The 72,089-nt window shown below is 42.3% G+C and overlaps 1 long non-coding RNA gene across 1 annotated transcript; it reads right to left on the bottom strand.

Annotated features, from left to right (window-relative positions):
- Nucleotides 1–30,529: 30,529 nt before the first annotated feature.
- LOC140065650 (uncharacterized) lies at nt 30,530–56,699 on the bottom strand. The gene is made up of 3 exons (XR_011848001.1): nt 56,554–56,699; nt 43,033–43,144; nt 30,530–30,722 (listed from the first exon to the last, which is right to left on the bottom strand). It is a non-coding gene; the product is annotated as an uncharacterized lncRNA (long non-coding RNA).
- Between the last annotated feature and the right edge of the window lie 15,390 nt (nt 56,700–72,089).

Here is a 72,089-nt window from a genome sequence, read left to right as displayed (position 1 = left end):
AGATATGATGTGTCAGAGGTACTGCTGGAATCACATTTTCCTTCATGTCCATTAATGATCCTTTAAACTATAAAAATATTATTGTTCAATATCAGAGTCTATTACAAACTGCAACTTACATAGTCATAACCCATAGTCCATTGGGATATCCTGCAATGTGGCAAGCACATGGACCCCAATAATTTAACTTTTGTGATAAAAAATGTGTGTACACAGGAAGACATTTTGATATTTTCATAGATTTAAAGGGGTTGGTCAGGAATTATAATTGATGCTATGAATTGCTTTCCCACCCTCAAGAAATTGGTAAAGTCCAACCACTCGAGGATTATGCAATGCAAATTTTTTATCAGTGAACAATGTTCCTGATGTTACGTTTCAAACAAAAGGTCTTTATCAAAGCAATCGTGTAGTTCACACAGTGCAGAAGCCTTCTCTAGCTTCTACTCTATGTGGTTATGGGGTTTGACACAGACTCTGTGATCAAAACTCGAGATGAGCTGACCCGAAATGCAGAACGCGAACCCAGACTTCAGTCATTCTCCCCAATGGTAACACCCTCAATTGGTGTTTGTACCATGACATCACAGAGAGCGACCAAAATAGCCCTACACAGGCTTTGCCAATGGCATGTAAAGGATAACATCCATGATCGGTGCTAGAACCAATCGTGGGTCTTTTACTGGTTGGTGGGAAGTAGAAAAAAAACTTTAAAGGGTTTGAATTCAGGTCCGGCCAGACCCGAATACTGATCACTAATCTAAACATAACATATTACACAGAACATTGTCTACTAATAAAATGTTCATGTTACATAATCCGTGAGTTTCTGGATTTTTTCCAAATAGATGCATAAAAGGATCCATAGTTATATCTATAGCTTCCAGCTATTATAGATAGCAGATACACATGGCTTCTGACTCTCTATTCTCTGTTCATAGGTGTTGGCCCCCACACCAAACAGATATTGATGTCCCATCTTGTGGATGGGCCATTTATTATCATTTCTGGCCAATTATGTTACAGGTCAAATTATGTTACAGGTCAAAGGGGAAACATCTATAACCTTTGACCTGGAAACTATAAAACTACAATTTATATATTTTTATTTAACAGAAGTCTTTGTACAATGTCTACAGAGTATCAAGTTGTTGAAAAAGTGAGTTTGAGCAGCTTGTTTTATATGGTAACAGTTTAAAACAATGGCAGAGCAGGGAACAGTAGACTCCCTGCTCTGCCATTGAAAATGAAGCTATTGCATTGCAGCTACAGCTTAACAGAGACTATTTTAAAATGCACAGTTTTGAAATAGTCTTTGCTTGGCAAGTGCTGGTGCCAAGGAGTATGTAGACACCCAGTCATGGTACCAATAGAGCGATCAGGAATTAGAGTCAGTTCCCAGGTCAAAAAGTATAGTGAAAGAGTTCAGTTGTTAAACGCCCTATTACAGGACCATTCACCACCTCACCCATGTGGAGAGGAAAATACAATGCTGTAGGGGCTGCTACACAGATTCCTTTCTAGCCCCCATGGCTTTAGAGATATTAGTCCAGATATCTGACCATTATAATCCTCTCCACTGTCAGAGAGGAGGAGCTGGAGTGGAAGAGGGGGCATATGTTATGACCAATTCTATTTGTCAGAAAAGATCATAACACACTCCCCCTCCCAGCACCTCCAAATAGAATTTATCATATCATACGGCTCCTCTTACGCTCTAGCTCCTCCTCTCTGACATTGGAGAGGATTATAATGTTCAGATATCTGGATTGATATCTCAGCAATCCTTGGGGCTAGAAAAAAAAATTCTAAGTGCCCCTGAATTTATGTAGCAGCCACTAAAGAATGGCATTTTCCTTATGTAAGTGCGTGAAGTGGTGAAAGGTCCTCTTTAAGCCTGGAGCTAGTGTAGGGCCATGGCTAGTATGAGGTTGAAAAATAACATTGTTTTTTTTTAAATATTATGGATCACTGGGAATCAGTAAAGGCATGTGTCAAAACTCACAAATTGTTGTGATGGGATCAGGTTTCAGACTTCTTGCTGGAAAACCACACCCAGAGCTGCCTGTGATTGACAGCTCCATTTCTGATCCTGAAAGCTGGATGTGTCTTTGTACTCGTTTTGCCTGCAGCTGCGGTTTGAGTGATGGACGGCTGAACCAGTCAGTGTTGGAGGTAGTGTCCACTACTGCCTTATATTCTGCCCAATCCCTTCATTGGCTGCTGGTTATTCAGTCTAATCTGTGTATCTAGTGCTCTTGCCATTGCGTTTCTTGCTATTCTGTGTATTCACTTCTGCTTTGCCTACTGATCATTCTATTTGCTATCCGATTCTGTATCTTTGCTGCCATCTTGGTTTTGACCCGGTTTGTTTGACTCTGCTTGTCTGTCTGTATGTGTTGTTTGTCCCTCAGTATCGTTTATCTCCTAGTATGACCCCACCTTCCAACTCAGTCTTGTGTCAGTTTCTGTTACCAGTGTGTACACCGACCTATATCTGTATTCCGGTTACCTGTCCGCTCCACCATCCAGCAGCTGCCAAATGAAGTAGGTTTCCCTGTCACTTTGTAGGGTCGCTCAGGGACCGTCAGTTAGGTTCCTGATAGTGGGTTCTCCCTTACCAGGGCAGTTTATCTGCTTTAGGCAGGGCCTTAGCCCGCAGGGACGTCGCAGGGTGAGTTCGCCACCACCTACCTAGTCTGACAGCTAGCGCCAAGTCTGGTTGTGGTTGGGCAGCATATTTGGAAATCCTACAAAGTGCCCTCTACATCTGTTGTTCAATGTGGATGCTGGTAGAGTCCTCAATGTTACGGTAGATGACACTGTATAGTGAGTAATGTATTCCTATAGAATATTTTACCGCACCTATGGATGGCTACAAAATAAACAAAACATTTCACCAATGTAAGAGTTGTGCAGAAAACTGGAATAACCAAAAGAAATCGACTCTGCACATTGATTGTTGTGCTAAATTTAACATAATCTGATCCACTTCATCCTGTGCCTGGGGCTCTTGTCATCATAACTGAATATGAAGCAGGGCTAAAAAATGAAACACAGAACTTTCAGAAATAAAAGGAGTTTGTTTCACATGTTGAGAACCAAAAGTAGGACAGAGACAACCAGTGAATTCCAAACACTCAACACCCGGGATCAGAGCTGGCATGGATCGTGTGTGTTATCGCCTTAAAGAGGACCTGTCACCTAATTTATCGGCACTAGTGCTTGAACAAACGCCGCAGTGTTAGAGTGATAGCGTTACCGGAAACCTTTGGTAACGCTATCAAACACTGCGGCGGGTTACAATGTAATTGTCGGACAGCTTGCAAAGCTGTCCGATGTATTCATGAGGGGGCGGGGTTGGGGCATGGCTAGGGGAGGTGACTGCCTCCTCGCGCGCGGCAGTCACTTCCCGCCTATGGAGTGAGCGGGGTGGTCGGGGAAGAGGCAGCGCCTCGGACCGCCCCCTCATGAATACATCGGACAGCTTTGCAAGCAGTCCGATGATTACATTGTACCCCGCCGCAATGTTTGATAGCGTTACCGGAAGTTTCCGGTAACGCTATCACTCTAACACTGCAGCGTTTGATTAAGCACTAGGAGCTGCTTACTTTAGTAAGCAGCTCCTAGTGCCGAAAATTTAGGTGACAGGTCCTCTTTAAGTGCTCCTAGGTAAGACACAGGAACATTTAAACTAATGGGGTGCTTGTGCAGGATGCCACAAATTTGTGGAGGACATGGGTGTTTAATTGTGGGGCTTCAGGCCCGGGACAGGTACGCAGAGTAGAATTCGGATTCGCTTGAATTTTGGCCGAACTAGTCTTAAGTTAGTTAAGAGCTGACGAAGGCTCGGGAGGAGCCAAAAAATGTGTTTGCTGTATGTTCTGTATTACATGTGAGACTTTGTGAATTAATAAGCATTTTATTTTTGACCGACCTCGAAGTGCCGGGATCATTCCTTTCAATTGAAACTAGTACACTTATCCACGAGCACAAGGGAAGAGTCACCGAGTGCCGACCAGCCATATATAAATTAGTCTTAAGTTAGGGTTAGAGTTAGAATTAACCCAAATCCTGGCCCTAAAGCTCACCCTAATGAAAATAATTGTAGAAAATGACTATAGGTGGATATGTGGATAAACACCAATTTCCAGGACAGTTGGAACATTGGTTCATCCAAAATAAATCAGGAAAAAAACTATTTAAGAAAAACTTGGTGATTTGTAAACACGATTCGACAAATAGATTTGCTCATTTCTACCTGGCACTCATTTAAAAACTCCCTACTACTTGGCCTTCTTGCCCTTGTCTCGGACTATTATGCTCCTTGGACAGTCAGTGATCTGTTGACTGGCTGTAGCCTTGATCTTAGGCTTTGGGAACATGGGAACCAATTTTTTTGGTTCACTGTTGACATGGGACATGCAATACTCTTCTGTCAGACACCGCATGATAAATGTGATTCACACTCCGACCGTGCACCGGAAAACCCATTTATGTGCAGAAATTCTGGGTACAGTGCAGACGCGCCAAAGATTTTCGCAGACACTAAATACATGTGCAAGTAGTTTGCACTGAAAAGAACGTGCAAAGTCAGACAGAAAACTGGTGCAGGGGCAGGTTTTTAGTAGAGACCATACAATTTTCTGGAAATAAGGGGTATTACTTGGTCTTGAAAACAGAAGCCGTGATACAATTAATCTTTTTTTGTGAAGCATCAATATTGTTTTATTTCCTCTGTACTAACACTTTCAGATTTCATAGGTCTGTACTTTTACTTAAAAATCAAATGTTCTGACTTGATGATTTTTAAGCTCCATTTAACATTTTTTTCCCCTGGTATGAAAACAAAACCTCCTATAAGATCACTTACATTTCGGTCAAACTGGAGGCTGAAAATCCTTAGAAACATCTGTATGAGGAATCCTAATAAAAGTATAAGTAATAATGAAAGCTGCGGAAATGAAAACCTAGGTGCCCTAATATCTCAATAAAAGCAATAAAATGTATCAAACAGAGATGAGTAACTATAGGGGATGTTTGTTTTCTTCAGATCTTAGGATTTGGCTGATCTACTAGACTTAGTATCTGCAGGAAGTAAGATTTAGTCTGAGACACACCACTGCCTCTCTATTGGGTCCTTGAACTTGGACTTCCACCTGAAGCTGGGTTCCCAAATTCAGGCTGACCCCTGCTGGTAATACCCGCAATGAGCGGTGGCAAAAATTACGTATGTTTACCCAGTAAACGGCAAATCCTCTGGCAGTATTTAAAGGGAAACGGTCAACAGAGTGCTATATTATCAGGGGACAGGATGCTATAGAGAAAGTACTGTATATGCCAAATATTTTTTTAAAAAAAAATGTTTGTTATATGGTGTTTGAAATAAAGTAGGTGAAACTTTACCTGGCTCCCTGCCAGATGCTTCAGCCAGGTCCCAGGGGGGTACATCTTAAATCACAACTTTCCGTTTGCTATGTAGTATATTTACAACCATTCTTCTGGCTTGGCACCCCTCTAACCCGCACTGAGATGTGAGAGGGTGAGCAGTGAGCCAACACATCATCAGGAGAAATGAGAATGAGAGAGGGTTGTAGGGGCGAAGGGCCAAAAGTGGCAAGGATGGCTGTAAATATACTATGAAGTAGATGGAAGTTGTCATTTAAAATGCCTTCCCTTCCTTGGGACTTGGCTGAAGCATCTGACAGGGAGCCGGGTAAATTTATATACTTTATTTCAAACACCACAGAACACAAACATTTTATAAAAACAGTCAGTGGCCTGATTGGACCACGGGATGTCAGCTTTTCTTGCATCACAACAGACGCCCTGTGGTCCAAGGAGGAAACTGATTGAATTCTGAATTCCTGGAGACACCTCTTTAAGCCACAATGATGGAGTTTGATGATGATTGATGGCCTCCACATTCTTTTTTCTTTTAAACTTTATTTCTGTTAAAGATTATGGGAAAAGCCATCTTGTCCAAGTTTCCTTGATCAGCATTCAAAGATATGTTTTATAGCAGCCACAGGAACCTTGGTAGCTTGTAGGCTGTAAATAAGAGCATGAGATGAACATTCTCTATGACCTGTAAATTCATGGTAGCGTAGAATTACTACCATTATCCAATGCCAATTGGGAGATGGTTTTTACTACATCTGTTTTGTAATAGAAAAATTGACACGTCTTTCAGTAAAATCATGTCAAAAGCTTTCCAGAAAGGATGAGAAGTGAGAGAATGGGCATTTAGACCATCTATCCAAACGGATTTGTACTTTTGTACCCCAGGAGTTGCTGCCCCCACTACAAGGACCCTATAGTAGCTGGAACAGCTCCGTAGGCTGTAGCGTAGTAGTCCAGTCTTCAGGAGCCCACTACTATTCCTAAGAATATGTTTCATTTTAAGACTGGTGTTACAGATGGAAAGATAAAATGTTTTGAGAGAAATGGAAGCTAGTCACATATACAGCAGTGTGTAATATCATGGATCAAGACCAGAAATCCATCTCATAGAACATGGCATGGAAATAATGTAGAATGTTCTGTAGTATCAGGAGATTGAGAGGAATATTTAGGTCACTGAATCTCAAGTAAATCAAAAATAACTTGAAATCTTTCAAAAAAATGAAGCATCCAAAATTCTGCTCAGCTTTTTAAAAAAATACCTTTTAAAAAAAGTACCTGTAAATTTTAATGTGCCCCCAATATTGAATATTCACTTTTAACCACTTTATAGCCGTTAGTAAAAATATCAAAAATTGTACCGTCCAGTACCCCAGAATTTAGAATAGCTGTTTTTTCTTCATGTGCACGTGAAAGTACTGGTGGCCAGTGGTTATTCCAAGTCACCTCTCTCTTAGTCTATAAATGGAGCAGAATTGTACAAAAACCGAAAAGAGTCCTACTGGTTACATTCATCCTCCTCTGCTCCTGTTTCATAGATTCCCAAAACTCAAGTTGGTCTCTACCTCCTGTTTCTTCTCTACGCACAGAAAAACCCTGGTGGTGAACATCGAGTGATCCACCAATCTGCATTGACCCAACATAACCATTAATTTGTGTTGCGTCAAGATAACCCACAATGGACAACAAAGGGGGTCATGGGAGTGATGAACGGTGGCATCAGTGAGGTGAAGCCATTTTCAAGTCTCTCCAGAGATGCTCAGTTGGGTTTAGGTCCGGGCTCTGGCTGGGCCAGTCAGGAATGGTCACAGAGATGTTCTGAAGCCTCTGCTTTGGTATTTTAGTTGTGTGCTTTGGGTCATTGTCTTGTTAGAAGGCGAACCTTCGGCCCAGTCTTAGGTCCAGAGAACTCTAGAAGAAGTTTTCTTCCAGGATATCTTTATACTTGGCCACATTCATATTTCCTTCAGTTGCAACCAGTTATGCTGTCCCTGGCCCATAGTATGATGATACCATCACCATGTGTCACTGCTGGGATTGTATTTGGCAGGTGATGAGCACTTAGAATTAACACCAAAAAGTTCAACCTTCATCTCATCAGACGAAAGAATCTTATTTTTCATAGTCTGGGAGTCCTTCATGTGTTTTGCATACAGTAAGTGGCTTTTATATGTCTTGCACTGAGGAAAGGCTTGCACACACTCTGCTATAAAGCCCCAACTGCTGGAGGACTGCAGTGATAGTTGACTTCGTGGAACTTTCTCCCATCTCCCTATTGTATCCGTGGAGCTCAGCCATAGTGATCTTTACCTCTCTCCCACAATTGTTTAGTTTGGCTGGATGGACAGGCTGAGGAAGAGTTGAGGTTGTCCCAAACTTCTTCTATTTAAGGATTATGGAGGCAACTGTGCTCTTAGAAACCTTGAGTGCTGCAGGAATTCTTTTGTAACCTTTGCCACTTCTGTCTCTGAACTCCTTGGGCAGTTACTTAGACCTCATGATTTTCATGTGCTTTAATCTAATATAGACAGGTGTGTGCCTTTCCTGATGAAGTCCACAAAGTTTAATCAACTGGACTCAAATGAAGGAGTAGATCCATCTCAAGGAGGATCAGAGGACAGTGGACAGCTTGTGAGTTAAATGAGTGTCACAGCAAAGGATCTGATTACTTATGACCATGTGATATTTCAGTTTTTCTTGTTTAATGAATTAGCAAAAATATCTACATTTCTACATGGGGGCAGATTGTACATTACTGAGCAAAAAAAACTTTTTTGATCCAATTGGCTGCAATTAAACAAAGATTGAAACATTTATAGGAATACTTTCTGTACCCACTATATAAAAAAAATTATGGTCACATGTGATATTTTCCTGTGTGCCAAGACAGTACAAGGGGTTTGGTGGGATGGGAGGGGTTTGGAGGGATGGCTATTGACTATTTTTGTGCTTTTCATTATTTTTGAAAAAAATAAAAACTAACTAGGAAATCCCTTTACAGCTGAGTATTTCTCTACTTGCTTCCAGCAATGTTTCATTACAAGATGATGCAGGAATGCACACATTTTTGCTCAAGTTAATGTATTATAAGCAATTTATATTCTCTACCTGAATAAATGCTTACAAATACACGTGTCCTCGGCTGTACTAATAATCTGGAGCCTATCAATTAGCTAGGAATTACAAGCCTCGGGGGTATGAAAGGGAATTATCGCTCAATGATATTCCAATTTGTAAAAAGGAAGTGACAGGAGATGTACATCCAACAATAAAGGACGATGGAGGAATGGATATACGGATCTTCATCAAGTCTCAGGATCTCTCCGTTCTGCATTCAGAGCACCAAATATTACAGACCTTTTATCACTATAAACCTCAAGTCATCTACAGCATCTTCCAGGATGCAATTTCAGGTTGTGCCCCCCTCCCCTAAACATAGACACCCACATACAATTGAGTACATAACCAGAACACAAAAACAGATCAGGAGAACAAACATTTGCTGGTTACTGAGGTCAGTAATTTTTCAACAATCTTTGCATAAATTAAAAGTATAAGTGAATTCAAGAAACTTTGTTATGTATCTTATTAATGCAAAGTGTCCCCTCCCTACGTACTTTGGCTCATCCTCCTTCCTTTCATCCTAAGGTGCTTAATTCCTTCTTGCTAGTAAAACAGTCAGAATTTCACTGAGGTTCGCTGAAGTTCTAAATAGAGAACAGGGCAGATGTGAGTGACAGCAGCTAGGTCTACACTTAAACGAAATCTACCTTTAGCTTTTATGCATTGGGAACCAAACATACCTTAAAAATGCTGTAGTTACACTGATGCAGAAACCAAGTGGTTTTGCTGAAAAAAATATTTTAAAATTGCTTCCTAAAGCTGGGTGCCTACATAAACACATATGCAACACCCCTGCCAATGCAGAGGCAAGGCGGTAGTTGCGAAATACTCCCTCTCCATGTTAGGAGCTGTTAGGGAGACTGATCACCTCTCTAGGAGGTCTCTAAATACTGAAGAACGTTGTAATTGTAGCTGTAGCCACTGCCTGGTAAGGCAAGAGTTAACAATGTGAAATGTTGTTGTCCAATAAGAATCTCTATACCATTGTAAAGCAAGCTGGAAGCTGATTGGAGATTGCTACCACCTGACCAAGGGAATCTAAAATCCCCTGTTGGGTGGGAGCACAGGATTTGTCTGCATAACTAGTCAGACAGAGACTCCATCTTAGAACACATGTCAGCTCCAGCAAGCAGAGGAGAGTGCAGCTCTGCAGGATCCTCTGCTGGGACAGTCTGGGACTTCTGATGCACATTCTTGCTTTGGGGCAGATTGCAGCACCACCATTGTTATCCACCATGTAGTACCATCCAAAGTAATCTACCTAGTGAAATCCAAGTGGCGCAACATTAATTGGGACACATTTACTAAGGGTCCTGCAGCCGCGATTCCTTCGGGTTTCCCGAATATTTCCGATTTGCAGCGTTTTGTGCTGAGTTGCCCCGGGTTTTGGCGAACGCGATCGGATTGTGGCGCATCGGCGCGACGACATAAATTGCAGGCGTGGCCGTCGGACAACCTGATGGATTTGGACAAACCACAAAATTTAAAAAAAGAATTGTGTCACAAGATCAGCACTTACATGCACCAGGAAGAAGAAGTCGAACTCCGGCGGACCTCGGCGCAGCAACACCTGGTGGATATCGGGTGCACGACCTTAGCGAATCCCGGCAGACCAGAATCCTCGTTGGACAATACACCATGGGATCGCAACTGGACCGGGTAAGTAAATCTGCCCCACTGTGTACTTGTTAACCTTTGTAATCCCAAAGTCTAAATCCATATGGAAGCCGAACATTGAAGGACATAATTGCAGCCATTTTGCAGGGTGGTCACTATGCACATCCCTGAGTCTTAATAAAACAAGTACCATAAAAAATGTAAAAACATAAAACGTTATTATGTGCATTTTCAAAAGCCACATTAAAAATTCCTTAGAGAAGGAAGCATATGGCATCGAATTAAGGACTAGATTTGCTGCTGAGACAAACTGTGCTACTAAAGTCACCTAGTTTAACCAACAGCGAACATTAAAATACTGGTGCACTCTGCAAACTTAAACCCAACCTGCAAATTACAAATTACATAGTCCTGAACTTTCCTTTTCATATCATTACTGTATTTAGTACATTATTACAGAAGCCATACATTTCTCTATGCGGCTGTGATATACTGCGCTCATAAAAAGTCTCATTTGACTCCAATGATTAGAGTTCAGTACCATTTCTTCTCTAAACGTAATTTTATTTCTGTATTATTTTTAACCTTGGCAAGTCTCAGATTTAATTAGCATTTGTCAGATATATTTGTAAGGCGGTAAAAATCCTGGAGTAAGTCAGACTGACCCGGAATCAATGTAGTCAGAGCCGTGTTGCTGCGAGCAGACAGCTGGCGATTAGCGTCAGTCGACCCGGACGGACAGACGGAAAACAAACAACAGCACGCCGCGCCAATGTGTATGTTTGTTTACATGAGTAGAACAATGTATACAGAGTATATGTGCCAGTGGATTAAGCTGCCCACAGTCTACATGTGTCTAGATGAGATGGGGCCTCATCACTGGGCTGAGATCAGAGCAGATGCAGCATTCAGCCGCTTAGCTGGCAGCGAGACGCCGTCATTTATCCCGAAACAGACAGCCAGGGGACCACCGATCAATTTGTAATTTTTCTCTCCGCTGCCAGTTGAGCGAACGCCGACATTAAATCCTTGGGAAGCCGAAGCAGCTCAGCTCAGCGCCTTAAATTATTCAATTAATGTGAGGAGGTCTCTTTTTTTGGTAATAAACGAGCTTTTGATGTGACGGGTTTGATTTCTGGAGAGAAGGACAGAGGGTCAGATGAGAAGGATAAATCATCAAACTGGACACCGGAGGCAGAGAACTGGCAGGACAGTGGCAATGAGCAGGAGACGGAGAGCTCTCAGTCATGGAGTATCTTCTCTGCGCCGTGTAACAGTGGCCCGTTAAGTCCATATGTGATTGTGATGTGGCAAGAGTTTAGAAATTCAATGTTACATACAATACTCTGCAAATGTTTTAGGCAGGAAAAAAATGTTGCAATGTGAAGATGCATTATAAAATTAAAGCATTGCAATTTTGAATGGTGTTGGATGACAACAGAATAAAATTACTGGTGATGCAACTGGAAACACCATCTACTTTTTATCGGCAATGCAGCTAGAATGACCCCCCCCCCACACACACATCACGTATACACCATTGATAGTAGTTTTTAAGCTTCTGAGACTGCTGACTTCGGTCAAGGTCCACTAACTGTGAACTTTTGGAACTGTGTGGAGTGCGGGTGAGAAGAAGAGTGGAGGCACAAATAAATTAAAAGACAGTAATGTTGAGTGGGGCTCCGGTGACATAACCAGGAACTGCACAGGCTACAGGCTAGCATATTTAGCAAGCTAATTTTTGTGAAAGTCGGGGGATTTCAGGATATAAGATCCACAAACAAGATGGAGAAACGTACATGTAAGTACAGGATCGGGGGATTTGGGGAAAATATGCAAGTAAGTTTTCCAGGATGAGACAAGGAAAACTACGCCTCTTTTAGCTACCTTGTAAGGCAGATCTTTTTACATCAAGCATGACCTTCAGGAAGCCTAATGACATGATGCAGGATTAAAACCAAACCAGTATATATATTCCAATCCATTCTTCATTCCCATCACTCATTACAGACAATATTTTTTTTACTAAATATTATTGATGTGTTAGATTTTTCAATAACACAAAATAGACAAACACTAATTATGTCAGCAAGAGATGCTGAATGAGTACGGAGCTGTTCTCTATCATATACAAGCACCAATATACTTTACCTCCCTTCAGGGCAGACTTCCCTTTTCCAAGATGACACACATAGGGGAAGCGCATGGGCTCCTCCTTCTTGGGTTCCTGGGTTTAAGGACGTCACACCAATGCGCCGCTGGAATGGGATTCTGTCCACTTCTTGTGACGCAATCGGTGGGAAGGTCTCTCATTCCCTGGCGCCAAAGGTGATGTGCATGCGGTTCATACAGATCCAGGTCGCATTGGATGTCATCATTTGCTGCCTTTCTCCAACTTAATGGGGCGACATTAGGAGATTTACACACCAGGCTTGTATTTAATTAAGAGTGGTGCACGGATTGAAAATGATCCAGTCATTGGTTGAATGCCTTATTAATATCCTGAACAGCACCACCCCTTGAGAAAGGCTTGGCACACAGAAACACGTGTCGGGGAAGACACTGGGGACACAATTTGTAAAGTTTATGGTTTTATAAGCTTATACAGTCCAGAGCTGGGTACATACTTGACTATATGAATTATGCACTTTGGGATCCATCCACACTTTTTATGCTATATGATTTGTTGATACGATATCTCTTACTCTCTAGTATTTTATATTGAGTGGAAATACCAGATGGCTCATTTAGTTACCATCTTAATGTGATGTCTATTTTTGTGGTCAGTCATTTAATTTTATGTATTGTGATTTTTTAGTATGTCAATAAAGAGTACATATTTTATATGAAAAGGGGCAGCACGGTGGCTGAGTGAGTAGCACATCTGCCTTGCAGCACTGGGGTCCTGGGTTCGAATCCCACCCAGGTCAACATCTGCAAAGAGTTTGTATGTTCTCTCCGTGTTTGCGTGGGTTTCCTCCGGGTACTCCGGTTTCCTCCCACACTTCAAAACATACTGTTAGGTTGTTTAGATTGTGAGCCCCATGGGGACAGGGACCAATTTGACATGCCTGTGCAGCGCTGCGTAATCTGTGTGCGCTATATAAATAAAGAATTATTATTATTATATAGATCTGCAACATGCCCCACCAGGACCTAGCCTTTTCTCAGGGCCTGGAGGCAGCCGGGGCCCAGAATACCGGAGTGGCTGGCGGTTGCAGCCTAGGCATACTGATGTCATGGTGCCTGGTAAGGGGACCGGAGGGCTGTCCTACAGCCTGGCAGGTCTCCAGCAGGTGGTGTGTGCAAGAAATATGAAGGGAGAGGCTGATGTACTGGTTCTCCCGGGCGCAACCCCTGACGTGTCTGTAGGATGAGTCCCTGGGTAATGAATGGGGAAGCCCGCGGTGGTGGACTGCCGTATCCAGGGATCAGACGGAGGACAACGTCGTGCAAATTAACTCACAATTCTTTATTGAACAACAGGTAGCAGTCAGCGGGTCAAAATGGTCAAACAGCGGATCTGGATTCTGGTACTGGAGTGGGTGTGGAGAGTGGTCCTCAGGAAGGCTGGGATAATTGAGATGGAACTGTGTCCAAACTGTGGAGGCTGCAGCTCTGGATTAGAGTTTCCCGACTCAGTTCCTAGGATTGGTTTCTGTGGCAGCACTGAAGGTGTGCTGTACACTCTATCTCTCTTCTCACTCAGACCATTGGTCTGGACTGCTGACAGGCAAAGGAAACCATGAAATCTGGACAGACCAGCTAAGACTGGACCTGACACTGAGGTTACACTCCAGTTTACAATACTGCCACATAATTGGATAACATCTTACACCCATATAATTATTGCCTTTCTAGGCAGAGGTTACAGCTGCTATTACATAATGACCAGGTTCTAGAACCTGCATAGAGGGTTCGCGACTCCCCCCAACAGCTCCTGACCTGGAGAGGGCGCTATTCGCTACTACCAGCCTGCCTATGTATTGGCAGGGGTGTTGCAGCTGTTTCCTTCCAGTTTGTTCATATTTGTTAATCTATCTATTCCAGAAGGCACAGATCATAATGCTGGACAGCACTGTTTCAATGTGGTTGTATCTCTTCAGTACAGTGTAAGTACATGCAGTCTACAATCCGATGGTAGATTTCCTTTAAGAGCGTAGATTCCTATTGAGATAAATGGCACAGCAGTAACAAGTCTGCCATACACGAAAACCACCTCAGATATGGAGGGAATCATAACTCATTGACAGAAGATGTCGAATCAAAGGCTTATATTCTCAAATGCCTTGATTTTTGGTAGAAATGCACTGTAACATAGCATAGTGGTGCATGACAGCGACCTAATGTCTGGCAGGGACTGTCTGGCAGCTGAGAAAGGATAGCGACCATGAAATGAAGATATGGGAAGAACAATACTGTGACACATTTCTAAATACATTAATCTGCGGGGTGATTAGCAGGGAGCGCAGGTTTTACACACCGTGTCTGATGTGTTGCTTGCAAACAAGAAGCCTATGAGACATAAGTAAGAGAAAGGAATCAGATCGGCCTCGAGCCACAGAGGAGGCTTCAGGGATCAAAGCTTCGCTGGAGGGTTACCGCTGATACGCAGCCCAGCCGACTCCATCGCGTGATCATATCAAGATTCCGTCAAAGTAAATAATTAAGGCACGTAGCCGGCTCTTGAAGAGGTATCAGGCGCCTGTAATCTCCACTGTGGTAAAGAGGATTTTGTACAGCTCTTTTTCACCAGGCCCAGTTCTGCGGTTCTTCCTGTTATTGAAGCATGAAAAGCTTGTACGTCAGGCACATACTAGCTCTGGCAGTCGGCTGCTCACTGGTGATCGCAACACAGATACATGACGATTAACTCCGATAATGTGACACTCTAGAAAAGCTTTTCATGCAGGAAAATGTGGATTTTTACCAACTAGAATGGAAATTTTTGGTTTAGCATTTTAACAGTTAATTTTGCATGCTCTCCCCCTGACATTGAGAGATTTAGTCAAGTGAGATAGATCATAGAGATATATTCTTTTTGTAAAGGCAATGGGGGGAATTCACATTTGGGGTGCTGGTCATTCAAGCCTCTGCCCACCAACTGCCCTGACATACCCAAAGTGGTGTGTGGATCGGGAAAACACCAAAAAGGGCCCCTATATGCAGTTTTAACCGCCCTCCAAAATCCAAAACTGACAAAAACCAAAAAACAAGAGAGCTTGCAAATATAGAAAACAAATTCACTTTATTCAAAAACACCACATACAATATATGTAAACCACTTTCAGAAGGGATTCCTAAAAGTCGGAAATATAGGGGGAACAGAATAGTGTCCCAGGTGGAGGTGGGACAGACACAAAGAACCTATGGCCCCCCTACCCTGTGTGTGCCTCAAAAATTGTGCCAAAAAATTGTATCAGAAAATGTATAGTGTCCAAAAATAGGACTATGTTTATCATGTTCACCAGTCACACGCACAGTCCTCAGCTGCTCTCATCGAGATTCCTTTCGACCTCCAGTGGTCATTTTGAATATTCTCCTCCTTCAATGATGTCCAAACAGTAAACACAGATATATATGCATTTATGCCAATATTTTTTATTTTAAAAGTTTGAGTCACCTTTAGGATGCTATAGGTTTGCTATTTTAATTAAAGTTTGACTTTTTTATAACTTTATTTTTATTGTTTTTTTGTTCAATATAGACAAGTAAAGTATACATAAGCCGTGTTACATGCATTCCAGTTAATGGTTTACATTGGGGCACATGCATCATAGTTTCAGGTAGCCAAATTGTCTAATTTTAGCGACTTTTGCCGTTTTTTGGACTTTTAACTCTGTTCTTTTTCAAGTACGCCTTGGTCTGCACCTTGTGCAGTGTGCCTCATGTATCTTTGTTTTCCGTGTGACATTTTGCCGTTTTTGCGCAATTGGGCACCTGGTCCAGGGCAGGTGCAAAATACATTTTTTTTTAAGGATTTTAACATTTAAATTGGAATTATTTCACATGCTTTAACTGTTTAACATTTTGCACAGTAACCTCTTTTGTCAATTTTTTTTTAATTTTTGCATTTTTTAAAAAAATTGGTTACTTCTAAGGGTGAGGTCACACATAGCGGTTTAATTGCATTTTTAATGCATTTTGAAACTATTTACAACAGCTGAGGAGAGGTGATTTGCCTTATTTCATAATTTTGTGTTTACTATGCGTTTTGTAAATTCAAATGTTAACAGTAATGTAATTAGGAAAATCCACTCTCAGCTGTTGTAATAGGTTTCAAAATGCATTAAAAATGCAACATGTTAAATCCCAAATTAACAGTAGTGTCCTCTCCTGTGTATAACACCCTCACATGGCTTGTGTCCTCTCCTGTATATAACCCCTCACATGGCTTTGTCCACTCCTGTATATAACCCCCTCACATGGCTTGTATCCACTCCTGTATATAACCCCTCACATGGCTTTTGTCCCCTCCTGTATATAACCCCCTCACATGGCTTGTGTCCTCTCCTGTATATAACCCCTCACATGGCTTGTGTCCTCACCTGTTTATAATCCCTCACATGACATGTGTCCTCTCCTGTATATAACCCCCTCACATGGCTTGTGTTCTCTCCTGTATATAACCCTCTCACATGACTTGTATCCTCTCCTGTATATAACCCCCTCACATGGCTTGTGTCCACTCCTGTATATAACCCCCTTACGTGGCTTGTGTCCTCTCCTGTATATAACCCCCTCACGTGGCTTGTGTCCTCTCCTGTATATAACCCCTCACATGGCTTGTATCCGCTCCTGTATATAACCCCTCACATGGCTTGTGTCCTCTCCTGTATATAACCCCCTCACGTGGCTTGTGTCCTCTCCTGTATATAACCCCCTCATTTGGCTTGTGTCCATGTGGATTTGAGACATTTTCAACATAAAGTCTCAAAAAGAAGCCAAAATTTGCGCCTGCCAGGATAGGAAAAAATGTATCACAAGTAAAAAGACAGGATCATACATAAGGTGCAAAAACTAGCCGCCAAAAGTCTCTAAAATGCACCTCAGAGAAACCAAACTATGATACATGTGCCCCTAAGACTCAATGGAGATATAAATTGTGCAATATTTCAATACTTGTAATTTTTACATATTGGGGCACATTTACTAAGGGTCCGTTGGATGTATTTTCGTTGGGTTTCCAGACTATTTCTGATTTGCTCTGAATTGCCAGGGTTTTGGCGCACGCGATCGGATCATGGCAAATTGGCACCGGCTTTCATGGGACACAAATCGGGGGGCATGGCCGTCAGACTACCCGACTAATTTGGACAAACTGCGGAATTTAAAATTCAAATTGTGTCGCAAGATCAGCACTCACATGCACCGGGAAGAAAAAGGGGAACTCCGGCGGACCTCAGCGGGGAAGCGACACATGCAGGAAATTGGACGCACGATCTTAGAGAATCGCAGCAGCTCCGAATCCTCGTCGGACATTCCGGATCGGGCAGCGTCTATGGGACGGGTAAGTAAATGTGCCCCATTGTGCGTCGAAGCACATTCTGCCCAGTCGTCCCAGTTTTTTGAGAAGTTTGGCTTGGTGCCCTTATGATTTGCTAGTAAGGATTCCATAAAGAAACAGCTAGAATTTGGGGAATAGAAGGAAGTGATGTGGAGTTCCAATTCTTAGCTATTAAGTTTTGTGAGGCGTTTAATATATGAGATAGTGTGGTTAAGTGATTGATAGTTATATTTTCTAGTCCTCTTCAATAGAACTTTAATAAACTTCAATAGAACTTAAAAATAACAGGAAACATTCTGGTGGCAAAAAATGAAAGGCATCTGTTCGGTTCTGCATGTTTTTGAAACATTTTTGGCATTTTAAAGGGGTTTCCCCATGAAAGATAATTCTCACATTTCAATTCCCTAGTGATGATTATAGCTCCTTTCACTCATTGATGGTCAGTGTAACATTCCAGAGTGTGAGTGGGGATTCTCTTAGCAGACACTTCATGTTGCCTCTGTGGTTTGAGATGCTAAGTACTGACAATGTGCTTAGATTATCAGGGTACAAGGTTTTTATACACTTTCACTTACCTTCTGAACATTGTACTAATATCTGACACATAGAAAGAGAGATGAGACAGATCAAAGATGAGATCCATGAGATAAACATAACATACACTTACATTTTCAGCTCTGCTAGATCTCAGCCATACTGTCACATCTGCTGTGCCTCACTTCCCTGAATAAAGACCTTATCTGCCTGTGGCTTTACTCTCCTCACTTGCCAGCAGGAAGTCTCTGTGCGTGTGAGATCATCCTGGAATCCAAGAGTGGAGGCAGAGTACAGATCAGTCCAGTGTCTAACAGAAGAACAATATGTCTACCCGATTCTAAAGTCAGAAGATTAATGGTTGGAACCAGGGGCAACCAGAATTGTGTACACCATTACTGATAGAGACATGTTAGAATTATATCCGTGAAATGCTGTATGAATGTGAATGTGTTATTTTGTTATATTATTTTGAGTATATTTAACAATCTTGTCTTTGTAGGAATACCCCTTTAACTTTGTAAACTGCCTCCCCTACTTTTGAAAGGTGGACATAGTTGGCCTGCCAAGCTTTTTCACATTAGGTGATTTAAATGTGACAAAGACTTTTATCAGGGCTTATATGTCAGTTTTCTGGATTAAAAATGCAGAAATAATTGTAACTCCTTGCAATTGTGATTATCCCCCTTTTACTGCACCTCTATGCCAAGTTGGTTCCTGCCCCACACCTGCACGTAGAATTGTGCCAGAGTGGCCTGATGTTATACAGCGTAGCGGAGCGGAGGGGCTTATATCATACACCAGCGAATAAAGAGAATAAATAATGATATACATGAGAAGTCTTGTATGTAACATGCATTATTTCAATACTACATTCATCTAGAGGCACCCATTAAAGTTGAATTGTATAGTTTTTACTATAGCCATACCAGATAGGTCACAGTATCATAGGTCATAAGGTTGTTACCATGATATATAATGAGAGAATATTGATATTCCACAAGTGGAACAATACATTAAGGAGACCACAGTTTGTGCTAAGTTTATCATTGTGTGCAATGATAAATGGGATATAGCACTAAATTATCCCTAGGTCCAAGCAGTGGTTAGAGAGTTGTACAGATGTTGTTGGCAAGCCCTTACAACCACAGGGGGCATGAACACAGTATTGACTGCACGGCCCCCTCCATCCTCCAGAAGGCTGCAGGTTAAGGGACATCACAGGAAGTTCCATTGGCTTTAAAGAAACTTTAAGTAGAGCCCTCCGCAAAGCAGGATGGTCTTTCTGTGGCGTGGTGCCCCCAGGTTGTTCCACAGGTGCGATTAGCCCGTGGTGGCAGCCATGGTCGAGGTACAGATTTGGAATGCAGGCTCTGAGTAAGGAACAGGCAGATAGTCAGGGATGGCGGCAATGGAGCAAAGCCAGAGGTCAGGTCCAGGGTCACAACTGGAGATCGAAGCAGAACAGGAACGGGAACAAGAACAATCGAAAGCTTTCTCTAAGACTGTGAGCTCAAAGATCTGGCAGGAAATGTTGGGAGCAGCCGGCTTAAATAGGAAACCTGGAAGTACCAGCGCCAATCAGAGGTGTGCTGTCCCTTTAAATCTTTGAGAGACGGTGCACCCGCCCTAGGAAGTGGGAATGCACGTGCCGACCAGCCATCATGAAAGCAGGAGCATGGAGAAGTAAGTGGGGGACGGGTATCCGCGGATGTGCCGGCCACCCGAGACGTGGATCGCAGGGACACTCGTGACATAAGGTCTTGTATTTAGCCTGGTAAATTTTTAGTCCCGCAACAGTATGTAGTAGAGTCAGACGAGAAATACAGAAGCTCCAATGAATGATTTGATCAACTTATCTCTGCAACAAGTTAGCAAAATGATCTTTATGTCAAATGTTGCATGGAACTATCCAGGTATATCAGTAATGGAACATGGCACCCAAAAACCCAACATCACCAGTGGTGAGTGGAAATGAAAAAAACACTGACCTTACATTTTGACCCATTATATAGTGGCATAGTTTTGACAAATCCACTTGGGTTTATTCTGTAAAATACTGTCCACAAGTGGGGGTTCAATAGAAACGTCCTTTATTCAGGCGTCTGTCATCGTACTTCAGTTTACAAGAAAAGCAGAATAGTCTTTTGATAAAAATCATTCTAGATTTGCAAGCCTGTGCTTTGGACAAAGATGTTAAGCCTTTAATTGTTTATTGGACAAGTCATTTTGACTAAAGAATGGTTAGATAAGAATTATGTGAGTGAACACCTTCAATCTGCACCTGCCATCTATAATGGATCCCTCTCCAATGCAGTCAGTGTGCGCCAAGCCCTGTATGGTTGGGTCAGGCATGAAATATGCATAGGGACTTCTTGTTTAATGCTCTTTCTCTACTCTGTGCTGCAGCCCAGCCAAGCCTGGAGCTAGCGAGAGACGGGCAGCCAATAAATTATTCATCTTCAACTGCTCGGCTTCCTCTGCAGGTTGTGACAAGTTGGAAACGCACAGGTCCATAATCCTCCAGCTTGTTTCTTATTCCAATGAGAGGGTCCCCGAGCCAAGAACTGGAGCCACATCCCCTGCTCCGTTGGGCATCCCATTTGTGTCGGACATTTGCAAATACCAGCGATGCAGCTTTCATGCCAACCGGCTTGTTACAGGGCCCAATAAATATTTTACAGACTCTCTGTAGCACAGAATGACCCTGCAGCAATTTCTGGGTGAACATCAATGTAAAATAATATTTTGGGAGAGCCATTAAAATGATAAATCTCTGAAGCTCCGTGTATGTTCTTGTTAAACGAGAGAAGATTGATAGAATTTATCAAAGTCAGATAGCAAGTGAAACTTTCCAAAGGCCTGGAAGAAACATTGCAGGATTGAGATGTTAAACCCCATATACTTTTGCATTTCCGCGCATTTATCTACCAACTACATGGAAATTTTACCGTCACCGAACGAAATAGGCGTTTTATAGATTTGCAGCACAATTCCAATTTCTAATGGATTTCACAGATTTTATTTAATAAGTAACACAAATAATTCTTCATCTAGTCAGAGTTACTTTTCATTCCAGAGAAATATTCTTGGAAAAGGAAAGGTGGGAACTATTTAACAATTTTTATTTGGAATGAATGAAAAATATGATTATATGAAAAAAAAATTAATAATAATGAACTAATGGATAATTTGTCAAAAGAAACAGTACCATTGATGCTAAATGGACCCAACAGTGTCCATTGGATTCCATCACGCAGTACATTAATTTGCACGTACCCCATTCAGCGGCTGTCTCTCCAGTGGTTCCTGCAGGTCTTTCCTTTAATGGTGGTCACCTGACAACATCATTGCCAACACAAGATATTGGCTACAGGTCACATTTGGGGGATGTTTTCAAGATATAAAAAAACAAAAAGACCAATAAAGGCCAGACAAAAAATATTTCTGGAGCAGAGAAGGATTTACGAGGCGAGTTTTGATGATTTACTTACGCTATGCTGATTTTAAAAAGTTTCAGTTGTTTATAATAGTTTAATTCACATTACCTGGCTCCCTGCTAACAGCATGTGGTGAGTCCCAAGGTTGGGACTGCAGCCTGTGTGTGCCTGTGTCTCCTCATGCATTCTTCTTTTCCTACGCACCTTCCCCATCCTTCCCCGGCCTGCTCAATGCACATGACAGGGTTAAGGGAGCTGCATGAGTGCAGAGGAGACTGACACAGGCACACACAGACTGCAGCTGCCTCCTATCCCTCCCCCTGTGACTCACCACACGTAATGTGAATTAAGGTACTGAAATAATTCAGAATGCTGACAAAGGGATTTATAAAATCATTAAAGCATGTCACATTCCTGGTGACAGGCCCCTTTTAAGTCCATTTGACCAATTTTGGGAATGTTTACAGGGTTGAACAAGTTTAATGATATTGATGATCTATTTATATGACATACTGCGAATTTATTTGTTGATTTGGTAAAAATCTGGCATTTTTAGACTCCAAAATGAAAACGATTGTGATTTTGTGATTTGCTTTGGATTATTCTTTCAAAATGGTCACTTGCTAATACTGTCATAAATCTCAGGCCTTAGAGAGGGGTTATGGGCACAGGGAAATGAGCAGGATGAGCTGCACAGATTGTATAAAGTCTGCCTCTTGCTGTGCAACCTGCTGGATCTTTGTGCCTTGAGTCTTAGAGAGAGCTGAATTTGGTGCCTTGCGTTATTTCTGTGATTTCCCGTTGTGACCCCGGTTCCGTTTGTGACTTCACTCCTTTTACGCCTGCCTTGACCTGGTGCTACGTCTCCGACTTTGAACATGTGCTGCCCGTCCTGACCTCCTGCCTGTCCCCAACTACGAGATTGCCTGCCGCTTCTGTGAGGCTACATATCTATCTTCATATATAAAACGAAATTGAACACACACATATAGGGAAGAGAATAATGGTACAATGTGTCTGTCACAATATAATAATCATGCTTCCCTATACTGATTGTACTCCATGAGGCTTGTTGGAGAGCATAAATCAAAACTTATCATTCAGCCCTCGAAGAGAGGGGTGAAAAAACCAACATAAACAGCAAAAAACGTGATAAATGGTAAAGAATTGTAAATTTTTAGTAAATCCAAATGTAACATACTGGTTAAAAATGAGCCCCACTCAGAGGGGACACAAGCAAGAGTTGCATCACAAGCAACAGATCAACACATCTAGATGTAAACATGTATGGGCATCAATGGCCATATACAGGTATAAAGTAATACTGTTGGGAAGCATGAGAAATAAAGGGTCATGTAACCTAAACTCAATGCACACAGACTGCTGTGTCAAGCTTACCCATGTTGCGATCGTTGCCCGAGATAGCAGCAACCCCGACGCGCGTTTCGGCTGATGGACAGCCTTCGTCTGGGGGTTATATCTATCTTCATGTAGCCGATCAGCATGTAGCTGCTGATCACATGGAGAAAAGAGACAACGAAAAGTAGTCTTCTTCACTCAACATTTCTCATCTGAGCGGCCTGATCAGTTGCACACAGTGGAAGATGTGTGCCAAGATGTATGTGTGTATGCTAAGCAATGATGCACATGCTCCACCATTTAGAGTGGCAGGTTTGCTGACCGGGCCCCCTGACACCATGGGCCCAGTAGAAGCTGCTGTGGCTGCTACCCCTCTAGTTACGCCCCTCTCAGCAGACAAGGTACAAAGTGCTGGGGCACAGTTTTTTGCTGTTCCTAGATGAATAGGGTGACTGTAGAGGCTGTTGCTGTTCATAGCAAATAGTAAAATACATATTAGAACAATGTCGTTAGTATAGATGTTACTCATAACAAGTATAAAGCAACAGCCTCTACGGTTGATGTACATGTACTGAACACCCCGTTTAGGGAACTCTTTGACCATTCTCCTAAGTCCATGTCTTAATTTGGGTTCCTGCATAATGAATGATGATTTGAATATTTATGTTAACAGGCAGATGTTAAGTTATGGCTTAAAACAAGTCCCTTGAGTATAATTAAACCAACAAAGCCCATCCCCCACAGCCATGACTTTCACAATTAGGACTCTTGTCTTCGGCATCCTATTATAGGAGCATCAACTGTGCTAATTTAGCTTAGCCATATCTATTACACACCGCAGGTTCCTAGAAAGCCAAGCGATACCGTACAACCTTTTACGATTTTTCCGTTTTGTTTGCATTCGCGTTTTAATGAGCCGCATACATCATCCAAGGGCAGGAAGACTTTCCTCACATCATCAATGCAGTCCTGTGTGATGGTGTCACACACGCTTTCTATATAGCGAGCCATAGCCTAGGTGATGAATAATGAATCTCTCTATATAGAAGGTTATGGAGGGGATTGGAGGGCACAATAAACACGTGTAATCAGGGATTGTTCTGGGCAGAATTATCTGCTGATAAGAGCGAGCGGCTGCATTCTGTAGGCACATGAATTATTAATGCTCCTCGGAAAATCTCTGACTCTCTCTGAGCTGATCATCTCCTCTTTGTGAGCAAAAGACTAAAAGCACACAGCGCCGAAGGAAGGAGGGATTAGAAATCCCATAGGGGGACATAGACGCCCCCCAGTTTCATCTCTCTGCACCCTGAAGATTACCCCACCGAGGAGCGGATGAATGGTGGAGATTGACAGCTTCTGCGCTGTCAATCCAGATAAAAGTCATTGAAAAACCAACTCAGAGAAAATTCACTCACTTTGAAATTCGGCATCATTGCACCTCGGGGACAGAACTTCTTTAACCCGTGTAATCTAAGATTCTGTCCCCTGTCTTGAATAAACGCATTGTGCCTCCCTGCTCTTTGCTTGTTAGCTGTCTATTTTAGGTTGTTGCTATTTGTTATTAAGTTATTCCGCTAGGAGAATCTCAGCGTTTTATCTCTTACACAGGCCTTTGGGCGAACTAATAATAAATCATGGGAAATAGTTAGTTTGCATTATATACACTGTATACAGTAAGGAGAACACATCCGAGCTACTTATTGGTTAATGTTGTCTCATCAGATAGGGAAAAAAGATGTACTATGATACTTGTAGCATGTAGGAGAATTGTATATATAATGTATTGGAGAATATTAAAGGGGTTGGCCACTTTTCTATAAATAAATCTCTTCTATTAGACATAATAACAATAATAATTCCTTTATTTATATAGCGCACACAGATTATGTTACACTGAGAGTTTGCCAGATTAGTCCCTGTCCCCAATGGGGCTCACAATCTAATCAATCTATCAGTATGTTTTGGAGTGTGGGAGGAACCCGGAGGACCTGGAGGAAAATCACCCAAACACGGAGAGAACATATAAACTCTTTGCAGATGTTGACCCTGGGACTTGAACCCAGGTCCTCAGCGCTGCAAGGCTGTAATGCTAACCACTACCGCCCTGTAACATGTCTCTGCATGTATATATACCCGTTCATTTGCCTCATTTGCGAGCTTCAGCCTCTCTCTGTTCTCACCATGCTGCCCTATATATATATATCTATATATATATATATATATATATATATCACTGCTCTGTGCCATACTCATTGCGTCCCCCACTGCTTCTCTCTTTTTCACAGTTCTTACTGACAGAGACATGAAGAGGGGAGGAGAGAACTGGATGAGGAGTAATCTCCTGTTGCAGCTCCTCCTATTCAGCAGAGCTCAGACATGTAGACAAAGAATTACGGAGAATGAATACCTACAAACCAGAACCAAATACAATGCACAAAGCCCACATGAAAGAATAATAAGAACCTACAGAAAGGCTATGCCACAATTATTTTTCTGAAGGTATTTTAAGAATTATGTAGAGCCTACACACAGTATGAATGTAAGTAACAGAACTGCTGAATCACTTGATGAACATTCAGGGATTATTCAATAGGTAGTAAATGGTCATGGGCAACTTATGTAAAAGAGTGTCCAACCCCATTAATAAAATTATGGACTAACCTTTAACCATATCATTTCCCAGGAGCTTGGAGACCACTTCTATATGTCTTAAAGGGGGAATTCTCCTACACCGTGAGAGGGCATTACTGCATTAAGTCTGTGCCAGGTTCCTGACTATAATGTATGGTTCATAGTAGTAGTCTTCTCATATGGGAAAGTGACACCATAAGGGCTCCTTTAACCTCTTGGGCCGGGTGCGACAGTAACCTCTGCACCCCCTAAAGTTACGCCCCTGGACATAGGTACAAAAGGGATGGGTAAGTGATGGCACAGAAAGTCAAGGATCAGTCCCTAGCACTCAGATTACAAATATAGCACAGCCCTCATAAATATTCCCTCCTCCTGTCTGAGTTTGACATAACAGATGATACAACTTCAGCACAATTGGCCCAGCCAAGCCCCTTGTGCACGCCATGAGACCTCTCCTTGTCTCGTGGGAACATGATGTGGAGACATGAAATCATAGCAAGTGGCCATGTGGTGCTGCTTCCAGCATCACAAAACCTTTAAATTTATTAAAAGAGTGCATGCTGGGAAACTGTTCATGTATTAGTAATGGAGGGTCTATTTTTATAGTGTGCATCAATGTCTTGTTAATCCTGTAGGTTGACCTTGGTGTCACAGATGAATCCACCTTTACCCTAGTTTAAATTTGGTAAAGGATCAGTTCAATCCAAAATCCTGACATGCCAACAAGATGATTGTCCAGGACAGAACCAATGGGTGACCACACATGGAAACATGGGGGGAGATTTATGAAGCTGCCTAAGAGCTGCCAATGACAACCAATTACAGCTCCCCTTTAAAATATTCATTATTACTGGTAAAATATAAGCTGAGCTGTTATTGGTTGGCATGGGCAACTTAGCACATTCTTACTCTTAGGCACCTTGATAAATCTCACCCATAGAGAACAGCACTGCGATTCTCTTATAGCACCTACGTCTAGACTATCGAGAGCCGTCAGGACATATATTGTATTTCATCTGACATAGTCTTTTGAGAAGCCAATTACAGACCCCGGTCTTGAACATGGATTTATGCCATCTAACTTTCCCCTGAACTTAACCTTACAGGGTAAATGTGTGTGGAGGACCGTGACTAGGAACTTTGTACAAGTATGCAAAGTCAAGTTTTGATCAGAAAATCGTATATATGGAAGTCCTTTAGGTCCCCAAGTTATAAGCTGTGGGTATTAATGTATAGGATGAAGTAGAAAATTTTATGTGGAGAAGACAGGAGAGACAAGAGTCCCAATGAGGACTTACATTTCAGAAAGAAGCAGGTTGCCGGAGTATTAGACCATCAGTATTTGATCACTGGGGAAATTTACTGTTGGATGCAAGAAGCTCCCACTCGCCCCAACTGATATTACCCTCTCTCCAAACACTTGTGCACAAATGGAATATAAAGGCATATGATAGAGATGAGATGTTACACTAGTTTCCATGCTGTGACTGTGCTAATTATCTTATAATTATTAACAAGGTCTCCTTCCTTCTAAAATCAACTTTTAAAATTCTGCTCGGGCTGCTGGAGGTGTTACCAGAGCACCTCTGTGCTGCTGATTCATAGTCTGTCACAATCTGCTGCAGTGAGATTACATGAGGCAGAGGGAGGGGGAGACAGAGTAACAGCCTGTGAATCTGCAGCATAATGGGGCTCTGCTAACAGCCTCAGAGCCGTTCTAGCTTACTAGCATAATTATAAAAGTTGATTTTAGAAGGAAGGAGGCCATGGATAATGAATATAAGACAATTACCACAATCATGGTTTCTTTTACGCTAAACCAAAATTAATGCAACATCAATGCTTGATGCTAAGGATATGTTCTCACTAAGATTGGGGCTTCCATTGTCCTACTTCATTATATGAGTAGAGTATTGTAAAATATTGAAGATTTCGACATGTATAATAATGGATACCAGGAAGAAATCCAATCACTATAATGGGTCCTGTTCTAATGTATCCATTATTTTTCTGAATGAAAAAGGTTTGACGCAACTTTATGGTTAATATATTACAGATTCTGCAACGTAGGCTAAAATAGACTCTAGATGTTAGACTAGCATTAATTTAAGACAGTTGTAGTATTTAAGTAGAATAAATATCTTCAATTAAAAAAATTGTAGTACCTAGAGTTTGTGGATCTCATAATCATCTTATGAAATGCTTAAAGGAAATCTACGACCAGGATGAAGAATTATAAACCAAGCACACTGACATACTAGTGTGTGCCCTTCTGCCAGCATCTACTCTTGTTTTAGCTTCTTATGCCTCTGTTTTTTTTTTTACAAAAAAAGGATTGTACAATTATGCAAATGAGTCTGAGTGGCTCCAGGCTCCATAGATGTTAATAGTGCCTGGAGCCCCTCAGACTCATTTGCATATTATTTTAAACCTTATTTTCTTAAAAATAAAGGCATAGTAAGCTTAAAAAAGAGTAGATCCTGCCAGAGGGGACGTACGCCAGTATGTCAGTGTGCTTGGTTTACAATCCTCCATCCTGTTAGTAGATTTCCTTTAAATTGTAACATGAGATTAATTTAAGTAACCTATACAGAAACAACTTATCCAAGGAGGAGTTACATTGTAATGTGGAAGGAATCATCAACTGATTGGGATGACTACGGGTGAATCAGGTGAATCTTCTGAAGGCAAAGTTGTGCCCCTTGGACACTGCCTTACAACTGGTAGCAGATATATGTTACACATTTCTCATATTTGATTGTGCTAATTACATATCCCAAGCCATAATTGATAATTAAATATTCCACTTTCCTGCCAGAACCCTTGTATTCACAAGTTATAATGATACCCCAAATATAACGTAACATTTCCATGATGAAGAAACGACCCCAAAGGGCATGTCATGAAGTGCCATCCTGACGACTCAGTATACCTTTCAGGCTGGGGATAAAAGATAGAGGCTTTTGTTTTGTATCAGGAAAGTGTTAATGTAGACCTTTCACTGAACCTCATTAAAATCACTGCCAATTAGCATGGAACGCAGAAATTATTTCTCACTTTTCACCGACTCGTTTTCTTTCTTTCTTTTTCTTCGAGTTCCTCGGTTGATTTTGGTTGATGAGTTCAATTAGCCGGCTACATTAGCAAGGCAAAGACGAAGGCGCTCGTTTCAGAAGATGAGTGGGAGTGAATAAGTAGGATGAGAGAGAAGTGAGGCAGAAGAAAGGGAGATGAATACGGAGCTGAGTGATACAGTCAGTTCAATGGGCTTTGTAAATTTTGGTGTGTTACTATGCGAACCAACACATTCCGTCTGCTCTGTATTCCCGCTACTATACTTCTTCAGAAAAACAAAATTAGTCCATAGTCTTCGCTCGCGGAGTACACAGTATATCACCCAAGTGCAAGCTCCATAAATTCCATATGGCTGTCATGTCTGCCACTGTATTACCATTGCTACCGGCTCAGTCAGTTATGAACCTGTCGGGTCTCTTCGTTATCTCTGTGAAGTAGACAAACCGTGGATCACTTATGACTACCATTAGTTACTTTTTTCTACTTTCTTTCGTTTTAGGGGATGATTTATACAACTGTGATCTACTGTAGTTGAAGAAAACGTTCTCAATAACTATTATATCTGACTTTGTAACTGCTCTAAATAATAATTTGCAATGATTTCTTGTCCAGAAGAAGTTACCAACCTGAACCCCAGATTGACCAAGAGGCTTTGAGAAGAACCAAGAAGCAAAAATTAGAAAGGGGCTTAAGAAGTCTTATAAATGGATCAGTAGGCAACTGCTCTGTATTGAATATCTTGTAGGATGACTATGCAGTATGACTAAGCTATCAAGAGCGAGCACTAAAATGCTCGGGTACTCGTTATTCGAGTCAAACTTTTCCCGATGCTCGAGTGCTTGTTTCGAATAACGAGCCCCATTGAAGTCAATGGGAGACTCGAGCATTTTTCAATGGGACCAAGGCTCTGCACAGGGAAGCTTGGCCAAAAACCTGGAAACCTCAGAAAATGATGGAAACACCATGAAAATGGACAGGAAACAGCAGGGGCAGCATGCATGGATGCCTCTGAGGCTGCTTAATCGCACCATTATGCCAAAATTATGGGCAACAGAGAGAATGTGGATTGGTATTTTTGGAGACTAGCTTGCTAAACAGTAGCAGGCAGACTAAGCTAGATGAAATTACATTTGCACCACTGACAGCACACAAAAGGATTTTGTGCTGTGACTTTCACTTTCACTTTTGAAAAAAAAAAAAAAAAAATCGGCAGACTGTGCCTAATTCAATCAAACTCCCAATAAATTGTCCCACTTAGCAGTTTGAAATGGATATGTGTGTCACTAAGAGCCAAAAATAACTTTCACAAGTCTCCCTGCAAATTCAGCACAATATGGTAGTAGCTGCACTACTAGTGCCAGCAAGCCCAGCCACAAGAAAATAAAAAAATCTAATAAAATACCCTAACGCTATCCCTGACCAGCAGCAGCTCTATCCCTAGCGGCATCCAGACAGAGAATGATGCGAGCAGCGCGGGCAGCGGCTAGTCTATCCCAGGGTCACCTGATCTGGCCAGCCAACCACTGCTATCGACATGTAAGTGTACCACGTCATGCTGGGTGGAGTGCAGAGTCTCCTGGCTTGTGATTGGCTATGTTTCTGGCCTCCAAAAATCAAAACGACGGGTGATGCCATTTTCTCGAGTAGGCAAAATATTTGTCCGAGCAACGAACAGTTGCGAGTACGCTAATGCTCGAACGAGCATCAAGTTCGGACGAGTATGTTCGCTCATCTCTACTGTTGACTATTTCCATTGATGACCATGTTGCACATACTTGGATGGAGAGACTCTGATGCCAAATAACTCTCTATTTGTAAAATGAAAAAGACAACCAAAAAATTATTTGTAGGTTAAACATCAGTCAAAGCTTTTATCACATCATCAGGAACATTCTGTGAAGAACCACTGAGCCTCGGAACAATATTCCCTCCGCTGGATTCTTGATGGTCACGTCTGCTTTTGAAGTTCCTCCATCTCTGTTAAACCTTCCGGCATAAACAGCTGTGACTCAATCCGCAATGAAAAATTACTAAAAAAGAAACAAAAGTTAAACAGATGCCTTGGACAATGTTCAAGAGAATCTCTTACGTTAACACAGAGCAGCCAATTGGAGGGAGAGATGGATGGATTACCTCCAGGACGAGAGACTCAGATGTGCGCCACAACACCACCAGGAGTCATAGGAGATATTTTTAGGATGGGAGCGAGGGGATGGGGTAAAAACAGGGGTCAAAAACTTTTACGCACCACATCAATCACCACGGGAAAGGGGCCTAAGGAAAAAGGAGAGTGGGTGCCAGGAACAAGAGAGAGGGTTCCAGAAACCCAACAATCCAAATGGACCATTTTTTAAAATAGGTCTATTTCGGGCAAATATGAAATTATATTGGTTTGTGGAGTTTTATTTTGCACAAATTAAACTGGAATTATGAAGAATTAGCAAATGTTCTCCAATGTAAAGCAATCCTCCTATTTTCAATACACCTTAACATAGTATAGTGAATGTATAAGTAAAATACCTGGTGCACTCCATCTCTGTTCATATTTGTATCCCCTATGAAATTACAACTCAGAAGACCAATTCATTATAGAAGAGATTTATCAAAAGTCTTATAGGGTAAAACTGAGCAAAGTTAGAAGTACAGGCTCATAGGTGAACATGAGCAGATTGTACATAGTGTCCTATCTGCAGGCAGCATGTTATAGAGCAGGAGGAGCTGAGCAGATTGTACATAGTGGGGCACATTTACTAAGGGTCCGAATTGCGTTTTTCCACCAGGTTTTGCGAATTCTACCATTTTGCGCCTAATTTTACCGGGCTTTTGGCGAACGCGATCGGATTTTGTCGCATTGGTGCCGGCTTACATGCGTCAAAAACCGGGGGCGTTTTTTTGACGGATTCAGAAAAATTGCGCGATTTTTTAAAAAAAGTGTTGCTTGACACGTGCTTACCTGCACAAGGAATAGGATGGTGAACTCCGGTGGACCTCGCCGCAGCAGCGACACCCGGTGGACATCGGGTGCAAGGACCTTAGTGAGTCGCCGGAAGACCCGAATCCTCGTCGGAGAATGCGCCGCGGGATCACGTCAGGACCGGGTAAGTAAATGAGCCCCAATGTCCTATCTTCAGGCAGCATGTTATAGAGCAGGATGAGCTGAGCAGATTGTACATAGTGTCCTATTTGCAGGCAGCATGTCATAGTGCAAGAGGAGCTAAACAGATTGTATGTACTGTCCTATCTGCTAGCAACATGTTTTAGAGCAGGTGGAGCTGAGCAGATTGTTAATAATGTCCTATCTGCAGGGAGCAGGTTATAGAGCAGATATTGAGCAGATTGTACTTGTACATGTGATCAACACTGATCACAAGGACTGGCAACCTGGTGTCCAGAATTTATGGAGCAACCAGTCGAGTATACATCCAGTGACTCCATTCATTCTGCATGAAAATCCAGGAGATAGTGTGCAATGTACTCCACTATCCTTAGCAGTCCCATGACATTGAATGGAGAGTTGGGGTTCCCAGGGGTCAGACCCAGAATGTTATCCCCTTACTGGTAATACGGAATAAAACATGCGAAAATCTATGTGTGTCGGAATGACTGCATTGCTGAAGAGTGAGTTATCCATATACTTATTTATTCTTTATGAAATATAGATTGGGCCGATCCAGATTTGAGAGTCCGGTTTATTAAACTGCTTCTATTCCTTCTGTGTGTTCTGCAGTCTCATGTAAAACAGTCTCCATTTTTGCCTTTCCTTATGTTGCACCATTAAACGCTGGAAGAGAATATATCACCGGTGTCTGTCTGATATCGCCGTGTGATTGAGCCATCTCATTAAACTGTCTTTGGCTCTTGTCTTTGTGTTCACTCAGTTACCTAGCGTCAATCAGTCTTAATCAATTCTGGACTCCTCTGTATTACTAATCCCCGCAACAAAATCTCCCCAGAATAATTCATTGTACTAAAAAAATGGCATTATTTTCAGCTAAAACAACAGGAAGAAAAAAAAAACGACTATTCCTAGAGCTCATTTTCTGTGCCTGGCAATGCACATTTTTCAGCAAAGCCATCCTTTTCCCAGAGCTATGATAACAATCCTAATAATCTTACACTACATGCAAGTCAGACTTACCACCGCAAATAGTAATAACATTCCAAATAAACAGCCCCAAGGGTGCAAGAACATATGTTAAGGAGCCAAGAAAACCTTCCCTGCCGAACACTCTGTCTCCATAGTCAAAGCGGATCAATGTTTTACATAATTTATCATCGCAAAAATGTATTGAACTACCCTAAAAATGACCAATTTGTGCAATGTGTGGCTAGCTAGGACATGGTGCTTGACAAAACAGAGAAAGATCCTAGCACCACAATTAAAAATTCTTGATTTATTTATATCAAAACGAACAGGTTGGTATTGCCATTCATAATTTTGGGTGACTTAAAGACATCTACCACCAGGATCAAGGACTGTAAACCAAGCACACTGACATGCAGTTCCTTGTCTCTTCTGGCAAGATTTTCTTTGTTTCTTATTCTTCCGTTTTTAAGAAAATAAGGCTTTTAAAATTATGCAAACGAGCCTGAGGGGCTCCAGGCACCATTAACACCTATGAGCCCAGAGCACCTTCAAGCCTCATTGTCATAATTTTAAAAAGCATTTTTTTTTTTATAAAAACAAGGCAATATGAAGCTAAAAGAAGAGCAGATGCTGTCAGAGGGGGCACCCACCAGTATGTCAGTGTGCTTGGTGCACAATCCTTCATCCTAGTGATAGATATCCTTTAAGCAAATTGGGGCAGATTTACTTACCTGCTCCTGTCGTGATCCAGCGGTGCGTTGTCCGACAAGGAATCAGGTCTGTCACGATTCACTAAAATTGTGCGCCCGAGTTCCTGCATCTGTCGCTTCTACGCCGGAGTTCACCTGCTTCTTCCTGGTGCATGTGAGTGCTGATCTTGTGACACAATTCCATTTTTAAATTCAGCGGTTTGTCTGAATCCGTTGTCCGACAGCCATGCCCCAATTTCTGTTGCATGCAAGCCGGCGCCGGTGCGCCACAATCCGATCGCAAGCGACAAAAACCTGTCGCAATTTGGTGCAAAATGGAAATAATCGCGAAACCCGACGAAAGTGCGGCGTTCGGACCCTTAGTAAATGTGCCCCGTTGTGTGCCCTCAGTCATAGCCTACTCACCCGGAGGGAGTGTGCACCTATAAATGTGGCAATGGTTGATATACAAACCCCCGGTCGAACCCTTCCCCCATAGGCGGTGTGTTTCAAGATGAATCCAAAAGTTACCATCAAACAAAATTATATCTATCAAACACATCAAACACAACAATGACATTAAAATGAATGATCTATAGTGCACATAGCATGGCAATATGTTGTAAAACATGTTTCGGAAAACCTATATGTAAATGTAAAAACATCTTATGATGGCGACAACGCTGAAATATTGATGGAGCTATACTGATACAAGACGCAATCTAGTGGAATATCTGCTGTACACTAGCTATGACATGTTAGGTCATACTAAAAACATGTTAAGACATACTAAAAATTTTCTGTGCAGGTTTAAAGGGATTGCCAGTTACTTTTTCAAAAATCTAATAGCAACTACTGTGTTAGTCTTATTGTAGATTCTTTGCCATTTTTCCGGTATTTTTTAGTTTTTATCTCACCTTCCAAGGTCCAGAGCTTAGCAGGTGGCTCGCATCTTCAAGATGGCGCTATACTGTACACTATACAATAGGCTTGTACTGTACAGTATAATAGTGTGCATTTCTTAGTATAATACAGTAGTGGGCTTCTCTTACTATAGTACTGTATAATATACAATGAACTTATCTTAGTATATTACTGTACAGTATAATAGGCTGCTTCTCTTAGTATAGTAGTGGACTTTTCTTAGTATAGTACTGTATAGTATACTATAGACTTGTACTTTGTATAGTACTGTGCTTCTATTAGTTTAGTACTGTATATTATAGTAGTGTTTATGGTATAGTAATGTATGGTATACAATGAGCTTATCTTAGTATATTACTGTATAGTATACAATAGACTTGTACTTTGTATAGTACTGTGCTACTATTAGTTTACTACTGTATATTATAGTAGTGTTTATGGTATAGTAATGTATGGTATACAATGAGCTTATCTTAGTATATTACTGTATAGTAAAGTAGTGCTGCTTCTTTTCGTATAGTATAGTAGCGGACTTCTCTTAGTATAGTACTGTATAGCATAGTAGTGTGCTTCTCTTAGTATAGTACTGAGCTTCTCTTAGTATAGTACTGTATAGTATACAATGGGCTTTTCTTAGTATAGTATTGGGCTTCTCTTATTATAGTAGTGTATAGGATACAATGAGCTTCTCTCTATACAGTCATGGCCATAAGTTTTGAGAATGATACAAATGTTAATTTTTAGTTTAGTTGTTAAGTCTACTGCATCAGGTTTTATAATGGCAATTTGCATATACTCCAGAATGTTATAAAGATTGATCAGCTTAACAGCAATTAATTGCAAAGTCAATATCTGCCTGAAAAATGAACTTTTTCCCCCAAAACACATTTCAACTTCATTGCAGGCCTGCCTTAAAAGGAGCAGCTAACATCTTTTCAGTGATTGCTCCAGTAACACAGGTGTGGGTGCTGATGAGGACAGGGACCTCAATCTGGGGGGATCAATCTGTCATGATTAAGTAAGAATCACACCACTGTACACTTTAAAAGGAGGCTGGTGCTTGGCATCATTGTTTCTCTTCTGTTAACCATGGTTATCTCTAAAGAAACACGTGCAGTCATCATTGCACTGCAGAAAACTGGCCTAACAGGGAAGGGTATCACAGCTAGAAAGATTGCACCTCAGTCAACAATCTATCGCATCATCAAGAAATTCAAGGAGAGAGGTTCCATTGTTGGCAAGAAGGCTTCAGGGCGCCCAAGAAGGACCAGCAAGCACCAGGACCGTCTCTTAAAAGTGTTTCAGCTTCGGGATGAGGCTACCAGCAGTGCAGAGCTTGCTCAGGAATGGCAGCAGGCAGGTGTGAGTGCATCTGCACGCACTCTGAGGTGAAGACTCTTGGAGCAAGGCCTGGTGTCCAGGAGGGCAGCAAAGAAGCCACTTCTCTCCAGTAAAAAAAAACAACAGGGACAGACTGATATTCTGCAAAAGGTACAGGGAGAGGACTACTGAGGACTGGGGTAAACTCATTTTCTCTGATGAATCTCCTTTCCGATTGTTTGGACCATCTGGAAAACAGCTTGTTCGGATAAGACAAGGTGAGTGATACCACCAGTTTTGTCTCATGCCAACTGTAAAGCCTCCTGCAACCATTCATGTGTGGGGCGGCTTCTCAGACAAGGGAATCGGCTCTCTCACAGTCTTGCCTAAAAACACAAAGAATGGTACCAGAATGTCCTCCAAGAGCAACTTCTCCCAACCGTCCAAGAGCAGTTTGGTGATGAGCACTGCCTTTTTCAGCATGATGGAGCACTTTGCAATAAAGCAAAGGTGATAACTAAATGGCTCAGGGGACAAAACATAGAGATTTGGGGTCCTTGGCCTGGAAACTCCCCAGATTTTAATCCCATTGAGAACTTGTGGCCAATCATCAAGAGACGGGTGGACAAACAAAAACAAACAAATTGTGACAAAATGCAAGAATGGCTGGCTATCAGTGAGGATTTGGTCCAGAAGTTGATTGAGAGCTGCCAGGGAGAATTGCAGAGGTCCTGAAGAAGGGACAACACTGCAAATATTGACTTGTTGCATTAACACACATAAAAACCAGAGGGCAAAAGATAATGTGAAAATATAATATTTGTGTCATTCTCAAAACTTATGGCCATGACTGTAGTTCTGTAGAGTATAGTAATGGGATTAGTATAGTATAGTAGTGTACTTCTCTTAGTATAGTAGAATAGAGTACTTCTCTTAGTTGAGTATTGTATTGTTTATAATTCTATTGAATACTTCTTTAATGGTTTTTGTTTTATTGTACTATACGTTATTGTACTATATACTTTATTCTTCTATTGCATTGCATTAAGTTGCTCTGGTTGTTTATACTGTTCTTCCAGTACATAATCTCCATTCTTTAACTAAGAAAATTAAAACATTAAATTGGAAAAATGATAACTATAGAAGGCAATTAACAGCAGCTCTGAAAACTGTGCCACAGTCAACCAAATAGAAAATCAAAGTGAAAATGCACTTTCTTCTTTTCACAAAATGGAAATGTTGTGCTTTTTAATTTTTTTTTACCATCCAAATAAAAAAATGTCTATATTCAGAATTCGACAGGTTTCCTGTATTCTTGGAACAAAACATTATGGGAGCTAACTTAGGGCTTACATAATTCACATTGGGAATAAATTAACGGTTAAGTAAATAGATCATTTCTTTTGCTAGTATGAAGTACAGTATAATGGATTAAGCTACAGATGTATGTTTTAACTTCAAATATTTTTATTAAGTCATTCAAGTCATTAAACAGAATTGTTCACATGACAGCTCTACATATAGGGGCTCATTTACTAAGGGTCACGGATCCCACTTTTGTTGGACTGTTCGTCTGCGCTGGGCTTGTTTCGCACAGATGTTTTTTTGGCACAGCTGCGCTGACATCCATGCATCACAAATAGGGGGGCGTACTGTCGGACGATCCAGCTGATTTGAACTCAGCGTGAGATTTAACTTTCAGATTGTGTCACAATCCAATGCAATAACATGCACCACGAAGAAGAAGGTGAACTCCATCGGCCATGAGCAGGGAAGCGACACATGCACGATATTGGATGCACAATCTTAGTGAATCAGGACACAGTGCATTGTCATTGAACAATGCAATTTCTGTGAACTCAGTCGGATGGGTAAGTAAATGTGTCCCATAAACTCATTTTTTGACATATATTCAGCTTATTATAACAGAAAAGATACGATATATAACAGTTTTATTGCAGTCATCTGGAGTTATAGGGTGGAAAAGGCCTGTAGTGTTGGAAACTTTGATCCATGGATCCCACATGTTGTGGAAGCTATTCAGAGTACCTTGTCTCATTAAGTTGTACCCCACCTTTCACTTTTATAGTTTGTGTAGATGAGGAGTAATATTGTCTCTGGTGATTATGTGACTTATACTCTTCTTCACTTTCTAGAAGCTCTTCACTTTGCAGCCTGTGTACATGGATTTCTGTTGTCTCTGTTATGGTTGGTGGAAACTTAGGTGCTGTGACTCACTTCTCACCCAACCCTCTCCATAGAGCTTCTATGTAATCTCACACCTCAGCTTCGGTCCCTCTTGCTTACAGGACAGAAACCAGCAGATTATAAATTATTGCATCTAAACATAAAGTTGACGCTTTGGATCTCACTTTTCAGCAGTGCTTTAATATTTTCCGCTTTAAAGAAGTTTTCAGCCTTAAAAAGGTTGTACCAAGAATGAGAGACAGGCAGGGGGAGTGAAAGACAGACAGGCAGGGAGAGTAAGAGAAAGGCAGGGAGAGTGGGAGACAGGCAGGGGAAGTGAAAGACAGGCAGGGGGAGTGACTGAGAGACAAAAATACAGGCAGGGAGAGTGAGTGAGAGAAAGGTACAGAGAGTGAGATATAGGCAGAGAGAGTGACTGAGATACAGAGAGACAGGAAAGGAGAGTGAGTAATTGAGTACCCCCATTAGACATGTAGTACAACATCCCACTTTGAAATGTAGAACAGTACCCCCTTAGTAATGGAGGTCAGTACCCCCTTAGTAATGTAGGACAGCAATCACCCACGTAGTAATGTAGGATACTACCTACCATATCCTTACCCTCTTGTACACATGATTGCTGGGTGTCACAATATTCAGACCAGCACCAATCTGATTGTTAACCCATATCCTGTGGATCAGGGAAAACAATTAAACTTTAATCCCCTTGGATGTGACCTATTCATACTAAAGGGTCATATCCACTAAACAGCAAACACCTGATTGATGCTGGTGTCAGATGTCACGGCCCCACTGATTTCATTGTGTTGACTTATCAATATGTTTCCACTGGGAAACCCCTTTAACTCCTTAAGTCAATGGCTTGGTATTTGATATTTATTGTTAAGGATTAAGAGCTGGATGAGGAAATAATGAAGTATAATAACCATAGTGATGGCGATTTATACAGACTACATCATGCATGACAGAACAATCCTCATACATTCACAATGATCGCAAATGGAGTCTGATTCGCAAGCTTTTACTACACGCTGGCATCTTGCACACCTACGAGCACATTTTCAGTTTGCTGTTCAGAACTTCTGTTTAGAGATTTGCCTCGGGCTGCACTATTACCTTGTTATATTTTTATTTAAAGTTTTCATGTCTGGCTAGTTATTCATGGATGTTTTTCCTGGATTTCACGTCTTTGATAAAAATGAAAGGGCCGCATTGTCAGTATCCAGGTATTGATCCTGCCAGGAATAACATATGCATGACTACAGGAAATCTAACTAGAGGATGATACCTAACTATATAGCTTGTCACATTATAAAGACTACTGGTGATGGTCTGTAGCATCATATCCTCTCTCTTCCTAAAGCAAAATCTTTATAAAACTGGTAGATACCTTTCTGTTTTCTAAGCCCTACACTGCCTTTACCTACATTTTTACTATAACTATAACTATATACTATTACAAAAAATTTTATCTATCCTTTATACAGATTAACTTCAGCAGCTACTGGGCCGTGTAGTAGCCTGTCCGAGCATCGGGGACTAAAGCTACACCACGCCCCTTTAACCTCTGAAGTGAAGTGAATGCTATTGAGTTGTGCTCACACATGCGCAGTAATTTGCCTCACTGCTGAAAAGATAAAAAAGTTACTGCTGATGATAGTTTTCCTTTAAACCATATATAACTTTCAGACACCTCTGGATCCAATATTTGCTTTAAATAGAATTATCCTCAGCTTGACCTTTGCTCCCATAGCCATGGCTGACCAGAAGATCCTCCTGTACTTTGATAGCTCAGTCTGATCCTGTCCATATTTACATTCAAGCACAATAAGTGGACAACTGCTCCGATACCATCCCAAATTATATTATTGAATATTGTGCAAGCCCCAGTTTGTACATCTCATATGTAGGGAAAGTTTGGTAAAATATTCAGCTGAAAATTTAAAAGGAAACAGCATTTAGTTTCTTACTGATAATTTGCTTACCGAAATTTGCTTACCGATAATTAATTCCTCTTGTGTGACCACAAATAGGACTTGCCCATTTGAAAAGTTTTTTGTGTTTGACCTGTAATCTTTTGACATCTATAGGACTGCAGCAAATAGCTGTCATTTTAAGCCCCTAAATTGTGCCCCTCATTATTATCATTGCTAGAGGGGTCCCACTGAGAGATCAAACACTAATTCTCCATCTTGTACTTGGAGAAACATTCTCATAGTTGGAAAAACCCATCATGACTACCGTATATCTCAAAATATTCAATGTCACAAAATTTCTAAGCCTTGTCATAAATGCGCTCTTTTGTCACCCAAAATAAAACTTCGTATGTGTAAATGGAAGACTAATACAGTCTTTTTATTCTGATACCCTCATGTATATTGATCAGTCCAAAAAACCTGTGGGGGTGGTTATGGGTTTTTTAGGGAGATTATGAAAAATTCACTGAGCTAGACAAAAACCAAAAATAAATAAATAAATGAATAAACTGATTTACCCTGTTGTCCCCTACTTCCCACATTTTGGTGGCCAATCCTTCCCAGAACAGAGTCCCGCTGATGTCTGGATACAGAGATGCAGGGAGATGGAATTTTGCCTACACCTGCCCGGCTCCTGTGGGGTATATAACATCTGTGCCCATTACAGCTTCAGCAGCATCCTCTGTATGTAAAATACAGAAGATGTGCTTCTGACTGTAATTTTTTACTTTGTTTGCAGTGTGTCCTGTAGTGTCTGAACACTGCCTTGGTTTACTCCTGGCTGTATTAATTGATTTACAAAACAGCAGTTTGTCTCCTGCTGACTTTGTTCTGGGCTCAAGACGGTTAAGCTAGCTGTAATGGACAGATGCCTTTTCCATTCACATTCTTCCCTGACCAGTTAGTCTGGATGTAAGGGGGGCAGTCTCATATCTCACTGGGTCAGCCCACTTCCTATTGGTGTTTGGAGCTTGCTAGTGTTTTCTGGACTTCTGTCTTTTTAATCTTCTCTCCCTTGTTTGTCATCAGTTTGTCTCTTGATCCTGTATCGTCTTCTTTGCTTTGACCTACCATTTGTACAACCATTCGTCTGTCTTTGTTTTGTACTGTTTTGTCTCTGTTTTCACTTTGGCGCAGGAAAGGAATGTCGACCAGTTGTCACCTTCCGCCTGGGTTTCAGCTGGGTGGGTCTAGCTTTAGGGCTCACTGTCCGCATTTGTCCATTGTTTTAATATCTGTTAGTCTTTTCCAAACAGTAGCATTCGAAAAATAAAAATAAAATAAAAACTCATAAAACTTCAAAATATACTTCTTTAAGAGGATTAACACTTTGGGAAAATTATAGTCCGAATGATATCCTAACGTTTTCCATTTTACACAGTCCATTATCATAGCTATGCAAAGCTAGGGCATGAAGCAAGATCCATCTACACTGTGTATATACAGTACCATATTACTATTTCCAAATGAAAAGCCAACATTTATCAGACTAAGATTAATGTGCAGTTGCTTTTTATCACATTAAAGCCTGTTGGTGTAGGATAGCCACAAACTGCAGACAGCTGACACAGAATTCAGGAAGAACGGCTCTCATGATAGGTTTCCTTACTTTATGGACATTTTATTGGTGTGGTTGGGTGAGTTCCAGTTTGAAAGTATTGAGAGATCCGCAGTAAAACTCGGTGATAAAGAGAAAATAAAACTTCCGCTCTTTTTCTGCTGAGAAAGTTATCTCGCTGCCTTTACTGCGTGGTGTGAATTAATTTATTGAGCATACTATTAAATCTACTCGGCCGACATCCGAAATGAAGTCACATAGTCCGAATACCACCTCGTCTTATCGAAATCACATGACCTATGGCCAAAATACTCTCCCAGGATTACAATGCGACTAACACTCCTAATGGAGACAAGCGACGCCTTTCCGAAATTTGGAAAAGTATGAATTTATTCAAATGTTTGAAACTTTTAAGTGTTTCCAAGGAAACCAAAATGTCTCACGAGGGCTGTGTAATCTTTAGTCATTTGGCAGATTTGTCATTCTTGGAATCTGCAGGTAAATTGTTGAATTTTTTTTTCTTTTTGTAATTATAAAGCTGTCATTAGTTTCATAGATAATAATTAGAAGCTAAAACTCCGAAGAGCACTAGAAATGGAAGGATTTGTCTCAGTGATCATTGAAATTGCTACATTCAGTGTTAAAAACCGAAGTGTCCTATCAGCCTCGTTCTTGATGGTTCACTATATGAAATAGATTTATGTTTTATAGGCAAGTAAACAAATTTCTCTTCTTTGTATATTGTCTAAACCAATGAAGGATGATATTACCGTTGCCTCTATGTCGGGAGGCTGAAGGTCTACACATCCAACCTACCTGTTGAAATTCTGTGAGCATTCTACCTACGCGGGGAACATATCGTTCACCCGTTTCTCCTCCTTTCTCTTTTCACCTTTTTTGTGTTACAATACCAGAATTAAATGAGACACTGGGGCTCATTTACTAAGGGCCATGGATCGCACTTTCGTCGGACTTTGCACCTTTTTGGGGTTTGCACGGCTTGGACAGGTATTTAACAGGGATTTGCGCTGGGATTGTGTTGCACTCAATCGGATTTTGGCACAACTGCGCTGGCTTTCATGCGACACAAATTGGGGACAATCCGACGGATTCTGACTGAGTGCAGGATTTAACTTTCAAATTGTGTCGCAAGACAATGCACTTACATGCACCAGGAAGGTGAACTCCGTCGGACCTGAGCGGGGAAGCGACACATGCAGGATATCGGGCGGACGATCTTAGTGAATCGCGGCACAGTGCATTATCCTTGGACAATGCACTTTCAATGTCTCATTGTCTTATAATATTTTAGTTTTTTGTAGTTTATATGCAAGTGTTTGTGTTAAATAGAACCTCATTTAGAATTTTTTTTTTTCACAATAAATAGCCTCTCATCAGTTGGATCACATGATCCCATAGTAAGCCCCCTGTGAATTTCCATGTCTTTCTGTTGACTCAGGGGGTCTCGATCTGTTTTTACTGGATGATGCAATTGCATGGACTGTACCACACAGAATCTACACAGAGGGGAGCACATATAAAAGTCTTAGCCACTGCTGATTAGATAATTAAACATACTTCTGTCATGCAGTAATGATGTAATGTAGAAGTCTTCTGGCTGCATCAGAATGATCTCTCGTATCTTTAGGTGGACATGGAGATAGCAGAGATGGTACAGTTCTCCTTAAATCTACATTATGGAAGAATTGTAAATTTTTTGTTGTAAAATCCAAAACATTTTAATTTTAACAAGATTTTTATCCTTTAATGCAAATGCCATGGTTCACATTGCATAACAAATTCCGACATGAAAGCATATAAATATAGAATATATATATACTACAATGACACTTTTGATAATGCTTCTATACAATGGCACATTTAAGTGCTTTCTTGCCATCAGATATGTTAATGGACTAGTCGTGCAACAGTGAAGGTTCTTTCTTAGTTCTTTACAAGTGCTGAAGATTGTATGCTGGATTTTGTTCAAAGTCAGATGAACTCAATCTAAAGGAACATTTTGTTTAATGTGTTTATCTGTATTAAAGAAACGTCAAATGATCCATTGATTTGAGGCAACCTCTTTAAAAGAACACTGCAGTCACAGCTGATTTATTGAATTATACCTTGTGCAGGACCAGAAGGGAAGAGCAGGACTCCAGGTTCTAGCAAGGTTCTAGGAATACAATGACAATGGGGCACACTTACTTACCCGGCTGCTGGAGTTCACAGAAAGTGCAATGTCCGACGATAATGCACTGTGCCGCGATTCACTAAAGTTGTGCGCCCGATACCGTGTATGTGTCACTTCCCTGCTCAGGTCCGACATGTTCACCATGTTTTTAGTGGTGCATGTAAGTGCATTGTATTGCGACACAATTTGAAAGTTAAATCCTGCGCTCAGTCCGAATCAGTCAGATCGGCCGGCGTCACTCCCCCTTAATTGTGCCGCATGGAAGCCATCGCAGCTGCACCAGAAAAGGATGGCATGTGTGAAATGAGCAGCGCAACCCTTAATAAATGAGCCCAAATGAGTCCTGCTCCTCCCTTCAGGACCTGCACCCTGCATTTTACAATGAATCAGCTTTCACTGGAGTGTTCCTTTTAAGAGGTTGCCTGAAAACAATGGCCCCAGTTGATTTGCCCATTTATTACACATGTACACACTGGGGCTTATTTACTAAGGGTCATGGATCACACTTTCGTCAGACTGTTCACGGTTATCGGGATTTGCGTAGATATGACAGGTATTTAACTGGGGTTAGCACTGGGATTGTGTCGCACGGGATCGGGTTGTGTCCTGGCTGCACTGGCTTTCATGCGACAGAAATTGGGGGGAAGGCCGCCGGACGTTCCGACTGATTCGGACTGAGCGTGGGATTTAACTTCTAAATTGTGTCACAAGACAATGAACTTACATGCACCATGAAGAAGAGGGTGAACTCTGAGCAGGGACCTGAGCAGGGAAGCGACACATGCAGGATATCCGGCGCACGATCTTAGTGAATTGCAGCACAGTGCATTATCGTCAGGCAATGCACTTTCGTTAACTCCGCAGGACCAGGTAAGTAAATGTGCCCTACTAACTTCTACATAATGGCAACATCTGCTCCTACAGAAATAATATACGGTACAACCTAACTTTGACCTCAATTTCTCTGAATGACCATCATTTAAAGCTACATAACCCCTGAGCAGACAAGACCTCCCTTTTTTGTGCTGGGACATTGTCCAAGCTTATACACTCTGAAAGAAGTTGTCACCTACACAGTAAATAACCGTCAGGTAACTATGATTTTTTTCATTAGGAGGAGTATATTTTGATGTAGCATACTGTATGCTGGTATAATAGGCTGGCAAAGGTTAAAATGAGAAGTGTTTTTCTCACAAATCTCAATTAGGTCATTATAAAACTATCCTTGGGGCTGTACGTCTCTGCCAGTTATTTTGTTAAGCTACTCTTGTGTGTTTATTCTTCCTGGGAGAAAAAATGTGTGAAGTAGTTAGAAGTGAGGAAAATGGAGAACATGTAGAGATTTGATGCATAAATACTAGAGATGAGCGAACATGCTCGTCCGAGCTTGATGCTCGGTCGAGCATTAGGGTACTCGAAACTGCTCGTTGCTCGGACGAATACTTCGCCCGCTCGAGAAAATGGCAGCTCCCGCCGTTTTGCTTTTTGGCGGCCAGAAACAGAGCCAATCACAAGCCAGGAGACTCTGCACTCCACCCAGCATGACGTGGTACCCTTACACGTCGATAGCAGTGGTTGGCTGGCCAGATCAGGTGACCCTGGGATAGACTAGCCGCTGCCCGCGCTGCTCGGATCATTCTGTGTCTGGATGCCGCTAGGGAGAGAGCTGCTGCTGGTCAGGGAAAGCGTTAGGGTGTTCTATTAGCTTACTGTTAGGCAGGAGTGATTCTCAAAGAACCCAACAGCCCTTCTTAGGGCTACAATAACGTTCTACTTTTTTTATTTTAATTTGCATCTAGTACCATTTTGTGAGGAATTAGCAGGGGGACTTGCTACCGTTGTGTTTAGCTCTTAGTGGCACACATATCCATAGCAAAGACCGAAGTGGGAAAATTTAGTAGGGGTTGGATTTCAATTAGGCACTAACTCAGTGTCATCTCATCTGGCATAGTAGTGTGCTTTGATACTTGGCTAGAAAATAGCCATAGGAGAATACAAAGAGCTTACTTACGCCTACAGTAGCGTTCTATATATTTGATTTCTGGTTGATCTGCTGGTGGCTGTACTTTCTGCAGTGCATGTACTAGCCAATTCTGAGCAATTTGTAGTGAGACTTGCGACCGCTGTGTTCTGCGCTTAGTGACGCACATATCCATAGCAAAGACCGAAGTGGGAAAATTTAGTAGGGGTTGGATTTCAATTAGGCACTAACTCAGTGTCATCTCATCTGGCATAGTAGTGTGCTTTGATACTTGGCTAGAAAATAGCCATAGGAGAATACAAAGAGCTTACTTACGCCTACAGTAGCGTTCTATATATTTGATTTCTGGTTGATCTGCTGGTGGCTGTACTTTCTGCAGTGCATGTACTTGCCAATTCTGAGCAATTTGTAGTGAGACTTGCGACCGCTGTGTTCTGCGCTTAGTGACGCACATATCCATAGCAAAGACCGAAGTGGGAAAATTTAGTAGGGGTTGGATTTCAATTAGGCACTAACTCAGTGTCATCTCATCTGGCATAGTAGTGTGCTTTGATACTTGGCTAGAAAATAGCCATAGGAGAATACAAAGAGCTTACTTACGCCTACAGTAGCGTTCTATATATTTGATTTCTGGTTGATCTGCTGGTGGCTGTACTTTCTGCAGTGCATGTACTAGCCAATTCTGAGCAATTTGTAGTGAGACTTGCGACCGCTGTGTTCTGCGCTTAGTGACGCACATATCCATAGCAAAGACCGAAGTGGGAAAATTTAGTAGGGGTTGGATTTCAATTAGGCACTAACTCAGTGTCATCTCATCTGGCATAGTAGTGTGCTTTGATACTTGGCTAGAAAATAGCCATAGGAGAATACAAAGAGCTTACTTACGCCTACAGTAGCGTTCTATATATTTGATTTCTGGTTGATCTGCTGGTGGCTGTACTTTCTGCAGTGCATGTACTAGCCAATTCTGAGCAATTTGTAGTGAGACTTGCGACTGCTGTGTTCTGCGCTTAGTGACGCACATATCCATAGCAAAGACCGAAGTGGGAAAATTTAGTAGGGGTTGGATTTCAATTAGGCACTAACTCAGTGTCATCTCATCTGGCATAGTAGTGTGCTTTGATACTTGGCTAGAAAATAGCCATAGCAATAGGATAGCATTGTTTGGTTTTAAAAACTCAAAAAAAAACAAAAAACACAAAAAAAAACAAAAAACACAAAAAAAAACAAAAAACACAAAAAAAACCCAAAAAAAGTTAAAAAAAAAAAAAAGTTATAACTCTCATTTTAAAAATGTTTAACCCGAGGGCTAGGGGTAGAGGACGAGGGCGGGGACGTGGGCGTCCAACTACTGCAGGGGTCAGAGGCCGTGGTCCTGGGCGGGGTGAGACACCACCTGCTGATGAGGGAGCAGGGGAACGCCGCAGAGCTACACTCCCTAGGTTCATGTCTGAAGTTACTGGGACTCGTGGTAGAGCACTGTTGAGGCCAGAACAGTGCGAACAGGTGATGTCGTGGATTGCTGACAATGCTTCGAGCAATTTGTCCACCACCAGTCAGTCTTCCACGCAGTCCACCCATGTCACCGAAATCGCCACTCCTCCAGCTCCTGCACCTCAGCCTCCTCCCCCCCAGTCTGCCCCCTCCCAGGAAAATTTGGCATTTGAACCGGCATACTCTGAGGAACTGTTTTCTGGACCCTTCCCACAGTCACAAACCACTTGTCCGGTTGCTGCTGAGCAATTTTCCGATGCCCAGGTTTTCCACCAGTCACAGTCTGTGGGTGATGATGACCTTCTTGACGTAGTGGAAGTGTGTAAAGAGGTGTCCGACGATGAGGAGACACGGTTGTCCGACAGTGGGGAAGTTGTTGTCAGGGCAGGAAGTCCGAGGGGGGAGCAGACTGAGGGCTCGGAGGATGATGAGGTGACAGACCCAAGCTGGGTTGAGAGGCCGGGTGAACACAGTGCTTCTGAGACGGAGGAGAGTCCTCGACCAGAACAGGTTGGAAGAGGCAGTGGTGGGGCCAGACGGAGAGGCAGGGCCAGAGCTGGTGCATCAGCGCCAAATGTGTCAACTAGTGAAACTCCCGTGGCGAGGGCTCTTGCGGCGAGGGCTAGATCTTCAGAAGTCTGGAGGTTCTTTAAGGAAACACCGGATGACCGACGGACTGTGGTGTGCAACATTTGCCAAACCAGGCTCAGCAGGGGTTCCACCACTACTAGCTTAACTACCACCAGTATGCGCAGGCATATGAATGCTAAACACCCCACTCAGTGGCAACAAGCCCGTTCACCTCCGGCCGTGCACACCACTGCTCCTTCCCCTGTGTCAGCTGCTAGTCAGCCCCCTGCCCAGGACCCGGCCACAAAAACCCCATCGTCGCCTCCACGATCCTCCACAGCATCCACCAGCGTTCAGCTCTCCATACCCCAGACGCTGGAGCGGAAACGCAAATATAGTGCAACCCACCCGCACGCCCAAGCCCTTAATGTGCACATCTCCAGATTGCTTAGCCTGGAGATGCTGCCCTATAGGCTAGTAGAGACCGAGGCCTTTCGCAACCTCATGGCGGCGGCCGCCCCTCGGTATTCGGTCCCCAGCCGCCACTACTTTTCCCGATGTGCCGTCCCAGCCCTGCACCAGCACGTGTCAGACAACATCATCCGTGCCCTGACCAACGCCGTTTCTGACAAGGTCCACCTGACCACGGACACGTGGACGAGTGCTGCCGGGCAGGGCCACTATATATCGCTGACGGCACATTGGGTTAACTTGGTGGAGGCTGGGACCGAGTCTGACCCTGGGGCTGCTCATATACTGCCGACGCCGAGGATTGCGGGGCCTACCTCGGTCCAGGTGTTTCAGGCCTACTATGCCTCCTCCTCCTCCCACCCCTCCTCCACCTCCTCCTCCGAACTACCATCCGTGGGCACGGCGCCATCAGTCGGTAGCTCTAGGCACAGCAGCAGTGCCGTCGCTAAGCGACAGCAGGCGGTGCTCAAACTGCTGAGCCTAGGCGACAAAAGGCACACCGCCCAAGAGCTATTACAGGGCATCACGGCGCAGACTGATCTGTGGCTGGCACCGCTGAACCTCAAGCCGGCAATGGTTGTGTGTGACAACGGCCGTAACCTGGTGGCGGCTCTGCAACTCGGCAGACTGACACATGTGCCATGCCTGGCCCATGTGTTAAATCTGATAGTTCAGCGTTTCCTCAAGACATACCCCAATCTGTCTGATTTGCTCACGAAGGTGCGCCGCATCTGTGCGCATTTCAGGAAGTCCAGCCCAGATGCTGCCACTCTCAGGGCAGCGCAGCGCCGCCTCCAACTGCCCGCTCACCGACTGTTGTGCGACGTGCCCACGAGGTGGAATTCAACACTGACCATGTTATCCAGAGTTTACCAGCAGCGCAGAGCGATTGTAGACTGCCAGATGTCAACTTCCACCAGAACTGGTAGTCAGGTCAGTCAGCTTCCTCAAGTCTACAATGAGGAGTGGACGTGGATGTCTGATATCTGTCAGGTGCTGAGTAACTTTGAGGAGTCAACACAGATGGTCAGTGGCGATGCCGCCATCATCAGCCTCACCATCCCGCTGCTTGGCCTGTTGAAAAACTCTCTGGTCAGCATGAAGTCGGAAGCTTTGCGCTCGTCACAAGAGACAGGGGAAGAATATTCCCTTGTTGATAGCCAAAGCACCCTCAGGTCTGTTTCTCAGCGCATATCGGAGGAGGTGGAGGTGGAGGAGGATGAGGAGGAAGAGGAGGAGAATGTTGGCGAGACACAAGAGGGGACCATTGTTGAGTCCTTCACTGTTCAGCGTGTATGGGCAGAAGAAGAGGAGTTGGAGGAGTTGGAGGAGGAGGAAATGGACAGTCAGGCCAGTGAGGGGAGTGAATTCTTACGCGTTGGTACTCTGGCGCATATGGCAGATTTCATGCTAGGCTGCCTATCCCGTGACCCTCGCGTTCAAAGAATTTATTCCAGCACCGATTACTGGGTGTTCACTCTCCTGGACCCACGGTACAAGCAAAATCTTCCCACTCTCATCCCTGCAGAGGAAAGGAGTGTGAGAATGCATGAATACCAGCAGGCCCTGGTGCACAAGCTGAAACAGTATTTCCCTTCTGACAGCGCTAGCGGCAGAGTGCGTAGTTCTGCGGGACAAGTAGCGAGGGAGAGTAGGCGAGCAGGCAGCTTGTCCAGCACTGGCAAGGGTACGCTTTACAAGGCTTTTGCCAGCTTTATGTCACCCCAGCAAGACACTGTCACCTGTCCCCAGTCTCGGCAGAGTAGGGCTGATCTTTACAGAAAGATGGTGAGGGAGTACGTAGCTGACCATACCATCGTCCTAAATGATCACACAGCTCCCTACAACTACTGGGTTTCAAAGCTGGACATGTGGCACGAACTGGCGCTGTACGCCTTGGAGGTTCTTGCCTGCCCTGCCGCTAGCGTCTTGTCCGAGCGGGTTTTCAGTGCAGCTGGTGGCATCATCACCGATAAGCGTACACGCCTGTCGACTGACAGCGCTGACAGGCTGACGCTTATTAAAATGAATAAAGGCTGGATTTCTCAGAATTTCCAATCTTCACCAGGTGAAGGAAGCTCAACCTGAATAATTGATCCACTCCTCCTCCTCCTCATTTTCCTCCTTCTCCTCCTCTTTGTACAGTAAAGCAGAGGAAAATGGCTATTTTTTGACAGGGCCCACTGGCTCTTGCTATAGTACTTCATGCATTTAATTTTTCTGGAGGGCCACCTACCCGGTCCTCTGTTTGAAACAATTTTTGTGAGTGCCAAATACAGGCACTCAATCTATTCCATTTTTCTGGAGGGCCACCTACCCGGTCCTCTGTTTTAAAAAATTTTTGGGACTGCCACATACAGGCACTCAATCTATTCCATTTTACTGGAGGGCCACCTACCTGCTCCTCTGGTTTGAAAAATGTTTGGGACTGCCACATACAGGCACTCAATCTATTCCATTTTACTGGAGGGCCACCTACCTGCTCCTCTGGTTTGAAAAATGTTTGGGACTGCCACATACAGGCACTCAATCTATTCCATTTTACTGCAGGGCCACCTACCTGCTCCTCTGGTTTGAAAAATGTTTGGGACTGCCACATACAGGCACTCAATCTATTCCATTTTACTGCAGGGCCACCTACCTGCTCCTCTGGTTTGAAACATTTTTGGGACTGCCACATACAGGCACTCAATCTATTCCATTTTACTGGAGGGCCACCTACCTGCTCCTCTGGTTTGAAAAATGTTTGGGACTGCCACATACAGGCACTCAATCTATTCCATTTTACTGCAGGGCCACCTACCTGCTCCTCTGGTTTGAAACATTTTTGGGACTGCCACATACAGGCACTCAATCTATTCCATTTTACTGGAGGGCCACCTACCTTCTCCTCTGGTTTGAAAAATGTTTGGGACTGCCACATACAGGCACTCAATCTATTCCATTTTACTGGAGGGCCACCTACCTGCTCCTCTGGTTTGAAAAATTTTTGGGACTGCCACATACAGGCACTCAATCTATTCCATTTTACTGCAGGGCCACCTACCTGCTCCTCTGGTTTGAAACATTTTTGGGACTGCCACATACAGGCACTCAATCTATTCCATTTTACTGGAGGGCCACCTACCTGCTCCTCTGGTTTGAAAAATGTTTGGGACTGCCACATACAGGCACTATCCAAATTAAATTGTCTCCATAGCAGCCTCCACACGTTGTCTCCATTGCTACCTCCAAAAGTCGTCCATATAGCTGCCTCCATACATCGTCCCTTTATCAAACGAGGTGTGTCAGGCAGAAATTTGGGTTGTTTTCATGGATTCCACATCAAAGTTGTTAACTTTGTCGCCACCCTGCTGTGTTATCCACAAAATATACTGGCAAACTTTTACCATTTAGGGATATTATTTCAGCGCTTCTTGCGCATCTGTTTACATTCCCCTCACCCGGCATATCCTAAACTTATAAGAACGCTACTACACTTGATCTTATACAAAAGGTTCTTAGAAGTGCTGTTTGGGGAGTAGCCTAGAGACAGGGGCTTGGATTGGCGAAAGCTCGCCTGGCAGCGGAGCGCCAGCTCCATGCGCATCATGCGCTTCTTGCGCATCTGTTTACATTCCCCTCACCCGCCATATCCCAAACTTATAAGAACGCTACTACACTTAACTTGGTGCAGGCTGGGACCGAGTCTGACCCTGGGGCTGGTCATATACTGCCGACGCAGAGAATTGCGGGGCCTACCTCGGTCCAGGTCTCAAAGGCCTACTATACCTCCTCCCACCCCTCCTCCACCTCCTCCTCCTCCGAATTACCATCCGTGGGCATGGCGCCATCAGTCGGTAGCTCTAGGCACAGCAGCAGTGCCGTCGCTAAGCGACAGCAGGCGGTGCTGAAACTGCTGAGCCTAGGCGATAAAAGGCACACCGCCCAAGAGCTATTACAGGGCATTCCACATCAAAGTTGTTAACTTTGTCGCCACCCTGCTGTGTAATCCACAAAATATACTTGCAAACTTTTACCATTTAGGGATATTATTTCAGCGCTTCTTGCGCATCTGTTTACATTCCCCTCACCCGCCATATCCTAAACTTATAAGAACGCTACTACACTTGATCTTATACAAAAGGTTCTTAGAAGTGCTGTTTGGGGAGTAGCCTAGAGACAGGGGCTTGGATTGGCGAAAGCTCGCCTGGCTGCAGAGCGCCAGCTCCATCCCAAGATCCAACTAACATAGTTGCAGCACCTTTAATCTACTACTAGTTCACTGCCTCCATAATAATAATAATAATAATCTTTATTTATATAGCGTCATCATATTCTGTAGCGCTTTACAAATCATAGGAAACAAATACAAATGTAATGTAACAGAGCACAACATTTGTATGGAACAACAGGAGTGAGGTCCCTGCTCGCCAGAGCTTACGGTTTATGAAGATGATGGGGTAACACGAGGTAAAAGAATATTTAATGGTCAAGCCATTCTTCTTAGGGAATAGAAAAAAATATAATAAATGGAATTGCTGTCGCTTGAACCACTCAGCCGTCATCTTATATACCAGGTCCAGGGTGAATGGGACTGCAGAGAAGTCTGGTGCCTGTTGGTTGCTGGATAACAGATGGGAGGACGACACAGGACGGGTTAGTAGAAGAGTTAAAACTTCATGCAGTTAATGAGTGTTATAGGCTTGCCTAAAGAAATGGGTTTTAAGAGCACGTTTGAAACTTTGGAGGTTAGGTATTAGTCTGATAGTCCGGGGCAGAGCATTCCATAGAATTGATGCAGCTCTAGAGAAGTCTTGGAGACGCGAGTGGGAGGTCCGCACTAGGGTAGAGGTTAATCTAAGATCACTGGCGGATCTAAGAGCACGGGTTGGGCGATAGACTGAGATAAGAGAGGAGAGGTAGGGGGGTGCAGCATTATACAGAGCTTTATGGATGAGGGTTATTATTATTTTAAACTGTATTCGAAAGGAGACTGGCAGCCAGTGCAGCGACTGGCATGAACTGTAAGCATACATGGTCCCCTTATCAAACGAGCTGTGTCAGGCAGAATTTTGGGTTGTTTTCATGGCTTCCATGTTAACTTTGTCGCCACCCTGCTGTGTAATCCACAAAATATACTGGCAAACTTTTATCATGTACCGATATTATTTGAGCGCTTCTTGCTCACCTCCTTTGGTTCCTCTCTGACACCCATTGGTTTGAAGCCTGAGTCCAATTAGGGTATGTCGCCATGCCACTCTCTAGCCTGCTGCCGCTGCCTCTGCATGCCGTCCCCTATAGTGTCAGGGTCAACTATTGGATGTTTTAGATGCTATCTAGCTTCATTCTGTCACTCTGTCATGGCCATGCTGTTGCCCATAATTTTGGCATAATGGTGCGATTAAGCAGCCTCAGAGGCATCCATGCATGCTGCCCCTGCTGTTTCCTGTCCATTTCCGTGGTGTTTCCATCCTTTTCTGAGGTTCCCAGGTGTTTGGCCAAGCTTCCCTGTGCAGAGCCTTGGTCCCCTTGAAAAATGCTCGAGTCTCCCATTGACTTCAATGGGGTTCGTTATTCGAGACGAGCACTCGAGCATCGGGAAAAGTTTGTCTCGAATAACGAGTACCCGAGCATTTTAGTGTTCGCTCATCTCTAATAAATACCAAAAAGAAAAATACTGTGACTACATTTTTTCTAGTACAAAATCACATCTATACTGTATAAAGTTCATATTATATTGAAGGAAACTAATTCATGGGTTAAATACACTCTACACCTCCCCCAAGCATTATAATTTGGGATGAAAGGAACCAATCGGGTCTGGCCCAATTGGACCATTATCAGTAAAATGAAGGGATTGCAAAGCTTTAGTGCTGTGTGTCTGCCTATGATGGAGCGTTAATGGGTTGAAAATATTGATGTAATAATACTGCACATTTTTATCAGGCATATTCTTCAGCCTTCCTTCCTTTCATTTTGTTTTCTCTGCATGAGATCGCATTCTGGAAGTCTTAGAAATTTGCATTTTTCCTCTGCAAGTAAGCAGAAACTTGTAAACATGCATTATCACATAAAGCACATCAGGATCTGCCTGGCAGACTCCCGAACTCATTACTAGACTTAGAAATCTGGGAGAGATCATCATATGAGGTCAAAGAGAAGGGTCATCTGCAGGTTAGGCACACGCCTGTTGCTGTATACTCACTAAAACTCAAATATCCAGAGATGACTTCGATTCCGGGTCAGGTCGGTAGGTGGATATACACATTTTCCAAGTACTTCAAAATGATGGGTCATGTTCCTGAGGTTAGAATTTTGTGATAGACTTGAAATGCAAATTGCAAATTGTTGGGGAAAACGGCCCAAAACACATGAAAATGATATCCAATATATATTCATATGCAAATCTGACAAAACCAATTGAATACAATGGGGCTCATTTACTAAGGGCCCACGGACGCATTTCTGTTGGGTTTTCCGCAGTTTCCGGGGATTGCGTCTTACGCAATAGAATTTTGGCATATCAGCGCCGGCTTTCACACAATAGAAATCGGGGGAAAAATGTTAAAAAAACCGCACATCACGTTCTTGTGGGCTCAGTTTTTACGACTTTGACTGTACACTCAAAATAACACTTCAGCTTTATTCTTTGGTTCGGTGCGATCGCGGTGATACCAAATTTATATAGGTTTTATTGTGTTTTAATACATTTTCAAAAATTAAACGAATGTGTACAGAAAAGAAAAAAAAATGTTCTGAAGCTAATAACTTTTTCATACTTTGGCGCACGGAGCTGTGTGAGGTGTAATTTTTTGCAAAATGAGCAAACGTTTGCATTGCTACAATTTTGAGGACATTTTGATCATTTTTTATTCCATTTTTTATGTGATGTAAAAAGGTGTAAAAGCCGCATTTCGGACATTTGGGCGCCATTTCCTGTCTCGGAGGTCACCGCTGGCCGTAACCGTTTTTATATTTTGATAGATCTGGCATTTTGGGATGCGGCGATACCTAATATGTTTGTGATTTTTACTATTTATTATGTTTTATATCAGTTCTAGCGAAAGGGGAGTGATTTGAATTTTTTATATTTTATAATTTTTTTTTATTTTTGAAACTTTTTTTTTTCTTTTTTTTTTTTACTATTTCTTAGACCATCTAGGGTACATTAACCCTAGATGGTCAGATTGTTCCTACCATATACTGCAATACTTCTGTATTGCAATATATGGCATTTTTGCCACTGGCTCATTGTAACGAATCTGCAGAAGCCAGATAGCCTCGGGTCAAACGAAGACCCAAGGCTACCATGGCAACCGACGCCCACGCCGTCTTTTTGAAAGGGTTAATAGCCGCGATCGGTGCAAGCACCGACCGCGGTTATTAGCGGTGGGGGTTTGCTGCAATATGCAACAGTCCCCACCCTTGTATGAAGAGGACTCAGCCCGTGAGCCCTCCTCATACATTCCCTGCACCTCTGCGCCGTAGAGGGGCAACATTGAAAATTGTGTTGCAAGCCAAGCACTTACATACACCAGGAGGAAGATGGTGAACTCCGGCGAACCTGAGCGGGGAAGCGGCAGATGCAGGAACTCGGGCGCACGATCTTCATGAATCAGATGGGCATTCTGGCGGACAAACCACCTTGGGGATCTCGCAGGGACCAGGTAAGTAAAGGTGCCCCAATGGGTAAGAGTGCAATGTGCAAAAGCATGCGCAGAACTCACATGTCAAAAATACAAGTATGAAAGGGGCCTAATTCTTCTATTAAATTTCTTTCTGGTCATCTTTCTGTATTTTCTTGTAACTGATCAGCAAGTGGATGACTTGCCATAGTCAGTCCTTCACTGCTAATTCACATTTATATATCAAGTTAGTAAAGGAGAACAAAATGGCTATTGGATTCCAATAAGTAATATAGTTTCTATGCACGTAAGGAACCTGGTGAAGGACACAGCACCACCAAGATCCATTTTTTCTACTATGCTAAATACTTCATTGGAGGATCAGAGCCTGCAGCTCTCTTAGTGAATGTCACTTTGCGGCACTACTAGATGTTATGTGCCTAGCATAATAGAGCAACGTCAGAGCACCCCTATACCGTCCACCAAGCCACTTACATATACATAGATCTAGAAACGTTGCCCATTTTTTTTATCAAGTTAGTGACTCTCGGGGACTGGTAAGTTTAAAATGCTGAATGGGAGCAACAAGGAATCAGTAATAGAATAAAGCTACTGGCCAGACAATTCCTTTAACTGGAGGGCCCTGTCTGACTGCCAGGAAAAAACGGAAAAGGTGCAAATGCTCTGTTTCATATTATCATTACAGTGTAACTGTAAAGTTACTGACAAGAAATAGTTTTAGAACAGCTGGAGAGAGACTTTGATAACAATTCCAACGATACCTGTATCGTGCTTCTGGCTTATTCCTAGCCTGAGATATATCTGGTACAAATAACAATTGATTCAGATTAAGCTATTCCTGATGTGGGTGGGCACTTCCAGTTGGGACATCAGCTTAGGGCACTGAAGCCAGAAGAGGACAGAATGTTTATAATTGGCCATCTGAAACATGTGATGAGTCACCATGTGATGACATCACTGAAGGCCCTTTGCCAGAACACTAAGGACTTTCAAATGATGCAGGACAGCATGTTTGGAATTGGACGACCTGAAGCATGTGATATCATTACAGGTCTTACAGCCCTCAACAAGCCTCCTGCCACCTCAAGCTGTACTACACGGTTCCTGATGGCAACCAGAAAGCATGGCAAATGAAGATTAACTTGTGGGGCAAGGTAAAACCTCTGCTATCTGCTAAACAGCTGCAGATAGCTAATTATAGTAAATGGTAGAATAGCTTAGTGTGGTGATAGGCAAACATTTTTATACTTTGCATGTTGTACTTTAAAAGAAATCTACCATCAAAATGAAGCATGATACAACATGATGACACAAATCAAGGCATTATGACTGTAGTAATGTTGTTATCCATTGCCTTACCTTTATAAAAAATGAACTTTTAAAATGATACTCTTCAGCCAGCTCCTGGGGGTGTTACCGGACCTCCTTCATGATGTTCCCTGAGCACTTCCTCTCTCTCCTCTAAGAAAATTCACTGCACATCTAATGTGAGGTTTCTAGCATACTTCTTGACCTATAGATGGAAGACAATCTTTGAGGATTAAGATGACCCCTTCAGATGGAACCCTTCTCTTTGATGAGATCCAGCTGTTTTCAGTTTTTGATAAAACCAGCTTTGAGCCGATGGAGAGTGCATGTACAAAATCAGTCATTAGTTGATCATTTTCAAGTGATTCCTCCATCCTAAATACTGTATGTGAATTCATATGTTTACTTGCAAAATTGCAAGGACCGGTAGACGCTTCAGCAATAATTTGCATACGAAGGTTTCCAATGTATGAAGGGTGTCAGGGTGACCCTCTGAACCACCGTGTGAGATGGTACTAGCCAGCACCTGGGACCGGAGTCTAAATGGCACCTGGTCTTCACCAGAGCCTGCCGCAAAGCGGGATGGTCTTGCTGTGGCAGGGTACCACCAGGTAGTTCCACAGGTGTGACTAGCCCACGGTGGCAGTCAAGGTGACAATGCGGAACACATTCCAAGCCCGGGGTGACATGGGAGTACAGCGTAGGAAGGAAAACTGGAACTCATGGCAGGAACACAGGAGTAGGCACACGGGAACAGGAACACAGGAACGGACTGGAACACAGGAACGGAAACACAGGAGCAGGATCACAAGAACACAGGAACGGGAGCACAGGAGTAGGATCACGGGAACACAGTAACAGGAACACAGGAGCAGGATCACGGGAACACAGGACCAGGAACACAGGAGCAGGATCACGGGAACACAGGAACGGGAGCACAGGAACAGGATCACACGAACACAGGAACGGGAGCACAGGAACAGGATCACACGAACACAGGAACAGGAACACAGGAGCAGGATCACAAGAACACAGGAACGGGAGCACAGGAGCAGGATCACGGGAACACAGGTCCAGGAACACAGGAGCAGGATCACGGGAACACAAAAGCAGGATCACGGGAACACAGGAGCAGGAACTGGAACGCAGGAACACAGAGGGGCATTCACTTCACTGGTATTGGCTTGAAGATATGGCTGGGAATGATCGGAGACGCCGGATTAAATAGCAGAGCTGGAAGTGACCAGTGCCAATCACCTGTGCACTGGCCCTTTAAATCCCTAGTGCCGGGACTTTGCGCGGGGCCTAGGGCGGTCAGGAACGTGGAGAGGTAAGTGCAGGTCGTGGGGAGCCACACCGCCATGGGTACTGGGTACCAAATAAACTGCATACCAGTGTATGACTTAAAAAACTTGATAACCGACCTTTATGTTGAAAAGCAGGTGCATAACTACAGTGGTGACAGCGATAGCGGTTGCATTGGGGCATGTAGTGTCAGGAGCCCAATCATCCAATCGGACACACAAAAGAGTTGATGTATGTGTATGCAGTGTGTGGTGTGTGTATATACTGCTTATGGTGTATGTGTTTATATATGCTGTACGTTTGTATATGACACTGTATGTATGTGTGTGTATATGCTCTATATGTGTGCATAAGTGTATAAATGTGTGATTGTAACTTGCATGTGTCAGTATACAAATATATATATTTTTTTAAGTGAGAAGGGGGGCCCCACTTAGAAGCCTGCTATAGGGCCCTGTTTCTTCTAGTAAGGCCCCTGTTGGAAATGTAATTATATTTAGTCTCTACCCCCCACACGGTACATGCATTGCGCACAGACTAAAGTTAACATATATTTTTCTATAAAAAGGATTCCAGCGCCTGTTAAACCCCTGGAAAGCAGCATCACAGAGGAAGTAGCAGTAAGACATTGTACCTTGAATAATTGATAGGGTTTATGATCACATCAAAGTATGAATCCAATATTCTTGAAAGAACACCGCCATCGTACATACAGTAAACCTGACGCCAGATGCCAAAATAATAAGCGTTCATATGGACGAGTTATTCAAGGCAACTACATGCATTCAACATAACCTGCCTTAGATACAGTGCGTTAACCCTTAGATGGCCTCCCACATACGACTTATGGAAAAAAACGGAAATTGCTTCCATTCTGAGGGATCATTGAGCCAGAAAGTCGAAAAATCCCTTCCATTTCCCAGCCTCCCATAGCATATATTTTATTTAAAATGTAAAAGCATGCTTTAATAACATTTCCTCCTTGTGTTTCCATGCAGCAGAGATCGGGGGCAATGTTGCATTATTGATATACATGATCAATCGCTACAATTTTGATCAGAATAAAGGATAATCTTTTTTCTGTCAATTCGAACAACGGATTTCACATATACCGATTTCTATCTCTACTTGACAGGTGACCATTTTTGGATGGTTTGTAAAATAATTGCACAATTATACAGATCTGCCTAAACATTGTGAATCTTTATGTAAGGATATAAGCTCATATCTCAATGGAGTCAGCTTTATAGTTATATTTCATCTATCTATGAATAAGCCCTGCGGTATAAGGCTGCATTCACACATTCCGTTTGCATTGCATTTAGAAAAGTAATGTCAATATATGTGGGTGGGGCTTGGCCCGATCGCGCATACAGTAACTAGTGTTTCGTATTGTTTAAGGATTTGACTGACATCACTGGCCTCCAACGTGGAGTGGCTCAACCTCAGTGCCACTTGTCAGACTCCTAGGGATCTGAAACTTATCACCCAACCTAAAGCTATTTGTTACATCTGGTTCTTCTGCAGTTCATACTGACAGGCTAAATAGAAGCTGAATTCCTCTGGAACTTCTAAACAGCGCTTTATTTGTTGGAATGCTTGCTCTCTGCAATCCTTACTCAGAAACGGCAAGGGTTAACACTCTCAAACCTTCAGAGGTATGTCTCTTTTATCTGGAGCATAGATAATGCCCTAATAAAAACTCTTGTGTGTGCTATCCTCCATTACTGGTTAAAAGATGTTCTTGTTAACTTTCTTGTCTTGATATTTGTACTTCTAGTTTTCGATATTTGGCTTACGTTCTTAACTACTCTCTCATGTATATATGACTTTACATGTTATCTCAGTTCTGACCCGTATTGTCCACTTCCACTTTGTGGGAGGGACTTTCTTTGTGGTGGTCCTGTATTGCTTAGCATCCAAGGAGGCAAGCAGGCATGGCTGTTGGGAGGCTGAAGTTTTAGGGTTCAGTGTCCAGTGTCCCCATTACAATAAATTATAGATTTTTTAATTTAGGCAACCCGTTTAATTCAAGTAATGATAACACTGACCTAGGAAGATAACAGTAATATTCTGTTATTCTGAAGGTCTCTAGCCACTTTCTCTCATTCCTGAATTATCTCGCAACCTGATTTAAAGCATTAGTCACTGTAATATTCAAAGAGTGTCTAGCCCTTTTCTCTCTTTTTCCAAATTATTTTTCAAGCTCATTAAGAGTAATACCAAATACCATTAACAGTGATACCTAGCAGTTTACTGTGGAGTGTATAGTTAATATACAGCAACTACCAAAACCTTTTAATCAACAATTCTCAAAACATACTATATGTAATTGCGCAATTGTCCTTAAATATCCATAAATATTTCCAAAAATAACAACAGGAAGTGAAGCCATATTGGTTGTGGAATGTGGCTTGCAGGAGATAATTAAAAAATGATAGTAATATTATTTTTTAAAAGAGTTGTCAAAAAATTGGAACTATGACAACCAATAGGGCCACACATTTTCTTCTACTTCTTCTTAAGGCTTGGCACTAGATTCTATCTGGCTTGTATACATCCATTTTTTTCTACACAAAGAAGCCCAGGTGTAACAAGTGCCATCTACTCAATCTGTTCAATATATACCTATAATGTTTCCGTCGCGACTTCCGATGAAAGTTTGCTTGGGGCTACAGTAGTAAGAAAGAATCACACTTATTAAAGTTTTCCATCTGTTTTACTGATTTACGTAACTATATTTCTGCTTTTTTTTAATAAGTTTATGATACAAAATAGTTTCCTCAGAATATTTTTGAACTGGTAAAAATATACAAATTTTATAGTCAGTTTCATGATTCGCTTCAACTGTTAGGCATCAAATCTGCGTAACATATGTACAGGCAAGACATACTTTGACACAGTTAAAGGTATATTATTATATTTACTATAGGAAATATATTTAAATTTTTTTTATTTATTATAAATTAAAGGGATATATTCTTGAAGCCCAATACAATTTTTTGAGAACAAGGTAAAACGTAACAGGATGAATTTGGGAAGATGCAGTACTGTGACTTTGGATGTGGATAACTCCTGTAATGTATGCATCATACACTAAAGTTACTCTGCATGGGCTGGCTGGATAATGGACACGCTCAAGGCTTCCCATCGGGTGGCCTTGTGTTGTCATCTTTTGATAAGTGTAGGAGTATCCACACCAACATTCACATCAGGGGTTATATCGAAGCTGAATAGAAAAGTACATTGAAAACATAGGCAAAACCTGAAATAATTGCAATGAAAACAATGCTTCATCCATATTTTGACAAGTCAAGTTGTGAAAATGTGGGTGTATAATCTTAGTACATAATTATTCTATTTTTCTTTTATCCATGTATATCTCCTTAACTGTCGAAAACAATAAAGTAAAGAAAACATGTATGTTTATGCTTTGTTGTCACTTTATAGAGTAAACTTCAGTGAACTCAACGGGTGGAAGCAAACATGGCTACTCTACATCACTAGGCTGAATGTATCAATTGCGTGATAGACGTTGCAGAGTACTCCATTGCTAACAGATAGACGTAGAATAGAGCTAAACCAGTATGTCTAGCCCCATATTAACTCCCTTCTCCACAATGGCTCCGCCACGTCTGTCCCTAATAGGCCTTGATGAAGCGCAGTAGCGCAAAATGGGTGGTCGCCTTGTGCCGTGGTTTGGTGTCCTCCACCCATTAATATTATGCTGAATAAAGAATTTGAAGTGCATTTGGTAAGTACTGGCTGCATTTTCTCTTTCACGCATGACTCCAAATACATTAATCTAGTTACGCCTACCACAGTGGCGTAACTAGAAGCTGATGGGCCCCATTGCAAAGGCCCCCTACTATAATGTATGGTTTATAGTAATAGTCTTCTCATATGGGAAAGTGACACCATAAGGGCCCCCTAAACCTCTTGGGCCCGGGTGTGATCGCAACCTCTGCACTCCTTCAAGTTACGCCCCTGCCCTACCACTAACTGTTGTCAGATGTGTCTCAGGGACCAGGGAATTCTTTGACTCCAGTTAGTTGAAGTTTTTGGTAGAGTTAAGCTATTACTGTATCAGGGACAGACCTGGTGTGTATATGGAGCAAGGCTATAGGAATATAACACCGGGTCTGCTGCCTGCTACCAGGATCTGAATCCGGATACTATGAGGATACAAGGGTGCAAAGTGGTGAGATCTACCCTGTTTGTATTCTCTTACCAGAGTGCATTGGTCATTTGTTACCAGTTTGTCTTACGAGTTCATTCATTCACCTCAAGGGTTCGATTTGTATGGTTGTACCATGGATATTAGAATTAATCCCATTTGGGATTTATTGTAAACAGCAATTTTGGCTATATGTTTGTACATGTGTATCTAAGTGGATGTGCCCTAGGACTATACATGGTACTTTTGAATTGTTTTCCAATAAATGTTAATTTTTAAACCTTTTTGAACTTCCAGTTACAGTGATATTAAAATTTTAGATGTTAGATATTGGCACTCACTCAAGACCATTTGAGTTTTTTTAATCTGAGTCTTTCTTTCACCGGCGCAGCACGGGTTTTCCAACGTTTTCGGGGATCATGCCGCTGGGACAGAGATTTAGAAGGCAAAGGAAGGTAGGGGTCGGCACTCCAGGCTTTCTAAAACATCAATCTCCTTTATTCAAAATCCATTAAAATATACAAAGTGATCATAGTCTATGGACTATGCACTATGATCACTTCGTATATTTTAATGGATTTTGAATAAAGAAGATTCATGTTTTAGAAAGCCTGGAGTGCCGACCCCTACCTTCCTTTGTTTTTTGATTACACCGGGGCGTTCCAACAAGCCCATTGTGGATTCGTGCACCGGACTACACAAGTGTTTCCTGCGGCTCTTCAAGGTTCACGTGAGTGAGCGGTATGCTCAATGTGTTTTGTTAGAGATTTAGAAGGGTTTGTGTCTCACGCGATCGGATTTCGGCGCGTCGGTGCCGGCTTTCATGCGACAGAAATCGGCTGGCTGGCCTTTGGACGATCCAACTGATTCAGACAGAGTGCGGGATTTAATTATAAGATTGTGTCGCAAAACATGCACTCACATACACCGGGAAGAAGAAGGCGAACTTCGGCGGACCTGAGCGGGGAATTGACACAGGATATCAGGCGCACAATGTAAGTGAATCATGGCATAGTGCGATCCTCCGGATCGGGGAACGTGCAGGACCGGGTAAGTAAATGTGCCCCAATGTCACCTCTGAGCCTCTGTAACCCAACAAAGAACTTGGAGATAAAAACCAAGATAAATATAAATTCTTTATTATTTTCACAACCTCTCAGACCAATAATGAAAAAAAATGTAAGAATCTGGGCAATCCCTTTTAATATGGCTCTAGTCCTCATCTGTACCTGCACAGAAACCACATTTTTTTAGAACTTACTGTATATAAGTATAATAAGGTCGAGCCTAATTTAGCACATAATCTACCATCCACATTTCTATATAAAACCCTGGTGGAAAAAAATGGCAGTGCTCACAGTCTTTGTTTTGAAGGACCTAAAAATCTAGATCCGGCATGAGACACATGATGCATCGCCATCATAAACACTGCTTTCCTCTGACATTTATAAAGTGGTGAACAGCGGCACAACAGCTAAGTAGATACCATATAATTTATGAAGAAGCCGTAGTTTTCTCACTAAATAATCTAGATGGAAAAGCGCTGCCTCAAAGGCAGATTCCCTTCAAATGCCATTGTTTTTCATGCAAAGACAGGAAAGGTAAATATTGGAGCGAAAGCAAAAAATGGAAGTAAAAAATAAGATAAAAAATCAAAACAATTTTCACATGGATTGAAACTGATTTTTTACGCATTTTTATGGTACATATCTAATGTTAGAAATTTTTTTAACAAATCACCATTTGGGGTTACATATATTTAATTGTTTAATTCTCTTTGGCCATAATTTTTTTGAGAGGTTCACTTTGTTTTCCTTATTTTGGGTCTCATTACAATTACCTTTTATTAGGAAGTTTTTTCTAATATCAGCATTTAAAAACTTTTAGAATTTAAGTATGAGGACTTGTTTTTGATTTTTTGATTTTATTTTTTTTTCTTTAGGGAGAGTAACATGAAAAAAGTGCAATTTTATTACATTGGGGCAGATTTACTTACCCGATCCATTCGCGATCCAGCGGCGCGTTCTCTGCGCTGTATTCGGGTCCGGCCGCGGTTTATTAAGGTAGTTCCTCTGCCGTCCACCAGGTGGCGCTGCTGCGCTGAAAAGCATCGGAACGCACTGGAGTTCACCAGGGCTGAGTGAAGGTAAGTGCAAGCTCCTCAACAGATTTTTTTTTTTTTTAAATGCGGCGGTTTTTCCGAATCCATCGGGTTTTCGTTCGGCCACGCCCCCCGATTTCCGTTGCATGCATGCCAGCGCCGATGCGCCACAATTCGATCGCGTGCACCAAAATCCCGGGGCAATTCAGGGGAAATCGGCGCAAATCGGTAATATTCGGGTAACACGTCAGGAAAATGCAAATCGGGCCCTTAGTAAATGACCCCCATTGTTCCCAATGTTGAAATACCAAACATGCAGTTTAAAAAAAAGACCTCAGTGTAGAAATGTCACCTGCAGGAAATTGGACGCACGACCTAAGTGAATAGCGCCGGACCCGAATCCTCTTCGGACAACGCACCACGGGATCACGACAGGACTTGGTAAGTAAACTGTATGACATGGACAGACATATTGGGTGGTTGTTATGTTCCCTGGCAAAATCTGAGCTGCTGGTATCTTATATCCTTGTGTTTATTTCTCAGCAGATTATCACCTTGTATTAAATTTCTAATCCACCCCTGAGGCCTGTCTTTTGGAGTTACAGTGATCAAACAGCAATAACATGAATTACATGGAGTACATGTTCAGGTACCCTATTAGGGTACATTATGCCGATCCAGAATGTCCGACGAGGATTCAGGTCTGCCACGATTCACTAAGATTGTGCTTCCAATTTCCTGCATGTGTCGCTTCCCCAGCTGAGGTCCGCAGGAGTTCAGCTTCTTCTTCCCGGGGTATGTGAGTGCTGATCTTGCAACACAATTTGGTTTTTAAATTCTGCGGTTTGTCTGAATCCTTCGGGTTGTCCTTCGGCCACGCCCCCCGATTTCTGTCGCATGCAAGCTGGCGCTGATGCGCCACAATCCAATTCTGCGCAAAACGGAAATACTCTGGAAAACCCGATGGAATCGCAGTCCGTGGACCCTTAGTAAATGTGCCCCAATGAGTCTTCCAGAGTAGAAGCTGAGGCCTTTTGTAGATCATAGAGTTGGGCCCCTCCTTGATGCTTTCTAAATTTGTAAAACTCCAATTTATAGAAGTTTTCCCGGTTATTGAAAAGGATCGGTCATGAATATCTGGACAGAGCTCTCTGGAATCTACTTTTTAGTAGCCCCACCAGGTATTAGTGGCTGCCCACGGCGATAGAATTAACAAACAAAACATAGATAATAAAATTGCTCCATTCTCTGTGTAGTGGCCATGTCAGGTAAATGCAATTCATCTATTAGACAAAGAATGGAATCATCTGCTTCTTGTTTCTACAGCAACCTTATTACAGCTGTGGGTGTCATTTTCCGTTGATATTGCTGATCTATCCTAAAAGAAGAATACAAGATACCAGTAGGTAGTAGCATCAGAACCAGCACACAACAAACAAAGCAGACTACATTGTATCTCCAAGGAGACAGGGCTGAGACCATACAATGCTTGGTTGTACATGCAGTAGTCCATCAGAGCTGAAACCAGTCTTTATATCAGTTCTCTGCACTGGCTTACAGTTTATAATGATGTTAAGATGACATGGGGACAATGGATGTATCCAACATCTACACTTCCTTAACATTTTTACCTATAGATTAATAATATGAAAGATAATTTAAAGGGAACCTACCACCACGGATCTACCTATAAGGGTACATTGGGTGGTAGGTGGATCTATAGGATGTGAGGACAGCCCTTTTAAGGGCTAACCCTCATGTTCCCGCACTTCTTTAATAACTTTTATTATCCGAATATGTACATTTTCTAAAGAGGCTACTGAGGCTACATGGAACGGCTACTCCAAGCCCCAGTAGCCTCTTTGATCCTCCTATCTGAAATCTTCGTTGCGCAGCTCCTCGTAACTCCGGTTACTTCACGCCCCAGTAGCCTCTTCGATCCTCCTATCTGAAATCTTCGTCGCGCTGCTCCTTGTAGCTCCGGTTACTCCATGCCCCAGTAGCCTCTTCAGAAAATGTACATATTCAGATAATAAAAGAATTAAAAAAGTGCGGGACGTGAGGATTAGCCCTTAAAAGGGCTATCCTCACGTCCTATAAATCCACCTACCACCCAATCTACCTTTATAGGTAGATTTGTGGTAGTAGGTTCCCTTTAAGAAATACAGAGTCGAAATTAGTTTTAACCTTAAAAATCATTCAGTGTTTTCCCTTTATGATAACAAAAAAAGAAAACAGAGAAAAAGGAGGGAGATGGGATGATACTTGGGATAAAAATAGACTAAACTGGCTACAAGAGCGGAGTAAGATTCATTACTTCAGGTGGCTTAAATGTACTGTAAGCAGTGCGGCAAAGCGGTGGGGAACACCAGCAGGAGACAACGTTGGACTTGTACAGTGAGAGTTATTAGTAGCGAGACGAGAGAGGTGGTAGTGCAAGATTAAATACCAATAAAACCTCACTTATCAGAACAAGAGCTCAGGTGTTCTCAAGGCTAAACGCGGAAAAGATGGAATAAAACCACTTCAATATTATGGCCATTTTTTATTTTGGTTCCTACATATACTAGACATATTTTCTTCTCTACCTTCCCAGGCCGTGCAAACGGCCATAAAGTGCAAAGACCTTGGCATGCACTCCCTCGTCCTTACTGCAAAGACCCTTCGGCACACACCTTTCACTTCATGGTCACCATTCGGTATAAATAATACTACCATATGCTGCACAAAAGAAACATGCTCCTATAACAAAACTCCCAATACCAATTTTATCCAGTTATTTTAAAAACCACTAACAATGTAGCAAGTAGAAATTAAAATATTTACGATCGGAGGCCTCCAATTGTTCTGGAAATTTGTATATAACCCCTTCTAGTCCTCTAATACATTGATTTTGTTCACATATAAAAAATATCCCAACTTATTTTGTTCTTTTTATTCTATGTTTTTAACAAACCCTGACGCTAACCCAAACCATAACGCTATAGAAATAATATAATCTAGGACCATATTTTTCTAAATATTCGGATTGGGTTTAAATGGAAAAAATGTTGCTCCAATTGTCCCCCCCCCCATCTAGGCCTCTCATACAAGATAGGTTTCTTGGGTTTGTACTTAAGTTGAACTTGTATGTAGGTCAAAACTGTAAATTTTATAACTGTAGATCCAAACAAAATTTTTTTTTGCCCCAGTGACAATTTAAATTTTTTTTGTTGTAATGGGACCAATGATTATCAATAAAGCTTCATTACAGAAACCTTACACCTGATCATTGCAGTCTGGGACTAAAGTCAAGCATTCAGAGAGCTTCAGCAGAGGTCACAGTGGGCAGAAGGGTCCATATGTAACTAGGGGTCGTCTGTAAGTCGGGTATCCTTAAGTAGGGGACCGCCTGTACATTGATTCTGTTTAAATATAAAAGGGTCCTATCTTATTTTGTTCATTTTATACTATTTTATTTTAACAAAACCTGACTCTAATCCTAACCATAACCCTATGGAAAAAATAATAACTTTTTTTTTAATAGTAAATCAGTCTTTTAGAGGCTTAAATTTTTGGGACAATTGGAGCAAAGTAAATCAGAAAAAAATTGGATTTGTGAATCATAAAACATTTGGATTTGTCATTAAATCATTATTATCATTATCATTATTTATATATTCAATTTTCGGCATTTTTTATTTTTGGGATCACATCTTTTTTTTCATTTTTTCTGTATGATTGTGATTTGATTATGATTGATGTGTATTGTGTGGAGGTCTAAGGATAAGTACTGGACCAAGACTATAGTTATTGACACTTTTGTGCAATTTTATTACCAGGCAAGTAGTTATGAAGGCACATTGGCCACACATTTGTGGTGTTGTAGACCTTTGTACTGTCCTGTGATACTTTAATCCCCTTATTGGGGGTTATTCAATAATAGCCATACTTATCTTATTAGGATTTTGTCCATTGGAAGTCTATGTTAATGTAATGCCTATAAAAAGCAAATTCCATGCACCTCATTTTCTCACCTCTGTGTGATCTGTTATTATTTTTTATTATTTGTTTACTTATTTCTATCATTCATTTCTTTTCTTCTGCATATATGATCCCTTTTTCTTTGTTTTTCCTTGTTTTTCCGCTTCATCTGGGCGAAATACTGCATTTTCAATCTAGTGTAGAGTCAATACAATGTGCCCAGTGATTTGTAGGTAGCGGTGTTGCGCATGCGCACAGCAAACTTCCAACTTTCACGCTCGGCTGATTTTGATTGTTTGTTTGTCGAAAGTGATCGGCTTTATTTTTATGTTATGAGACTATGGGGAAACACGTCCATTACCCCTAGTATTACCCCCGAGTATGATTATTTTAACTTATGTTTGTAACTAAATGTATTTGATTATGTCTATAACACTATCACTGTATCACGTTGCTATTCCTCCCCACCTCCAATCATGTGATTTTTATGATCCTATGCACTTTACTACATATGTATTTTATATATGAACTATAAGGATGAGTTATATTTCAATGATAAAATTATTGTGTCACTTTGATAGCTATACTTTTCTATTGTAAGGGGGCAGGGTCTGCATCATGTGATGCTTATCACTTTGGATATATATGCGGTTGTGAACATATGTATTTAGCTTGAGTCGAAACATCACTGTTATTATGAAATAAATCCACTCACACTTGAGTGTCTGGACTGCTGTTATTGCCTATCTATCTATCTATCTATCTATCTATCTATCTATCTATCTATCTCTCTCATATCTATCTATCTATCTATCTATCTATCCTTATTCCAAATTTACATTCATGCAAACATAAGTGAACCTCTCAGCATCGTACAGCTACTTTATAAAGCTGAATGTCAGAGCATTGATACATGTTTTTTGGTCCCATTAACGAAATATATGGGCGCTCCTTAAATGGTTAATCCTACTGGGCATCACTTGTCTATATGTTACTATGTGCTATATTGTGCCAGTCTAGTCTTACACCAGTGTGTGTCACTCTTGGACTTCCAGTATATAAGAGATGTGTCAGATTTTCTCCTGCTGGTGACAATGCATATCTATGTCATAGTGTGATAGGATGTGTGCGACAGATTATTTATGAGTAGTGTTTTTATTGCTGTCATATGGCAGGTTTATACTCTGATGACTAATACTAAATGAGGGAAGGACTGATTGCTTATTTGTAGGAACATCTGGATGGAAACCAACGGAGGTGTCAGCCCTGGTCTACAGGTACAAAATCGCTTACATTGTACAGGTGTCAAACTCAGGAATATAACAGACAGCGAATGTCAGGACATATCCTTATAGCTACTTGGTTAGTTTTTAGCTATTTTGTTTGTAAGTGAAATTTAAATAAACAGATTAAAGGGTCACAATGAAAGGTACATATATACTCGAGTATAAGCCAACCCGAGTATAAGCCGAGACCCCTAATTTCAACATAAAAAACTGGGAAAACCGATTGAAATGCATTGGTCACAGCCTCCCAGCATATAGTCTGTCAGCACCCTGTACTATATAGTCTGCCAGCCCCTGTAGCATATATCCTGTCCAGCCCCTGTTGCATACACAAGGCCGGATCATAGGGGGGGGGCGCGTGGGGCGCGAACCCCGGGGCCCCCACCACTTCTGCTCTTAAAGGGGCCCCCACCAAATGTGAGCGATTCGAGTGGTCTCATGACCGCCCAATTCGCCCACTGTGTAATTGAGTCTGCGCTGACAGGGCCGGGAAATGGGGCGCCCCGACTTGAGCCTATGGAAGAGCCAGGGAACAATAAGTTCCCTGCTCTGCCATTTGACGATGAAACTAAGATGGCGGCGCCCCGCTGGCGGCGCCGGCGTAGTGTGTGACGTCATGGCGCCGCCGCATTGTGTGATGACACACACTGCGCCGGCGCCACCAGCGGGGCACCGCCATCTTGGGACACCTCCGAGGATAACCAGACGAAAGAAGACGAGGACGGCGCACATCGGAGGAACAGAGGTAGGTGAAGTATAATTTTATTATTTTACCTTGAACTGCACATAGTTATTATTGGGGGGATATAGTTAGTTATATAGATGTTATGTATATAGTTATAATGGGCAACTGTAGATAGTTTAATATAGTGGAACTGTATATAGTTATTATAGGGGGTGCATATGGTTATTATGGGGGGTATATAGTTATAATAGGGGAACTGTATATGGTTATTATGAGGGGTGTATAGTTATTGTAGGGGTGTATATAGTAAGTTAATATAGGGGGTGCATATAGTTATTATGGGGTGTTTATAGTTATATTAGGAAAACTGTATATAGTTATTATTGTGGGGTGCATATAGTTGGTATGGGTGGTATGTAGTTCTAATAGGGGACTGTTTATAGTTGTTATAGGGGGACTGTAGTTAATACTGGAGGTGCATATAGTGATTACTGGGAGCTGTATATGGTTATTGCTGGGGGAGCTGTATACAGGGGTTGTTGGGGGAGCTGTATACAGAGGTTGCTGGGGGAGCTGTATACAGGGGTTGCTGGGGGAGCTGTATACAGGGGTTGCTGGGGGAGCTGTACACAGGGGTTTCCAGGGGATCTGTATATAGCGGTTGCTGGGGGATGTATATAGTGATTGCTGGGGGATGTATATAGTGATTGCTGGGGGACTGTATATAGCGGTTGCTGGGGGATGTATATAGTGGTTGCTGGGGGAGCTGTATATAGTGGTTGCTGGGGGATGTATATAGTGATTGCTGGTGGAGCTGTATATAATGATTGCTGGGGGATGTATATGATGATTGCTGGGGGGAGATGTATATAATGATCGCTGGGGGATGTATATAGTGATTGCTGGTGGAGCTGTATATAATGTTTGCTGGGGGGAAATGTATATAGTGATTGCTGAGGGGAGCCTTATATAGCAATTGCTGGGGGCCTGTGTATAGCAATTTCTGTTCCTCATCTGGACTACATTCAATGGGGCCCCCACCAGATTTTGCGCCCCGGGGCCCCCACCAACCTTAATACGGCCCTGAGCATACAGCCTGCCCAGTCCCTGTAGTTTGCAGCCTTCCCAGCCCCTGTGATATGCAGTCTGCCCAGCCCCTGTAGTATGCAGCCTGCCCAGCCCCTGTAGTATGCAGCCTGCCCAGCCCCTGTAGTATGCAGCCTGCCCAGCCCCTGTAGTATACAGCCTGCCCAGCCCCTATAGTAGGAAAAAAAATAACACTGTACTCACCTTTCCAACGTCCCCCCATAGGTCCTCTTCTGTCTCTGATGCTCTGGTGCCGCCTCGGGTCCTTTGGTCCTCTTCGGATTCTTCCGCTCATCTTCAGCTCCTCTTCGGGTCTCCATGCTCGGCCAGCACACAGAATGACGTCAGCCGCTTGCCAACGTCATTATTTGTGAGCTGCTGGCATT

This window comes from Engystomops pustulosus, chromosome 6, assembly GCF_040894005.1.
Source record: "Engystomops pustulosus chromosome 6, aEngPut4.maternal, whole genome shotgun sequence".
Lineage (NCBI taxonomy): Eukaryota > Metazoa > Chordata > Amphibia > Anura > Leptodactylidae > Engystomops > Engystomops pustulosus.
The sequence above is the reverse complement of the archived record's forward strand: the minus strand, read 5'-3'. Positions and strand labels throughout refer to the sequence as shown.